The sequence below is a fragment of the Mytilus californianus genome, unplaced genomic scaffold (assembly GCF_021869535.1).
Source record: "Mytilus californianus isolate M0D057914Y unplaced genomic scaffold, xbMytCali1.0.p SCAF_3, whole genome shotgun sequence".
Classification (NCBI taxonomy): domain Eukaryota; kingdom Metazoa; phylum Mollusca; class Bivalvia; order Mytilida; family Mytilidae; genus Mytilus; species Mytilus californianus.
Window position 1 is genome coordinate 60,638,215 of NW_026262679.1, and position 72,089 is coordinate 60,710,303.

General features: G+C 32.4%; 1 protein-coding gene across 1 annotated transcript; it reads left to right on the plus strand.

Moving 5' to 3' along the window:
* Positions 1-7,210: 7,210 nt before the first annotated feature.
* LOC127733074 (potassium voltage-gated channel protein Shaw-like) lies at positions 7,211-32,959 on the plus strand. Its single transcript, XM_052242351.1, has 5 exons — positions 7,211-8,266; positions 25,183-25,404; positions 26,201-27,364; positions 29,809-30,025; positions 31,937-32,959. Exons 1-4 carry the CDS (start codon positions 7,979-7,981, stop codon positions 29,995-29,997), a joined length of 1,863 nt encoding a protein of 620 aa, XP_052098311.1. The 5' UTR covers positions 7,211-7,978; the 3' UTR covers positions 29,998-30,025; positions 31,937-32,959.
* Positions 32,960-72,089: the final 39,130 nt, after the last annotated feature.

Sequence of the window (72,089 nt, forward strand, 5' to 3'; positions counted from 1 at the left end):
ACTACTTGGAACTCTTACAAAACCTGTAATTTATTCTGTCTAACAGTCGCGGTAGTTTTAAATTGTAAATAAAATCACAATTTTACTGTATAATTCTGTAATTCATGTTCAATATCTTATGTTCTTTTACTCACCAATTTGAACAGATTGGCTTCTGTATAACAAATATAACAAATTGTGTGTGATTGTAATGTATATTTGTTTGCGTTGGATGAGACGTAAATAATGTACTGCATTGGATTATATTGTTGTGTCACCTATAGAACAAAATTAAAGCATATTCCTTTAAGTTAATTACTAAACTGTGGTAATGTTGTAATGATATATTATATCACTTTAGTTTTGCATTTCTATCAATTTCAATACAAAAAATGTATTTCATATTTGTTTAATTGATTAGTTCTGATGTTTAGATAGACACATATTTATTTAATTTATTCTGCATGGAAGTGTGAATTTTATTAAAATTTGCATCCTTAAGGGAACAGTAAATTACAAAACTGCCGAAGTAACATTAAAATTAATATTCGTCGGAAAGGTCTCATATCCCAAAACTATAATAAATTTTGCTATGATTAAAATGAAAAGACTGTTTGAAATGATTAGGACAATCTAATTGACTTTCATATGAATTCTTTATCAAGTTGATTACTATTGTAGAATAAAAACCGATAGTGCCACCGTAAAATAATATTTTATGTTGTGTATTCGACAAACCATGTCATGTTGTTATAACGAAATAAAGTATACGTCTTTATACTAAATCCATTGAATTTTGGAGGTGAACTGATTGATATTTTAGTCTTAGAAACATGATTTTTTATTAGTTGTTATTGGCTTTGAACTAGCTTTCAGTAAATGCAAATACTCTCAGTTCTGTTGTGTCATTTATGCTTTTGTTAGGGTGTTAATCTGCTTTATATCGATCTGATGAGTTAAGACCTTTGCAACTGACTTTTATAGTTTACTCTTATGTCGTACTTATGTCGGATTTGGAGCTAGCAAACATGTTCAAGCCCGCCACATTCTGTATATGTCTTTCCCAAGTCAGGAGCCTGTAATTCCGTGGTTATCGTTTGTTTCTGTATAATATACTAGTATTTGTTTTTTCGTTTAAATTATTGTTATGTACACAAAGCAGGCTGTTAGTTTTCTCGTTTGCATTGTTTAAAATTTGTCATTTCGGGGCCTTTTATTGCAGTATAGGTTTTGCTCATTCTTGAAGGCCGTACGGTGACCTAAAGTTGTTAACTTCTATGTCATTTGGTCTCTGGTGGAGAGTTGTCTCATAGACAATCATACAATATTTTCTAATTTCTGTATGTAGCTGTGTTGATATATAAAGATCCTCGTGTCATATCGTTTAATGACATATTAACAAATGTTTACGTCTTTCCGTAGATTTCAAGAATTGCGCTGTAGTAAAGCGAGCTTTGCTTACCTTGTGAAATATTTTTAATTTGAAGCACAAATATGACTCCAAAAAGAATATTTTTCCAAGATTAAAATATTATTGAAAACCAGGCAATCCTGATCCTGGTCGATTATCTAGTTTGTTTAACTAGAAGCTAAGTTTGGCTATTCTGGTTAGGCGGTTTTGATTTTTAATGCTGTCAAATATTTAAAATCTTTATTTTTTTGTATTGAAAAATTGGAATTCGATCAAGTTACACAAGAAACACATGTCGTGGGCACGGACATCGGTATTATGTGGTTTTTCAATGATTATACATGAAAAAGAAAGTGCAGTATCTTGTAAACATTTATAGGTTTGTTGAGCACTCTTTAAGTCGAGACAAATTTACAATCTCTTTTTTTTAATAGAAGTTATATCTTTTTAAATATATATTTAAATAATCTTTTGATTTGTAAAATACTAATGCTTTTTTTTATTTTTGAAAGGTTTGTTAGAAGACTTATCTTTATACAAAAAATGTAGGGTTTAATGTTAAACAATCCGCAACTGTGGGCCATATTGTATTGAATCGCCATATAGCATCCGAGACAATATTGAAAATTAAACGAAATAAAAAATGCCATAGTCGAAATAAAAACAAATTAACTCTACTCACAAACACGGTTACCAATGGGAGTATTACTTTTCGCAATTGAGCTTTATGTTTTCGCAAAAATGTTGCACTTCCGCAAGATAATAATTTTTTCCGCGTGTTTTTCAATGACTTTTCATATTCTGTGATTTATGTTTCCGCAATTATTTTTGCCTCTACCGTAAGCCAGGTAAACATCTTACCCTCCAGGGGTGGAAAAAGAACTTTGTGCATGATAGGTCTTTTATTTCATATTTTGTTAATTGATATAAACTAAGATAAAGTTGAAACAGTCACTGATAAAAAGTAAAATAACAAAAAAACCGAACTCCAAGTAAAATTCAAACCCAAAAAATCATCCCTGGAGTTGTTTACGAACACGGAATTGAAGATGTGGTGTCTCTGTTTTGAGTTCATTTGCAACCAGGCTCATTTCTTTCAAAATAGTAAGTACTTTCAAGTTGGTGGTAATAGGCGTCTTGCATGATTTCACAGAGCTGCACACCAATATATAGTAAATAGCAGACTACTAAAGTATCATACCAATGTTATGGATACAGTACAAGTAAGTATTACATTGAAATGACCAGGAAAATTGCGAAAAAATCTTGAAGGGAAAACGTCAAATAGATTTTTTGGGGAAACTAAAATTGTGATTTTATGTTTTTAACTGAGATGTTACACGCCCCATCCATTCCCACTAAATTATAGTCATTCTATAGAACAAGCGCTGTTACGAATAATGATATTAGGAATTACTAAATCTCGGACACTTCGCCCGATAAGTCATCATTTTCCTATTTTTCAAAAATGGAAGCTAGACTAAATTCTACCCTTTAAATAGTTTCTCTCACATGTTATTGCCACTTGGTTGTGTATTGCTTAGTTGTTTTGCTAGAATTTTTTCCCGAGTGAATTATATTTCAAATATACTAGTATGCGAGATCATTTCTTATCATTAAACCGATAGACTTTGTTCGAATACTTTTACATTTAACATGTTTAACATGAGTGAAACCTACCCGTAATAACCAAAGATGTTGCAATATTGAAATGATTAATTATTTAAAATAATATTTTTTACTACGCATATTTTAGTTCTTGTGGGCCGAGGTGGCTAAGTAGTCTCAAGTTCATCTACACTGATCCCTTGTCTGTCAACTTTAAGGTTATGTGTTCGAGTCCTGCTCGTGGTGAAGTGCATTCGGCCCCGACCTTGACATTAATAGTTGCCAGCTTTTTTACAGCAGGTTGGTGTTCTTCTGCAGCTTCCTCCAGCAATACAATTGGACATCATGATATGGCCATGGTAGCTGTAAAAGGCGTTAAATACAAACATAAATCAAAGTACTGAAGTACTGAACATCGGATGACCGCAGGTTCTTGTGGATGGTCAAAAGCACATGTCACAGAAACAGATCACATCTCTATACCTGAAACTGAGGTTAATTTACAGAGATTTTTTTTTCTTATACAAGTTCGTGCTTGGATGATGAATAAATGACAGGAAATTCAACCTCACCGTAATAACTATTATATTGTAGTGATACAAATCAGTATACCTTAGACTATTATACTAATATAATAATAGTTCCAGAGAATACACTGGTTTGTTGTTATATATTATATTAATATTACGGTTGCATGTATATATAATTTTCATCTATTTGTATATCATACTATTCTACTATTATTATAGTGTAATGCAAGTGCATGGTGGACACTCTTCTGTAAAAAAAAATCAAAGTCTTAAAGGCTGTAAAAGCAATTGCTGCCATGTTAATGTTTTGTGGACTTTTATTTTTCATCCATATATATAAGAATTAAACCTGACAGGACAGGAGTGTTGACTAGTGAGAAGCAAGACGGTTTTAACTTTATATCAATATAAGACTTTAGCAGGAAATCATTTTAAATATGTTTTATATTTTACAAGGAGACAACAAGTTTACCAGGCTAAAGTTGGGGTTAATTATACATGTGCTGAAACATATAACTGAAAAAAAAATCATTATGGATTATCCCCTGGTAGTGTTTGTAACTGGGCAATAATTTCCTTTATTGATTTAATTTTAACCATTTTCATAATTAATTTAAATTAACCATTCAGTTAAAACATTTCAACTTTCCAGACGCAAATGTTGAAAAACGGGACAGAAATAAAATATCTTACAAGACATAAACATGTAAAAAATAAATATATATTTCAGCTTACTAAAAATATTTTCATAATGTTACTTTGACATCATTTCTTAAAACTAAGTCCCAAACATAATTGCTCAGTTGACATGTGTCATCCTCATGCGATACGAGATAACTACAATTCTGATGCAATCCCGAAAAGGGGGGTCATCACAAACAAACATGACATTAAATTGTCATTATACGAACTAGAACAAACAGCTCTATGTTGCTTTGATATTTATCAATTTTCAGGAAACATGTGAAATAAATTTCAGGTCCATTTCATTATAGTGCCTAACAAGATTGTGTGAGGTAGACGAAATTGACCTTAAAACGATCGTATTGTCTTTTGATGTCCAAAAAATAGGCAGATCGGACATATAAGGACTTTATCTAATGACTACATAAATTTGGGATTTATTATTATTATAATATTCTAATGAAACTGAAAATTATATTTTTTTTTTAGGATAAACAACAATTTTACCTGGCGTAGCCGTTCATAAATGTTTTTCTGCATTTATCTTCGAAAAATGGCGTATTTAATGGAATAGAACGTTAATACAGTAAACTTTCTCTTTTTTCTCCGCAATAGGCTATCAAAAATAATTTATCTAATGTGTATGTGGAAAATTATGTGAAAAGATAAAAAGTGGCAATTGTTACCTTTCATACCTTAAGTTTCGTTCATCTGATTCTGACCAATGCTTATATACTAAATATCTATTTATATGCCGCTATTATTGTTGTTGTTACCAATTATGTAAATCAATTGTATCTGATTTTATGCCCTTTATGGGCCCTGTAATTTGGGAAATAAAAAAAAAGTCTATTCATTGATAAAACGTAATATGGACTGGTCCAGTGTCCAGTTTGCAGGTCATTTAATTTTCTGTACACATTCATGCACGCTCTGATTTAATCAATATACTCGTACGAAAAAGCATGAACAGTTTGAAGGTAATCTAATAATAACTTAATCCAATCAAATTGCATAAGATTCAATAACAATGTCAAGTCCACATCATAATGAGTAATAGAGGTAAACTGGGTAGGGAGAAAATGACAGATATTTCAAGTTAATATTTATGCAATAACGAATTAAAATTTGTCAACCAAAAGTTTTGCTACAATTTCAAAAACATGTCGTTCTGTATGGGTATAGTTTTCGGATCTTTCATTAGCGTATTTAAGGCTATAAAAAGTTTGGGCTTCAAAAGTTCACACAATTATTGACTTTATACAGAAAATTCGTCCTTGTAAAACATTTAATAGTTCACAAATGATACGCGATTTTAAAGTAAAATTATTTCTTAAAACACTGCAAAAAATTTCATTCATATTGATAAAGTGGTATCGTCATAAAGTGCGTTGAAATGAACAGTGGTATAGCAAACATCGAATTCCCTCACAAAATGTTATCACACACTACAGTAAGGGGAGTCAGTTAAGTTTGTCTATTTTTAGATACTATACAGGTAATCTTTTGACACTACGTATACAACCTGTGTGACCTTTGTAGTGATTTTGATTTTACGATAAATTCATGAATGAACGATAATTTTATGAATGAACATGAGCACCTGACCTCTTTCTTAAACACCTATTAAACATATAAAACCGTATTTAATAAGGAGATAATTCAGTCAAATTTTCAGTACTAAATCAACAACTGAAATGATTCCATTTTTTGATGAAACATCGTACGAACGGAGAACGGAATCGCAGGTATAAAAATGCACTTTTTTCCCTTGTAATGACCGCGGATCTATAATTTTTATAGATCGGTTGAAATCCCAAAACTAATTTGCATAATGGAAATTTAGGCGATAGCAATACATCGGAATGACCTCAAGGTCATCCTCTGTAAAAATGTATTTTTTTAAAATTTTTTTAAATGAATTTTTTTTGTTTAATTTAAGTTAACAACTTATATTAAGTTGTATTTTTGGCCCACACGGATCTTTAACTTAGTTCTTTATTTGGGTTTCCTACTTTTTTTTATTCGAGCGTCATTGATGATTTAAAATAAGAAGATGTCATATGATTGCAAATGAGACAACTCTCCACCAGAGACCAAAATGACATAGAAGTAAACAACTATAGGTCACCGTGCGGCCTTTCAACAATGAGCAAAACCCATACCGCATAGTCAGCTATAAAAGAATTCTTTTTTGAATGGGATCATGAATAAACATAAACGATTTTTGTTTTCTCATAGTATTGCATTGTTATCTTTTGTTTAAACACTATACAATTCAAAAAACACTATAAAGTGTATAGGTCACCATTTCAAGCTTCATGTGATGCAATATTCTCATATTTTGTAAGGTTTACACACGAAAAAAAAAATCTGTAATGTGTCTTGACTGAAAAAATTTGAAGAAAAAAAAATACGACGAGAGCTATCTTATAAAATTCTTTAATATAAATTAAAAAACACAATTGGGAAAATTGCATTTTCTATAAAAACAAATCCAAGTTTGAATTCTTATTAAGCAAAGTTTTTGTACTTTTTTAAGCAATTAAAACAATTTGTGTTTTTTTCATTTGTATACAATGTTATTGCCATAGGATGACATTTATAAAATCTCACAATTGGTTGCTTTTCGGCGTAAACATTACTTTTTTGTATGCTTAGTTTGGTAAAAATTCTAAAAATGTAGACCGATCATAGATGGCAGAAAGCTCTCAAACTATCATAACAACTTTTCTCACTTCTGAAGAGAACAATGAAATATCAGAGGTACGAACATCGGTGATAAATGGACGACAGTGGCCTATGGAGCTTCTTCTTGTCAGTCATAATAAGTTTATGTGATCAATTTTTTGACTTGCAGACGACTAACCAACAGTTTCACGTAAGAATAATTACAAAAAATTCATATTCGATAACTGTTTATTTGATCAAATATTGTGATGAAGAAAAAACGAAATATAAAACTATGAAGCCGACAGATTCCGTGAATGTAATTCTATAAGGACATATAAAATAGATCGATACTACATGCGAATCAACTTAAAAATCTATCACCATACCATGTACGATCGGAATTAAAAGTCGATAAAAAGGATCAGAATGAATCTGAGAGACAGTTTATATTACAAACAATAAAAACCGAACCATTACGAGATGTCATTGCGGAATGAAAGTGCGATAGTTTTATCTGTATTTCTTGGTTTTACGTCGATTTACCGGCATCTATCAAAAGAGTCCTTGTTTTCAATCCTCAGGTAAACTGATATTATTCTATAGAAAATAGTCATCAATATTTCAAGACTTCGAAATGAATTAAAATTCATTATGTTTGATGCTTATTTTATCAGTTTTACAATTATCTATTGATTGCGAACTTATTGACAATGTCACAATACATGCTTCATTTATAAAACTGGAGAGTTCTGGGAAGCAGGTAGAGGTGAAGTTATCCTTAAAGTAGATCAAATGTGCGAGGTATTTCCGAATGGTTCCGAGGAAATAGCTTGATATATATATGTTTATATTCATAATTTAAAACAGAGAGGTTTCGAAATTATGAGTATATTTAGAAGGCGATAAATATTTATTAAATACACTATGGGGACTTGATGTATGAATAGACATATTTGTATACTTATAACAATTACTCTGAAGTAGAAAAAAGTGATTTGCATCAGTGATGCATAACATTCAAAATGATATCTGGAATAACACATATGACACTATGTGATAGAATTTCCAAATACCGAAAAAAAGTCGTGAAAGAATGGAATATATAAAACGAAAGGAAAAACTAAAAAGATCGGATGATACAAAAGTTAAACTTAATGTTGGAGGAGTTATTTTCGAAACATGGGCTAGTACTCTTGAGAGTATACAGGGCACCAGATTAGCCCTGCTGGCTCATCTGAAAGAAGCAGACGAGTCCTGGGACCGGGAAAAGCAGGAATTTTTCTTCGATAGACATCCGGGTGCTTTCACCACAATACTTCACTACTACAGGTCTGACGAGTTACACATTGATCAAAATATTTGTGGCAACATTATAAGAGGGGTATGTTGCATTTGTTTTCTGAATATTTCTTTCTTTTTCATTTTTGTTTCCACAAGATAATCTTCTTGTGAAATTTCATGATATATGCTCATAATATTCACTGCACAAAGTATTTATAATTCAGCTTTTTTCACTCGTCAAAAATCAAGATATGATTGGATCAAATGTGATATGAGATAAAAAAAAATAATGACATTTCAACCAGCCCACAGAAAAACTACCGTGAAATAGGGATAAAAAAAGAGATATGAGATACCAAAGAAAGACCGACAAAACCATGACAAAAAATGAAAATCTACGAAAAAACAAACACCAGTTTTCAAAACACTACTATACATACATTGTGTATAAAAAGCTAACTAAAGACTGAACAACACGAATCCCACCCAAAACCGGGTGTTATTTCAGATGCTCCAGAATGGTAAGCAGATCCTTCTCCAAAGGTGGAACACGTCGTGTTCATCGTGGTCTTCAACGAACGACAAGTACCAGCAACGCATTTTCTATAATATCAAATCGCCCCAAGTTCAGACAAGAAAATCAATTTAATGTAAATCACCCGAGATATAAAGACCAAACTATTTAAGACAGAAGCAACCACTGCCGGTAGCCGGTACTTGTGCTTGTGGAATATCAATCTTAGGACTATAATCCGTTCAGTAGACAGTGTTTTGGTACTGATATGATTATAATTTGGTACGCCAAATGCGTCTCGTCTACATATGTCTTATCAGTGGCGCTCGAATAAAAACATTTGCAAAACCAAATCAAATTGAATGATACATTTAGTCTGCAAATGTCCACTTCATTAATATGTTTTAAACTAAAAATCCCTGTTCAGTAATAAAGACATGTAATGTAAGATTTATCTCCGTCAAGCGTTGGCGTCCTCGGAGATTTGCCACCTAGGGGCATTATGTATTTCGGTCTGTGCGTCCGTTCGTCCGTCCGTCCGTCCGTCCGTCTATCCCGCTTCAGGTTAAAGTTTGTGGTCAGGGTAGTTTTTGATGAAGTTGAAGTCCAATCAACTTGAAACTTAGTACACAAGTCATGTTCCCTATGATATGATCTTTCTAATTTTAATGTCAAATTAGAGCTTTGACCCCAATTTCACGGTCCACTGAACATAGAAAATGATAGTGCGAGTGGGGCATCCGTGTACTATGGACACATTCTTGTTCTGTATCGTTTTTGGCGTTGTATTTTTAAATGTAAATGCGTTACGGTTCCGCAGATAATAATTATCATAAAAGTATATTGTAAGAATTTTCAGTAAACTTTTGACTAAGTGTACATGGAGAAGTATATTAAGAACTATTTATTAAGTAACCAATAATCAATTAAGTAATTATAAATCACATAATGACATACCTTAAACATTATTATTTTATTTTGTAAATTAGAAACCTTATACGTCCTAAGACAAATGGGCGCAGTTTAAGTTAAATCGGCAAATAATAATTGCTCCTATATTATCATGATCATATAACCTGATAGTGATGTCTCTGTTAATTTATTTATTATCTTTAATGATTTCCGATTTTGACTATTGCATTGATACACTTCTCAAAACATTTCAAATAAATATGCCAACATATGGCAGACAGCAACCAACGACAACCATAAAATTACCATTTTCATAATAATATTAATGGTATCAATTTTCCTGCACCAGATGCGCATTTCGAGAGTTAATGTCTATTTAGTAATGCTTGAGGCCGAAATATTTGAAAGCCAAAACCTAACACAAACGTTGAAGAGCTGGATAAAACCAAAAATATTTTGCTAATGTACCATAAATGACGTCTTTTTCAAAACATCAAAACTATATAAAAATATAAAGATGGATATTGACGGCCGTATGCATGGTGACCTATTATAGTTGATTAAATCTGCATCATTTCGACAATGTTGAATAGGTGTCTCATTGGCAATATTACCACTTCTTCTTATTTTATATAGTTCCGTGTGCCCGTTTATTTTTATATTCAAGCATTTGTATAATTCGCGTGATTTTCCTTATGGAATTTATTGGAAAAGATGAATCTAAAACTGTATAACCCATTATATGTATAAAATGCACATTACAGGAATTTCAACAGTTTTGATAAAAGCGTAATCTACTTTGAATGCACGTTACAAATGTCAAGAAATGAAAGATTTTGTAGAGAACGGCCTTCGTAGACTTCCGAAGCACCTGATACCATTTCCTGTGGTGTTAGTGTTGCTCAGTCTTAGTTTTCTATTGAGTGCTTTGTGGACGGTATTGTCATTTTATCTTCTACTTATGAAATATGAATGTCACTTTGGTATCTTCTGCTTGTTTGAAAAAATATTGAGAAACATATTGGGTGGGGAGCAAGAAGGTGAACTGTGGTTTATTTTTACCAATAGTACCGCTTAAGTCGACGCTGGGGCCGTCTTGATCTTGTTGAAGGGTATGAATGATTCGTTCATTGTTGAAGACCCTACATCAACTGTCAAGATGAAGAACAGGAATAAAAGCCCTGTTCATTGATAATTTTCTATGTTTTCTTTGTATTATGTGCGATTTTGTCCCATGTACATTTACTCCATATCCTTTCATTTTTTATTGGAGTCAGACATTTTAAATGGATAGCCTAAGCAAAAGCATGACGAGTTAAAAAATTACAAGGACTTATGAAAACTTGAACAATAAACATCCTTATTCTCCTTTTATATCGCCCCACATAAATTTAAACATTATGATTGATTTGCTATTTAACGTCCAGTGTCAAATTCAATGCATACTCGTGACGAGAAGGTGCTAATGTGAAATAAATATAAACCTTGGTACTAGAATGGATTTTAAATATACTAGTTCACAAGGTAAATATCCATAGAAAGATATGTCACCTTTCCTGAACAGTCTTTGGTATTACAAATGAATGCCGCTTGCTTAGCTGAGTATCAGCAAATATTAATTTGCATGTCTTAAATTTGGCCCGATCTGGGATCTGTCCCACGAATTTTTGCACTCGAGGCGAGTTCGCTACATCTAGGTCACCGAGGAGATTACAAAATTGTTACGTATTTTGCTTTCTAAACTCATGGTCCTAATAGTTTCTTGTTATTTTTTTTTAAAGAAAAAGTTTAATATAAAAAAGAAGATGTGGTATGATTGCCACTGAGACAACTCTTCACAAGAGACCAAATGACACAGAAATTAACAACTATAGGTCACCGTACGGCCTTCAAGAATGAGCAAAGCCCATACCGCATAGTAAGTTTGTTAAAAAATAATCACACTGGAGTTGATACCTGCTTTTAAATAAATTATGTAATCGAATTGTGGGGTTCAGAATTCAGAATATAAAGAACGTTTAATTGGAATAATGGTGGGCGAATTTTGTTTTAGATTGCGTATTGTCGGTCGTTTTTTTGGTCAAGGTCTAAACGCGGTGATTTTTTTATAAGAGAAAATGGTACAAAAAAATAAATGTAAATTGTTTTGTTATAAATTAGACCGTTAGTTTTCTCAATTGAATTGTTTCCTATTTTTCATGTCGGGGCCTTTTATAGCCGACTATACGGTATGGGTTTTTTTCATTATTGAAGGCCTTACGGTTGCCTATAGTTGCTTGCATTTAAACTTTGGTGGATAGTTGTCTCATTGGCAATCATACCGCATCTCCTTATTTTTATAAACATTAAATCATTATAAAATTATATATATCGAAGCAATATAAGCTAATTTAAAGGGTTCATCTATGTATTGAGCGCAAAAAAAAACCTTAATTATGGTTTAAAGGGGCATTAGCTGTCAAATTCATGTTAACCGATTTGACTCAAATTCTCATATTTGATTTATAAGGTGTAATACCACCAAATCATAGTACGTCACATCCGGTTGCATACGAAAATAGGTCGAAAAAAATATTCCCTTGAATTTGACAGTTGTAGGTAATTGATCCTACATTTCATTGCAGTAAAACATTTCTAAGTCATAAACATATATCTTGGGTATTTCAAAGCACCATTATTTCTGTATTTGGGGTTTCTATGGAATATTTTGGAAACTTGAGGTTACATGGTTACTAAAGCTTGTACATAGGTTAAAAAAGGGGGAAATTTGATTGGTTAACTTCCAGTGATGGTTATTTTCTTATATGCAATGAAATGTTATGTGAAATTTTTTCTATAGTACTGGACAGGATAAAACTTTACTCATGCCAAGTATTTCTTTATTTGAAACAAAGATAAATTCTGCACAATTTTTTGAAAAGTGCAAATTTAACAAAGACTAATAGGGGAAAATCAATGGTGGTATTACACCTATAACATACTAAAACGTATATCTAAATTACAATAAGTCTGAAATAAACAATTAACAATGCATGGACTCGATAAAATATATTAGCATTTCGTGTGTATTTCAGTCTAGACGCCATCTAATTAACTATCGAGATGACCTCCGAAGACTTCCGACGGTCACATAACCCGATATAAACATAAACATCAATATAAATAGATAGCGACATCGTGCAATTGGACTTTTCTAGGTCTTTTTGATTTCACGTTATAGGTTAAAAAAATAAGTTAATAATCGATTTTACCTCTATAAGAATGATTTTTTGTGGATCGAATCCGTCAACGAAATGGTTCACCTTTGTTTCACTTTCAATTTTGACATGCTTTTCCTTTTAATGGCTGAACACGACCAATATATGAGTAACCAATCTCTAGCTAATAGGTTAAATTGAAGGTCATTTGAATACGGATTCAATGAGGTCAAATTATTCACTTGCAAGTGAATAATTCATCAGCGACGTTTCTTAGCTTATTTTGACAAAATTGAACTAAACTGGCTGCTAAAAGCGAACTATTATTTCACAATTTCACTTTCATTAATGATTGAACCAAAGAAAATCATATTTTATTTTGTTTTTTTATATCTCGTAGCTAATGCCCCTTTAACGACGTTGATAATTTTACACTTTTTGTCCAGTACAAAAATGCTCTGTATAATTCCCGGTCGCAATATAACCAAATGTTATCCCGTTTCTTGAATTTGCAAGTAGTGAACCTATCCAGATCTTAAGTTGAAAATTTATATATGCATCCTGATGTGTGCAATATTATAATCACGCGCAGTTTCAACAAACATAATTGTATAATATATAACGGAGTTAAAGTTTAACAATTTTCTCTAAAAGAGAGATTTTTTAATCAAACAATATGAGCATGCCAAAAAGGAAAATAAGTCATTCATGGCTTTTAATTACAGACATACTGATTGGTCAATATCTGCTTTACGTACAGTGGCAAATATTTCAAATGCATATTCGGGACGATAACATGCTTAATAATTAACTACAATAAATTTCATGAAAACAAGTTTAACGTTTGTCGTACATACATGTAGTTTGTAACGGTTTCGGTCAACTTGTTATCATAATAATTATTGTAATATTATATCAAAATTTGCCTAGAAATATAATCTCAATTAACAAGCCATTACTTGATGACCAGTTGTTTACCAAGGGAATATTGGTCCATTAGTAAATATAGATTTCCTCTGATTTCCATAATAAAAGTATTACGATTACATTTCAATGCCTTTGATATACGCAAAAATAACTTATTGACCATCAGACAAAACAAATGAATATTATAAACATTATTAATTGTTAATATTAATGCGAACAGAACAGCCAAATTTCATAAATCCCAGACATCTCAAATCCAATAATTATAAGTATGATTAAAGTTTATTGTAGAAGTTCGAAGTATATCGAAAGATTAATAATCAAACCGATTTATAATTATGATTAAGGGCAACAGACAAGATGGCATGATATTGCTTCATTAAAAAAATGCACACAACAGTCTTGTATAATTTAAAAAAAAAAGCGATAAAAAATAAATAATATAAAAATATTATGGAAATATATTATGTTCGTATTCAAGTTATGTCGTGCTCAATTTTTTTTTTAAAAAGTTTGTTAAATTCAAAAAAATGTCTTATCAATATACATGTACACTACACTTAGAAATTTAACTGAAGGAGAAAAATAGAAAATGCTAGAATTCCAGAAGAAATATGCCAATTATCTCCTTAGCAATTTGATTGAAAAAAAATGTGCGCCACTAAAGTCCAGTAATTGCTCTGACCACTTATACAGATATTCTAATGATCAGTTCTGTATTTCTTATATATTCATCGCGTATACTGTCACAGATTAGCATCTTATATTTCTAAACTTGTGGAATGTCTATTTCACAGATGACGACGGATATGTTCCAATAGAACACTCTCGAGTAATGTCCTTCACCGGATAAGTTCGTCAATTATGCGCGCCTTTACGACGTCATTTACCAGATAGAGGGGACCGCCTATATCCCTGTACCATTAAAGTTAATCAAGCGTTTTCGTGATCGTCATTATGCAGGATAAACTAGAAATAATGTTTGTTCCGTAGGTACTTAATCACAATTCCCTAATGACTTCAGTGCTGATTATCAATTATAAGAATTTTATTTGCTGAATAATTCGTGCAATATAGCATCATTTTTTTTTCAACCGCTCGCTAAACATGGGAATGAAGTGACGATGCCCCAAAACGCACGAATGATTTTCACTAAAACTAAAGTCTTTGACAGAAATGCAACGAACTCGAAAGTGGTCTATTGTCGTAACCACAACCCCGTCCTCTTTTCCTTGTATGTGAATAAGCCTGATCACCGAGTTTTTACTTACATGAGCAATACGACGGGTGCCACATGTGGAGCAGGGTTAGCTTACCCTTCCGGAGCACCTGAGATCATTCCTGGTTTGTGGTGGGGTTCGTGTTGCTCAGTCGTTAGTTTTCTATATTGTGTTTTGTATACGTTTGTTAGTCGTTTCGTCGTTTTTCGTTTTTTTTGCCATGACGTTGTCAGTTTGGCATCGACTTTTGAGCTTGATTATCACTTTGGTATCTTCCGTTTCACTTTTATGATAATTGTTATCATTTCAAAATCGCACTCCGATTTAATTATTTTATAGTCGACCATATTTTCGTAAAGTAATAGAACATACTTTTCGCGTTGTGTGTTTATTTAAAGGCAGTCTACCGATGTTTATTAAATATCTTTACAAATCTTATATATTTAAAAAGTTAACAGTAAAAACTTTATTAAGTTCAATCAATGAAATAAAAATATCACAATTTTCCTTAATATAGAACTTGTTTCCTGTATTCAAGTTTATACAGAGTTTACCCAATCTCAGACCGAGTACACGTTCTTTAAATTCATTTTTATCAATAACGGGGGTTTGTGTTAAATAATAAACATCCATATTTAAATTTGAAATGATTTTTTTACGTGTTTTAGCAAAATCGGAATGTATTTGTTTGTTGCATGTGGGAAATACATTTTAAGAAAATCTTTTAATTGCAACAAATGTTATTTATTTCAATTTCACGACAGAGTAGTTTGATCGCTAGATGTAACATATCAAGGATTACATAATTTCCACCAATCAAATGTATCAATACAATAATACCTTAATAGTTTGTATTCAGTTCAAACGTAAGATCCTATCTAAGTTATAATTTTATTTTTATTTGATTTTTATTATGGAACAATGTCTAATTAGTCTGTACATAACATATTAAGTAGAAGATTTCGTACGAACAACATTTAAAGTGGAATAAAAAAAATACAATTTAAAGCACAATACGCGAAATAGTCAGAAAAAGTTAAAAAACAGGAAGGTATATGAAAAGATATAACATAAATTAAACACGTTGAACCCTAGAGTTGGACAATTACAACTCCAAGTTAACCTTGAGGAATGTTAGGTACTGCGGAAGGGCGCATTTATCGTGCAAATACATTTGATATCCCTCTTTGCTATCAAGAAATAATGGCTTAAATCCGGTAGGGTTAAAGCAAGTTAATGAACGGAAAGCTTTTCTGGAAATTTTCTATGGACCAGTTGTAGAACTCTATTGACAAGGAACGATACTTTTCTGATTGTTTAGTCTACTGTAAAACTTTTTTAATGATGACATCATCTTAGACTGAGTGTAAGTTTCTGGTTACTTCGAAAAGGAAATTCACTTTTTCACAACTTAAGACTATAAATATATATTTATTGTCTTTCTAGCTCATAAAAACAAAATGTGATGTGATAATAAAAAGTATATATCTTCTTTTAACTAACTTATATTTTAAAGAAAACATCATCTATATATAACGAAAATGGAAATATAAAGGGACTGGGATACTAGAAATTTTTGGATAACCATTTGATAAATTCTATACAATAATAATATAACAATGATATTAATAACTAGAATTGTAAGCAAAAGACGATTCCACCTCGAACTGTTTCCATGGCAACGGCCGCCCTTTTGAAAAGCCAAACTCAGACGGCATATATACACATGACAAGTCACATTACGGTAAAAGGATCATTTTTTTTTACACTTCTGCTGTTTTCATGCTAAATTCAGCCTTTAAAAAAAATCAAAAGTAAAATGGGATATCTACACATGACAAGAAACATTTTTGTAAAGTGTGATTAATTTTGGACGACTTATGGTTTTTCACATTTTTTGCTGATTTCACGGAAATGGCACCATTTTGAAAGTTTCAAAAACAGATGCCACATTGACACATGCCAGATAACATATCAATAAAATTACACTGGTTTTGATCCAACATTCTTAGGTAAATGATACTTTAACGTGTTTTCCCATAGGGTTCTATGTTAATCTATTCCGCGGTTTCCATTGCAACTCTAAAAACTGTCTGAACATCTAAACATAACAGACAACATTACCATAATGATATATATATCTGGTTTCTTGCAAATCCCAGATAGTCAACCTAAAGTATTTTAACGTGCGACCTAGTTGCCAAGTTAACACTTAAATCTTTGTATGTGAGGTATGATGAGAGGTCGGTGAGCATTGCAGTGTTTTTTTTTAAACGAAATTCATTTTATTAAAATAAGGAGAACTGGTACAATATATAATTGTCAATGATACGACTATCTTTAACGGAAGGACAAAGATGTGAACTGTGACTTTTTTTTATCATACATGTAACTTTATAACTCACACACAAAGAGTTGAGTTTTAACTTGACAATTGGGTAGCACGTGACTATTCTGTAGGTTGACTATCTGGGAATTGCCAGTAACCTGATATAGAAAGATATTTAAGAAAAAATGTCAGGTCACTAACCGTAGTTAGTAGATTAAATTGTTCTTCGCTTTTATGCATGCATGCTATATTTTAACATGAAGTAAGGTATAATTATGCCAGTCCGGGAGGCGGATCAAAATAGTAATCTTTTCTCTCGACTATTCAACCCACTTGACAGGACAGAAATAAGGAATGAGTGTTACAATCTCTTTATCAACATTAATAATGCACACATATTGACATTTCTTCTCTAAACTGCCATATCAAAAAGACACGTAGGCTTTGTTTTGTTTTTTCCCTTGTAAAGGATATTTCTAATGATTTGTATTGATTTGTAATTATGTATCAAAATTATTGAATTGGAGGTAATTTCAAGACGTTTCAAAACCGTGGGTCAATATTGAGGCATACGATTCTGCAATTTTGGACTATTTATGCGAGTTACATGTATAACGGAAATACGATTTTATTGTTATTTATCAGAAAACAGTACATGTGAATCAAACTCATTAACTCATCGCGATATGCCTTATTGCGCTAACGCTATTCGAAAATAGTCATGTAATATATCAAGTTAGAGGAAAAGAATACTTTAATTTTGCAATACGTTGAAGATTTTTACAATTTCATTCGTTCTGTTGATCTTAAAACCAAGACCAGAAAAGGCTTTGATAAGTCGAACTGAAAAGATTATTGTATAAGAATGTAAACTTATTTTAACACTTGTTATTCAATCATATTAAGACAAAATGTAACGTTAAAACAATATCCTTTTTTAAAAGTAGTTTTCAGTTAAACGTGTCAAATTTGTACGCAATACTCATAAAAATCTGTGATAATGTCCATTTACTATAACTTGGTCTTAAGAAATGAAAAGAAGTTTAAATTCTGTGTTGTCATAAGCTGTAAATTTGTCTAATGGTCCCAAACGATATCTAAACGATCGTAATTAGGCATCGAAAAATTAACTTTTACTTTATGTGTGTGATAGAAGTGCTTTCTTGGCAGACAAACCTTCAGTTGGTAGTCAGTTAACATACATCCGCTCAAAATAACATTACAACTTTTACATATTTATCCTGTTTTTACCTTGAAAACATTATCAGCCTAATGATCATATCACCTCGCACACCAAGTCAGAGCCTAAGGTGCATCCCTTTAGCCGAAAACACTGTATCTACAAGTTCCATTTTGTAGCAATTTCGTCCTCATTTACTCGTTTACGACATTGCCAATTGCAGCTTATAAATAGAATTGTACTCGTCATGAGCAAATTGACGGGTTTCCACAAGTGGGGTTCATGTTACGTTCATCCTTCCGCATAACCCGAGTTCACCATGGTAGTTTTTTAGTAGCCTGCGGGTTCGTGTTTCCTTATCTTTCAGTTATCTGTATTATAATTGTTTCCTTGTTAATATTTTTGAGAACCCTTAGATAAAATGTCACTAAGATATGTTTTAGAGGAAGGGGTTTCAAGGTTCGATGGTTTATATGTTGGGCGAGGTCCCAGTAGGGGTAAACAAGACATATCGATCTGGTAGATTTTAATACGATAACCAGAGGAATGTCACATGTAGAACAGATCTGGATTACTTTTCCGGAGCGCGCTCTTCTCGGTATTTCTTTATAGAGGATTGCTGCTTACAAAAAAACAAACTATCGAACATAATATTATTGATGTTATCTCTCAGGTTTTACGGACGTCAACGTCATCATTAAATGGTTAAGCGTGATGGAGTATCTGTGTCACGGATGACCAAGAATATGTTTCATTTGTCATAGTCACATTATCGTCTGTCTTTTCGTGTTTTTGTGGAGCACGATCTGCTAACCCATCACCCCCAGTTTTTAGTGGGGTTCGTGTTGCTCAGTCTTTAATTTTTCATGTTGTGTTTTGTTTACTGTTGTTTGTCTGTTGGTCTTTTTCATTGTTAGCCATGGCGTTGTCAGTTTATTTTCGACTTATGAGTTTGAAAGTCTCTTTGGTATCTTTCTCCCTTACGGTACAATTACCAGCCACTGGTATAACAGGATTGGCCTCCTCCTCTTATACATTACTGTTGTATTAATGACATTCAATGAATATGTAAGTTTCGCGTTGAAAATGTGACCTTGCAAGATTAAATCTATGAGAACAACTTGTACGTTTGTGTTTCCATTCTGATGGCGATGAACTCGTGTTTATTTATTCAAGCCTATATAATTTTTAACTTACTTGATATTAAATTATGCATTTTAATTGACGAGATATGTTAGTCCGTTCCCCGTATGCAACATGACACAGCGTGATACGTTTGGGGATTACAAGTAAAAGGTTATTGTTGTTGTGAAATTACCATAATTAGACATGGAAAAGCAATAATATAATTCAAGTGTTTAAGAAAAAACTGACAATCGACACCTTAGAACTGTTGAAAAATTAAGAACTTCCGTATACAGTTTATTTGAAGTAATGGTTAATAGTATATAGATACCTTTTTGAATTCATTAAAAGAAATCTAGTGGGCGAAGGTAACATTGCTTTCATATAAAGTTGAAAGTTTATTTAACAAAAGTATGAACATGTACTCTAAGAATTAAAAATAACAAATAAATAATAAATATACAGCATTTTGGCAAAAGTCATTCCCTTCTTAAAATTATTCCTATTTAAAACGTATTTTTAAATTTGTAAAAAAAAATGGATTTGCGTCCGTGGGTCAAAACATCTCGCTCCAGTCTCAACTTGATGTGACCACAAAGTACTATAAACCAACACTTTAACCTGATACGGATACAGACGGATTGACGCACAGCCGGAAAATATAATGCTGCTCTACTATCGATGCGCATACTTTAAACTAACTTCTTCACAAATGTCTGAAAACTAACTACATCCATCTCAGAAATGTGTAGTGTACTGATGCGCGTCGCCTTACAATTGCTTTAAAAATCCTTATCAAGAAATTATTCAGAAACTATTGTCACAACTCCCTTAGGCAAAGTTGGCCGTAGATGAATTTGGTTATTCGTTTTAGGTCTATTTTGGTTATATAACTCCTAAGTAAACATTTCTACATATTTATGCATCCTTTGCATTCAAATGTTAAGTATGAGTGTTCCTGGTGAAGGTAAATCCAGAAAAGCGTTCCGAGACGCACGAAATTTATATTAATTTGTGACGGGTGCCACATGTGGAGCAGGATCTGCTTATCTCTCCGGAGCACCTGAGATCACCCCCAGTTTTTGGTGGGGTTCGTGTTGCTTAGTCTTTAGTTTTCTATGTTGTGTCATCTGTACTATTATTTGTCTGTTTGTCTCTTTATTTTTGGCCATGGCGTTGTCAGTTTGTTTTCGATCTATGAGTTTTACTGTCCCTCTGGTATCTTTCGTCCCTCTTTTATAAAGAGTTATTTTCATTTTACTTAAAACCTCCCATCATTTTACGTTTTCTAGAAATTTGGTTTGTGTTACTTTACAATATAATCATGATAATTTCATGGGTCCAAAGCGCTTTTCTGGATTTAACTTCATCAGGAAAATCGAGACATTGGAAGAGCTATATTACCAAAAAGGACCTAAAAACAATAGCCAAATCAATCTAAGGTCAAATTTGCCTGGTACAACTCAGAAATCGCGTCACATAAAAACGTAAAAAGAAATAGTTACGGACAATAATTATATGTTCTTTTATGTCAAATATTTTTAATTTTTGATTAATAAACTAACATTTCTTTTATTTATTTCAACTTCTGTGCATTTTAATTGAAAGTTCACGCTTAAAATGTTCTATTCAAAAGAATGATCGACAAGTGCACATCTTCCCTCGGAGAATAAAGAACGTGGGTGGTTAAAATGTTTGTGAGTGCTCAACCCATCCACACCCAGCTTTCATCCTCCCCTTAACCGGAGAAAGTGTTGTAACAGCAGATTATAAGATCAAACTGTACATGTATGCCAGTTATACATTATACACTATTCAATCGTCTTCTCAAATATAGCACCGTGATCGTAGATTATTTGTTTTAATTATTAGATTATATTCAAAATCACGGACATTCTGCAATTGCCTATACAACTTAAACATCAGGAGATGGTGTTTTTCCAATTTAAACTTAACAAGTAATTAACGACAAAAAGAAAATGTTCTAGTTGAACTTAAGGTACTATACAATCTGTTGATTGCCTGTGTCTATGACTACATTTCTCATTTGATATACTATCAATAACAAAATGTGCATAGAAACGGCTACAGATATTTTTTTTACCTTTTATTTGATATTGAAACTGAATTCTTTTGAGAAGAAAATCTTACTTCCTTCCATGACTTACTTATCTTTAAGTTAATAATTTATCAAATGGAATTGGTATGAAAGTTTCAGATACAGATATCCAATATTATATAATTCTAGCCAAAAGGTAATGGTTTATGGGTGTTCCTATAGTTACCACAACAATTGATAATATTATTAATGGAATTTATTTGAGAATTGCCATCAAGGGAATTCAAAATTTTCTTTTAACGCATTTAAATGAAATTGTTTATTTTTAAATCTGATTGATCTACAGTTTAATTGCATATCAGACGAAGCACTAGACTCATTGCACTTTGTTCATTTGTATTTCAATATACGGTTTGTGACATTTGAGCATCATATCAAATATTTAAACGGATAAAACTACAAATTGGAAAAATCCTATGGTTACATACTTGTAAATCTATAGGGGAAAACAACAGAAGTTCAAATACAAAGGCTTTAAATAATTTAAACTTTGTCAATACATACATGTTGTAGTTCGTTTTGTAAAAAATCACATTGAATGGTACACATGCAAGCTTACATAATTGTAATTTTATACACCGTGTTTAAAAATAATCATTGTCCGTTAAATAGACTAGATATATCATTTTATGTTTGTGTCGTTTTGTTGCTGTCTATTTGACGTATACCCAACAAAGTCATGTATTTATATAACTATATTGTACTCAGGTCCAACTCGTTGTATATATAACCGTAAATCTAATGTGATTCGCCGCCTTTAAAGGCATTTATTTAGAAATTAGAGGCACTTCCCTAATATTCATATTTAGCAATCTGGCAGCTACTTAAAACAAGTAAAACATATAAATGTATAGACAAAAGTCTCTATAACATACTTTCTATCGATTCCCCAAGTTGTAAAGGAAAACATTCCAAAATAAACAAAATTAAATTAACATAATTGATCTTGTTGTATAAAAAAAAGGTTTAAAGAGTATCTGAAAACCCCGAGTGATATGATTTTAGTATTCTGTAAGAAAATATAATGTTTAATGGTTAAACACGTCTAACGATAAGCTAACTACATTCAGAAAATTATGAATGGTGTTTGCTACACGTTCAGTAGCAAATATTTCATATATATTTAGAACAATTGAGAAAATTAACTTAAAAGGGTCAAATAAAACTAAGTTTTCTTGCAGTTTTTTCTCAGCAGATTTCGAAAGTGCAAAAATTAAATAAAAATAACGACAACAATCCAAACATTTGTAACCATTGATAATCGGAATTCTTCAATTAAATTAAAGCTTCGATTTCGTAAAGTTTATTTACACAGATGTAATACACGTAAATTGAAGTTTCTGAATTAGCAAATGTAAAATTAAATATAAATCAAAACTATTAGGATTTCTCTGCCAGACGCAAATGATTTGAAATACTAGCAAATACAATAGAAACTTTGTACATGTTGCCTAAACCATCGACATGTTTAACTTTAACAAGTCTGGTGCCGACTTTCGCGTCTGAGTTCACTTATGGTTTTTGGCGAGGTATTTGTTGCTCAATCTCTAAGTATTCTGCGTTGTGTATTTTTTTATTGTCTTTTCGTCCTCTCCTCCTTTTTGTGGCCCGCATGGTGTTGTCAGGTTTTTTTTTTTTAAATATATAGATATAGGAAGATGTGGTATGAGTGCCAATGAGACAACTCGCCATCCAAGTTACAATTTATAAAAGTAAACCATTATATGTTTTTTATTGCCCCCTGGGTATCTGCTCTCAATTTTTTGATGAAGACAAACACTAATGTTTAAAAATATGTAATTTTACAAGTACTAAAATAACACAAAGAATATTTTGACAGCATGAATGTGGTTTATTTTCCATTTCAGCTTTGTTGCATATATGACACGGCTAATAAGCAAATTTAATTTGTACGACCTAATGTATCTTTAACTGCAAATTGCAATCCCACAGCGTGATATAGAAAAGAGCAAATTATCTTTGAGAAGTACATGCTGTTTAAAATTTTCATTAGTATACTTTTTTAAAACAGATATTATGTAATGGTATCGATACCTGTCTATTTTTGACATGCATTAATAGTTAGATGAGGTTACAAAAACATTGATTTTAAAGTATTTTATAAGATATCAATTGTGAGATTAATAAAGTGAAATGCAAATTCACTTTTGGCTTTGCTGGGAATGCTGTTTTTTAAACATTGATTGATTGTTGTTTGCTTAACGCCAAATTGAAAATATTTCGTGATTGTTCAGAGAGAGAACACATTAGACATTTTCAAATAAGCAGGTTCTACGTAGCGCGTCGACAGCGAGTATGATGATTGTGATGAATTGGTAGAAATTGTAGATGCATATTATGACGAGCACGTGTTAATGTGATATGAATATGAAACCTGCGTTGTACTAGACCGACACGCTGATTCGGATTTTTGACATCCTAGTTCATTAGATATTATTTCACAGCAAGACGTGACACCCTACCCGGACATATTATTCGGACTCTGTGCCGACTAATCTTTGCTCTTACTCTTAAATTGCCGCGTGCTTTGCAGAAAAGCAGCAAATTCTAATTTCCAAGTCTCAAGGTTTGACACGGTAGGTGACCGAACCCACGACCTCCCGTATTACAAAACCATCAAAATAGTTCGACGAGTGAAGAGCGATAAATAAGGCAGGCCACTGTTCAGACATGATGTAAATACATGTAGGGCCAGAAATTCATCCTTCAAAGGTCACCTACTAAATCTTAAATTGTTATTGCAGATGGTATTTCATGTGCATAGTAAATGGCACTCGCACAACGCCATTTGAAATATTTAATTGTCAATTTTGAAATTATGCAAGTAGACTGTAGGCTATTTTGAGCTTAAAATACCATTTAAAACATCTATGTGAAGTTTTATGGTAATTGCGTGTTGTTTGGTTGTCGTTCCATATTTATTGACTAGAGTACAATGTAAAAACGAGACAATTCGCATTTTAGATTTAATATATATGTAGTCACATTTTATTATGAATAATAATGTAGTCACAATCAATTATGATTACATAGCATGTACTAGTATGGTTCATAATAATACGTGCTTTTGGTTGTCTGAAAACAATTAAGAGGCATTCCAAAATTAGATTTTATTTCCCATTAAAATGCAACATTCATGACAGCACGTGCTTCCCGTGACCACGTTACAGCAATGCATAGGAAAACAAACAAAAAAAAAATCATATAACTCGTAATTTCACAATTGTAGCACATAAATGTTATTATTAGAATTGAATGCTTCTTTACCTAATTTTATAGGGTTGTAAATCTTTAATATAAAGCGCTATGTACAAAATGTGCTTCAGTCAACAACTTTACACCCAAATAAAATTACAAAAGGAAGCATTCAATTCTTAAATAAAAACTCATGAAGTTACATACAATTGTACCTACAAACGTCAAACACGTATACATATCATATATAATAGTCAGAATATTTTGTACCTTGTAGGAACTTGAATATTGGGGTTTGACAGAATTAGACATAGAACCGTGTTGCTGGGGCACATACAGTAAGTACAAAGATCACAAAGAAACATTGGCCGCGCTGGATGACAATTTCACTTCTTCGTTTGAACCGGAGTTATATGATGAAAATACGTCAAGTTTCACAAAATTCAAAATACAAGCATGGCAATTTTTAGAGGAACCTTCGTCGTCAAGAGGAGCCAAGGTAAGAAAGACCTTCAAATGATAACAAACATTTTGTAAATGCTCTACTGTTATGCACAAATGCTAAATATTAATAGCACGAACATTTTATGTTAGAAAAAAGAAAAATTATTTACTGCAGATAAGAATTGTAAGCATGATGTCATTTCCTGCTCTGTTGATACTATGTGCAAAATGTCTATATTAGTTTTTTTTTAAGATTTCGATTTTAGTGTTTGTTTTTGACAGTTGCATAGATTTCAAGTGAAAACATAGAATTTTGATCATATATGTAATGCAATTTGCCATAAACATTTACAGGCTAGAATTTATCATGTAACAAAAAATCACAGCAACATTATTCAGCCCTCAGATTTTTTGTCATATAATAGTAAATGTCACCACGATTAATGATTGTATTTAAAACTAGCATGCACTATGAAATCCATGTGATCTTTTTATCTTATACAAATGAGTTTTTAACGATGTATTCCCACTACATTTTTGTGTGTACTTGTATAAAAATAAGGAGATGTACTATGTGATTGCCAATGAAACAGCTATAACCCGAATGCTAAAGATGTAAACGAAAACGGGTAATTGTACGACCTTCAATAATGAACAAAACCCATACAACAGGATAACAAAATGTAAAACAATTTAAAAGAGAAATATACGAAATAATTTAAGCTTGTTTCCGATCATTTGAGGACAAAAACAATCATGTCTTGAGAGTTTCTTTTTTGCGTTACCTCATTTTGAAACTTTGTAGTTAAGGTCTTAAAAATAGTTAAATAACTTGCTTGGTTTATTTTCAGACCTTTGCGGTTATCTCCATGTTTTTCGTAGTTATGTCTATAGCTATATTTTGTTTAGAGACATACCACAAGTTCCGTGTTCCTATAGATGGCGCTCAACCTATCAATAAAACAAAATATGAATTACTTCAGGCACCTAATGAAGATTATTGTATTAAAGAAACAGTGACTAGTGCAGAATACAAGTTTTCAGATACAAAACCGCATGTTGTTATGACTATTCTTGATTATGTGTGTGCAGCTTATTTCACAACAGAGTTTGTCATTCGTGTCTTTTTCGCTCCAAGAAAAATACAGTTTTTCCGCCAGCCATTGAATATAATAGATTTGTTATGTTTAATTCCACATCTTATAGCCATCATTCTTGTTACTATAAACCCAAATGATAGCACAAGTCAACTTTTTAAATCTATGTTAGCGCTAAGAACCATTCGAATATTAAGAATTTTTAAACTGATGAAGCATTACAGCGCTTTTAACATATTAGTGTACACAATCAAAGTTAGTACTAAGGAATTACTGCTGATGGTCGTGTTTTTATTCACTGGTGTTTTAATTTTTGCCAGTGTTGTGTTCTACGTTGAATCGGAAACATTTGAAAACATTCCAATCGGATTTTGGTGGGCACTCGTAACCATGACGACAGTCGGATATGGAGATAAAGTTCCCAAAACTGAGGGTGGTTATATCATTGGTTGTGCAGCTGTACTTTGTGGTGTTCTGACTGTGGCATTTACTGTTCCGATTGTCGTCAATAATTTTACGCTATATTATGCTCATGCGCAGTCTCGAATTAAACTACCACCACACGAAAGAAAAGAATTGAAGAGAAAGTTGTTCATAAAAAGTAAAAAGTCACTAAGACTATTTGATAAGTTTAGAAGAAATAAAGAAAAAAAGCAGTCATTTTCGTCACTTGACTCGATAACTTCTACGAGAGCACCGCCTTATGGTCAAGAAAGTCAGTCGCCTATATCAGAAATGCCAAATGGCGTTTACCAAGAAACTGATACCGACGTTATAACGGTTTCGTCTACAAATTCAACTCGAAATAATTCTGCATCAACTGATGCGCAGAACAGACTGCATACCATATCGGAGACATTGTCATCTACCGGAAGTCCATCCGTCACCCCTATTGATGTTGAAATATCTGAATTGGAGGTATGTTTTGTCAGTAAAATTCGCATCATAAGGTTTCATTTAATGAGCAAGGGACGATATTCTGTGTTTTCTGAACTTTATTAAATATTTTTTTCTGGTTTTGACTCTTTAACAGTGCTCCGATATCAATACAACCTGTTCATTTTTGTTATGTGGCTTGAAACTTTTACATAAATTCTGCAGTTATATAACTAATATTTTATTTTATTTGGTAATTTCACGGTACAGATCCCTAATTTTGTATGATTATTATCTCTAATTTGAAGAGTTCTTTAAACAAAGTGATTGGAATGCAGGATATGAAAGTTAATTTAATTGAAATAAAAAGAAAATGTTTTAGAGCGCGTATCAAATTTGCTAGGCAACCGGAAGTAAAGTAAACAATATAAATAAGCGACAATGGAAATTTGCAGTAGTGTCAGTACAAACATGTTTTCAGATATTAGGCTTTAATTGAAAGCCAATCTTAATACTTTGAAAGCTATTTTTGTAAGCTAATTCCAGTTACGTTATCTAAATTAGATATAATCACAATTAGATGTTACAATTAAAAATCCTAACAACAACAACCATTAATTCTTTGTGTATTTTTTTTCTTCAGAAAGACCATTATATTACACCATATCGAAGTGATCGTGCCTCATTATTGTTTTTAAAAGTTATCAAATGAAAAATAACGTCAATGCAAAATTATAAAATCAATGGACGTGTGATTGTAATCAATAGTCATTATTTATTCACAAAACTGAAACATCCTGGCAACAGAAGATGATATGCTGGGGATCTGATAACAAATATAGAAAATATGATTTGTTTGTCACATTTAAAATTGTCGTTGTTTTTTCTTCTATTTCCTATATATTTCGTATAATTGTATCGAAATCAGATAACTATTTTTAGATTTACGTTCGGAGGAAATTTTATATGTAATAGATCACATTTTCAAATTGCGCAATTATGTTTTTATCGAATGAGATCAACATTGAACCTGCACATCTATTACCTCATATCGATTTTGTCTTTGCAATTGCAGTATTAATGACAGGTGATGTGGGGTGTGTCTTACATGTAACGAGGCAAGCATCCCAAGAATATAAAAACAAAACAAATCCAACTGTCCACAAAAGTTCTCTATCGTTAATTATCTATAAACTACTACAAGCTCTAAATTTTCCCGAGTATAAAAAAGTTGTGAACAAATTAAACAAAAACCATCGAAGATCTAGTATTCATAAAATATTGCTTAAAAGATAATAACTATAATATATCAAAGAAAACCACTGATAACGTTCAAGACTATTCAAAGGCTATACATGTAATACGATACGAGTTTCACAACGCGCAAACATTCTGTCTAGAAGAGTAAGCATATAATGCTGTATAAAGTTAGAGATAATTAAGGATAACAGTAGTCTTTCCTCGCATGACCGCCAACTTTTTACAAATACATAAAATGATTGATTGAATGTTGTTACTTGCATTGGCGTTTGTTTTTTGTTGCACATCAGTGTTTCTGTTGTTCCTTTGTTTTCCTCTTATAGTTGATGTGTTTCCTTCGGTTTTAGTTTGTAACCTGGATTTGTTTTCTCTTAATCGATTTATGACTTTTGAACAGCGGTATACTACTGTTGCCTTTAGTTACTACTAGTATTTGTTTGCTAAATAAATCCAATTGGTACGATTTGCAAAGTACGTCGACCAGAATAAAGGACGTGATTTTCGACTGCCACCGGAAAATGAGGACAATTTGGATAGGGGCAGTAGTCTAGCCTTATAATGGGCCACCTAAGGACCCCTCAAAGAGTAGTTGCAAATGTTCTTAAACGTGAAGAGAGTGTTAAACTGTCACTACACGAGGCATCGGATTTAACGTCCCCGTTCTCACCGGACTTGACTGCGTATTTATACATCCCTCATAGCCAATCGGTCGCCTCTCTTTGGAATATGTTTACTGTCCGAAGATGAAAATCCGAAGATAAACGTTTTTTTATACCCCAGTGAACTTCTCAAGAATCTGAGACAGTTCCTTTCTAAAGGCGCATTTCCTATACTGTACATAGTTTGTCTCCTTATTACTAGGATGACTGTTGAAGTGAAAGATACATCCGAGTATGCCTTGATAATTCTTGAACCATAAGCAAGAAATATATATGTCGTTTTCGTCAGCCAAGACCTAATATTGATTACACAAAAATGACACTTGACATCCTATGGGGCATTTTCTTTGGTATAGTCAATATAATTAATAACTATCAGTTGAAATTATTAAGAATTATGGTTCCAACTCCCCCAGTCAAAGTTGACCTTCTCAAGTACATTCTTTTCGGTTTGAGCGTTACTGATGAAGATAAATCCACAAAACAGCTTCAGAATCACCAACTTTTAAAATCTTTTGTCATTTTCTGCAGTATATACATGCTAATAAAATTATATAAATATTTCAGCACCAACATAGAGTTGAAACAGCCATGCTGCTCAATAACATGGCTGAAAATACAGAGCGACTAAAGAATGAAAAAAGGAGACAACTTGAGTTGATAAATGAAAGACGAGAACAAAAAAGACAATTACGTGAGGGAGGTAAAACTCCTCGTTCAGTCCCACCGGCTGCTGCCTCCAAGGGAAAGAAGTAATTGGTCCGTAAGAAGGGATAACCATAAGGTTAAGTCTTCTGCATATGCGTTTAGTTTCTACGAAATGTTTTATCAAAGTGTGTTAATCGATTGGTAATATTACTGAGAGAAAAAATAATGAGAACTTTCTAGACATGTGAAGTATCACAACGATTTTGATCTAAGTAATGCACTTATTGAATGGATAAATGAACAAAGAAAATGAAGAAAAGGAAAACCAATATTTTAACTTTTATGTATAACAAAAAATCAAACAACCCTGAATGTATTTGATCTGAGTAAAGCTCATTTATCTTTAAATATCTAGTAAAGCTCCGTTACATTTACATATCAATAAAGCGCCTATTTGATTTTTTTTCTAATCGCAGACTATAGAATAATCACATTAAAGGAACATCCTGATTAGAGACATAGTCTTGTAGATTAAATTCTAAAAAAGCACTCAGGCATACAAAAGTAATCACTGTGATGTTTTAAAAGAATATCATTACTTATATAACAATTTTAAAAATGGCGAAAGCCTTTGTGAAATATTCACCACCTAATATGTTTTTTCGATATAATTGTTAAAACTTGTTAGAGCAGACGTGGCATAATTAAATTTTTTTTAATCCGTCTAGATAACTTCGTGGTAAATTAATTTAGATTTCAATGAAAAATATCTTGAGTCTATCCCAGCTTATACCTAACAACAATGTGGCCATGAAAACAACCGACTTCATTCACTACTTCACAATCTGTATGTTATATGTGTAATTTAGTTCTATTTGGCAGTTAAAATTTTTTTTAATTTCTGAAACATTTGATCTTTCTGATGAAGTTTATCCCAGAAACATGTACCGTTAGTACATAAAATAGTGTATTCCTTTTTGTTTATTTAAGCAGATAGCGTTAAAACTCTAACATGTGTCTTCATTCATTGTACTACAAACTATAAATAAAAATGTGCGTAAAGTGTGGTCATTTGCCTCGTGTTAAAAGTATCACTCCGACTTTAAAGAGACAAAAAGCACGGTTTTTTTGCTTTGGTTTTGGCACGTGTCTGAAGTAATTGGTTTGTACTGATTTATTACATCGTAATCATTACGTTCAATTAGAAAAAAAATAATGAGTCTAGTTTTATTTTTGAAAAGCTGATTAACGTTTTATCTTTTACATCGCATTGAAACATGAACATTGGATATGCAAATATAAATTAACAGCATTAAAACAATTCTTTTGATTAAATTTTCAGCTACAGAAAGAGTGTTTATCAAAACTTAATATCCGCTCTATATTTTGGGCTTTTATAAAGACTTCATACAGGGGTTTCTTAGGGAGAATGAAAAGAAGCTAACATTGTCCTTTAAATTCATTATCCGCTACATAGATGATGTCTTCTCAGTAAAAATTTTCAACTTTGATGACTCTGTTGAACGAATCAAAAACTATCAATTAACGGAACAAGGGAAGTAAAGTTAATGTCATCCCTTTGAAAAGTTTACAGATGCCATCACGAGTTGGTTGACCGTTATAGAATATCTGTTTCACAGATGACGACGGATACATTCCAATTATCGTTACCACAATCCCGTACTATTTTACTCGAACTTCCCTTGTTCCGTTAATTGATATCACTTCATGCATTGGCAACACGACAAGTGCCACATGTGGAGCAGTATCTACTTAGCCTTCTGCACCGACTGAGATCACCTCTGGTTTTTTATGTGGTTTGTGTTGCTCAGTCTTTAGTTTTCTATCTTGTAATTTTCGATTTTTGAAATTATTGCTTTGTCAGTTTTCTTCGACTTATGGGTTTGAACAGGAACATATATATTAATGTTAGATATACTGTTCCCGGGTTTGAGTTACCGTTTGGTATCTTCCTCGTCTTTTTTAATACAAATGTGAAACAGATGTACTAAAATATATATATAACAAATTTCCTCTTTCATTTCAGGATATGTTCCCAGGGAACTTCAAGCCTTTCAAATCCGTCCAATACGCTGTGAAGTATCAACTGCTGATATATTCTACTTTGTTGTACATTTCCATAGATATTTTATATTTATAAAAAAAAAAAAAACACTAATTGACACAATTTACAAATGTATATTATAATAACACGCATACATTGCACCGAACTCTTGCTTTATATATATCTGGTTACTTGTCCTGGTAAGAACTAAAAATAGATAATTTTGCACAAGACAGGATGAAAATGATTATTCTGCAGCACAAAATGCAGGAAACTTATTTATTTGTACAAATATGATAATAAGCATAGTATTACGTAAATACAGATGAAAATAAATGATCAATCCGGAAAATTTAAGATTGTCTTAAACATGTTAAAAGACATTTTAAATGATAAACGATATTTATTCTACTTCTTTAAGTACAGAAGTCATGATTGCAGTTCATGCATGCCATTTTTCCACCGTAATTCTCACACAATCAATATACCTGTAGTACACATTAAATTGCAAGTTTTTTCATCGTCATATACATGTGTATCTCCACAAGAAAATAACATAATTAATTTATAGCAGGGATTCATTTACATTTATTGATCTTTCATAAAATTATCAAGTTTAACTTGTTTATTTCGCACATATTGTATTTATGAAAATTTATAAACATTTTATTTCATACCTCCATTACTATACTGTATGGATTTAGCTCATTGTTGAAGGTCGGTCAGTGGCCTATATAGTTGGGATATTTTCATCCTTTGGTCTCTGATGGATAGTTCTCTCATTGGCAATCAAACTACATCTTATTTATATATTAAACATACTATTCATCCAAATTTGGCAGAAATGGTCACCTTTAATTAAATGCTAGCTACCAAATATTGAAAAATATATTGAACATATCTTGTTATTCGGACAAATATATACATAATTTATTTTTTCATAACGAGTTTGTCCATATGTTATCTTTTCTCATTTTCGCTCAATAAAAAAATGTCCAGAACTGACGTAGTCTTAGTTTTAAATTTTACACTAAACCATATTATAAATACTTACCAAAATATCAGTACATGATTCAGTTTTGCAATTATGACACTTAAATATGAATAAAAGTATGCCTGGAGTAAAAATTGTAATGACAATAATAGAGTTAATAATCCAAGTTCACCAAGAACAGACATCCGCTGTAGGTCACCATATTGGCCTGGACCAATGGGGTTTAATTGCAAATGTGCATATTAAACGACAACCACTTTATTCTATATTTTTAACAAATTGTAAATTGAATGGACAGATACGACCGAACACAATATCTAAAATAACAGCATATTCCATACATAAAAAAAAAAATTGAAGAGGCAACGATAACCATACATCTAAATGAAACATACGTTACTGTCCGTTCGAACCCATTGTTTGGATAAATATTCATCAGAAAAACTAAAAGCTTTACGGTTGTAGTGAATATATATATATGAAAAGAGCTATTGTACATAGTTTTACCGTACTTATTATATTAGAAATGAAGTAAAGGGTAATCAAGAAAAGATATTTGGCTAATACAAGAATCTTTCGTCACGAGCCAACCATGTGAATACATGTATAAAAATAAGAAGATGTGTATGATTTCCAATGAAACAACTCTACCGGAGACCAAATGACGTAGAAGTTAGCAATTATACATGCAGGTCACCGTATGGCTTTCAACAACGAGCAAAACTCATACCGAATAGCAGGCTATAAGAGGACCCGAAAGGATGAATGTATTTAACAATCAAAACGACAAAACTAACAGTCTGACTTATGTACAAATAATAAATGAAAAACAAATATGATATACAGTAATAAACGACAACCACTGAATTACATGTTCATTACTTGGGACTGGCACATATATAATGTGGGGAGGATAAACAAGATTGTGGGCGCCAAACCATCCCCTAACCTGGGTCAATGGTGGAACAGCACATTCAACATAAAAACAAAAGATTAAAATCATTAGATTGATACAAAGCACAAAACTGTTTGTATCTATGAAAGAAGTTAGTAAAGGTTTTTAGTAATTTGTAGTCGAAATCCTTGACTTAATATTTTACCAGTAATACTCACATTTCGTTCTTTGAAATCCAAAACGTCACTTCAGACACGGACATAGAGAACGAGTTTGGATATATACATTTTATTGTTCTCAATCTTTCTACGTTTCGAGAAAAAAAAGTTTGAGTGCACAAAATTAAGAAAAAGAATAAACTGAACAGCCAAAAAAGTCTAAGGACACTTTGAAACCTTTGCTTTAATATTATTTTCGAACGGCCAATTTACGCACAGAATGAAGCATGCGAATCATCTTAATACCAAAGTAATAGTAACTGAATAACAGGTTCGCGAATTAAGGAACGAAAAACATATGGCTAAGTTATCGAAATATAAAACTGGCATGTTTCAATGAAAATTAAAAATATAAGTAGTACTCAACGATAGATCCATATCTGCATATTTTATATAATCAGTTGTACTTTGTGTGTACACAGGTCAGTACCAAAATTTTTCAATCATGTAGAAATAGTGATATCTCTTTGTTTTGAAATCAACCGAATAAAATCATGTTAAACCACTTATAAGATCATGGAAGTGAGTAACAGTATAGGAAATGATGGGATAATTTATAGAATAGATAATAATGTGGTGCTAAAATAAACAGAAAGAAAATGGGCGAAAAGATAAAGAATAGAGAATAATGAATTGTTGAAATATAAGGAATAGAGACAAATTGGGCATACAAAAAAGAATAGCCAAATAATTGCATAAAATGTCAAGAAAACAGTTAATATAAAGACCCTTACTTATCATAAAAATGTTTTAGGATTTTTATTTTGTTCAATTGTATGTTTCACTTGTATAAAATGCAATGAAATATAGGAACTTCCTATGAACAAGAAATTGTGCAATTATCAGCATGACATTTCAGTTAGAAAGGGTCACGTGCACAATTTGTTAAGCTAACTTCAAAATAGGATTGTGTGAAATTTTTCACAAATTATATGCCTTTATTTATAAAAAACATACACTGGTAGCAAATCTTTGTCCTTTATTAAAGTCGTCAGAACTGGTGAAACTGCTTTATCACATGACTTCAAATAACGAAACATGGGGATCGCTTCTTGGAGCCTTTTTGATAAAAAAAGAGAAAACATAACTTACAGTTATATATTTATTTAACTAAATATGTATGCATTTTGTACTACCCAAAGAGATTTGGTTTTTGAATGGCAACTGTTTGTATAGTTGTTAATTTAAAGCAAAACAAACAAACAAACAAACAAACAAACAAACAACCTTACCAGTATATCTTTTGGAAAACGTTTACCTGTATACATGTTTATGACCTGATTTGTTTATCACATTATATAGAACACAAAAAACAGACATATATCATTATTTAAAACATTGAACGTTTAATTATTCATTATATCCAGAAAAAACTATATTTTAAAACTGTATCTATGAAATGTATATGAAGTTTATGTAAGAGTTGTTATATCATGCGAACTCTGGATATTATTTTTCATTCAGTTTATAATTACATTTATTCAAATACTCATTGAAAAGCTTAGCATTGTTACCCAGTATGCAAAAAAAGGAAATGTGGTATGATAACCATGAGACAACGATCCATCAGAGCCCAAAGTATTATATAATTTTAGATTAATCAGACTAGTATAAATAAATTAAAATGCATAGTCATAAGTTATTAATAACGTAACGTAATATGACATGATAACCGTGCGCAAAGCGAGTGCTTCCGGAATAAATTTGGCTCGAGTAAAAAAAGATTTGAAAGGCAAAGCGATACAAATTTTGAAAGCATAAAAGTTAAAAGGTTTTAAATAGAACAGAACCGTCAAAGGTCAACTTTGCCTTAGGGAGTTGCAATAAATATAGTTTTATTACTTTCTACTTGAATTATTTTCTTTTTTCAATTGATTTCCTACAAATTATATATACAATAATTGCCTTTATATTAGATATGCATTTGTGTATGACTTTTAGATTCAGATAATTAATTTTTAATAGCTCAAAATATGATTTTCATATATGAAACTGTTCAGTGAAAAGGCTGGCTATTTATATATATAGATCGGGATGATGATATATTCCTTTTACTTCAACTCAATGAGAAATATCTGTTACATTTTGTTAAAAGCCACATATTTCAATACATTAATTTCAAACAAATTCAATGAATAACTAGAATAAAACATACGTTGCTTATAAACATTAACAAATCATGTTGTATTTATTTATTTACCAAAATACAACTCAAGTATATTTCTTCAAAGGATCAACTCTTAAATACACCCAAGGGTGACTTCGGAATAGAAATATGTTCACTCTTGGTTTTCTTCCGATCGGCAAGTCCAACACAACCAATGTATATGTCTACAAATAGCAGATGTATAATTATGCAACCATGTCCGGTCAGAATGGGAACGTATGTAGTTTGCCAGTTGCAAGGCCAATATTTATTTCCATATCCAATATAACCTCCTTTTACAGTGGCAGTCCAAATTTCCCACCCGATTTCACAGTCGACACCTATTACAGGATTTACCTGTTGAACATGTATTTATTTTTAATTTATTCTCGTACTGAACATGCTTGAAATATTTGTCACTGGACGTTTAGCAAACATCAATATATCTTAAATACTATCAACCTTTAGTTGTACAGTTAGTTCATATTAGTAGCTAGGTTATCATCCGGTTATTTTATGTTTTCTATTCGTTATCATTTGCACGGGCGCATTGCATTTGTGTCAATTATTATACATTTGCAGTAATTCGTTTGCACCAAAAACAATACGTTTTTTGCGCTTAGTTGCATGTATAATATAACCGATGCGTTTAATATAAGTTTTATACTGAATACGAGGCTCGTATAAGAAATGTTGTAGAGTATTCCTCCTGAGTACATACTCATTTCTCATACAAACTGATAGTCACGGTATTAAATTATATAGTGTTCACATGTTCGAGGTGACAAAATGGACATAATTCATTTGGAGACAAGCAGAAGAGACAATATTTCTGTATATATTTAAGAATTCACATTTAGGTTATCCAACGTATTGAAAAACGGAGACAAATCGTACCACAAAAAAGTTACAAAGCAAGAATCACAACAGATGTAGACAGCAAAACCATTATAAAAACATTGAATGATAGCATAACAGTAAACCACGGTTTATAATCATTGTTTTTTCATTCGTGTGATTTATGATGAATATATTATATTATGCTATGAAAACTATCTGGTAATATTATTATTAAAAGTCACATATAGATTTATTATTTATACTTATTACCTGTTATATTGGAGCAAATAAAATGTTTTGTTTTTTGCGCAAATGAAATATGGTTTGTGTTGCAAATGAAAGATTTTTTTGGCGCATGAAATGCCAATTGACGCAAAAGCAAAGCACAGATTTACACCAAGCTTACCTTAGACGATTTCAGTCGTTCTTTTTTGTGGACACATATTAGTAAAATAAGATCCCATGAATTTATAAAGTTGTGAATTACAAACTGTCATGATGCAAGACTACATGGAAATAAGTTTTGAATTAAGTAAATTCAATTTGGTCGACTTGTGATTTTTATAAATAAGATCACCCGGTGTGTGCCTAGATAAACGAATTACTAAGGAGGTAAAGGTAGAGTCATAATTTGTATTTCTATTGTTATTTGTTAGCGAATTTGAAAACAAATAAGAATCTTTTGAAATATCAATATATCAAGTTGTTTTGTGCATAGTGTAACGACAAAAGAAAGATAATGCAGATCCACGATGGAATTTCTGGTCTCTCTTTGTATTAAAACGTACTCGATACAGTATCGTATATTGGACCAAAGCTCCATGCAAAAGTACTGTTTAGCATACAATTGTATGATGCACGCTTGTGTTTATCATCTTGGTATTCGATAGTAGAAGAGCAGATAGTGAAATGTGAGTTTTAGATAAATATTCAGAAGTTCTCGCTCGGACACACACTCCATTATCTTGTATATTATAAGAGCATAAACCTGAAGCACGGGGAGGCACTCTTACTGTCTCCACACGGCACTAAAGACAAATTCTGTAAAAAATAAAATTGAAAATGGAAATGGGGAATGTGTCAAAGAGACAACAACCCGAGCGAAGAGCAGATAGTGAAATATGAGTTTTAGATAAATATTCAGAAGTTCTCGCTTTGACACACACTCCATTATCTTGTATATTATGAGAGCATAAACCTGCCTGGAGGCACATGGCCAATTAATATATTCCTGAATAAATAAAATCCAACGTTGAAACAATTCCTCTAATAACCAACATTGTTTACAATTTCACAATATCTGCAGCTATAAGAAGCTGCGACCTTGACATATTGACCTACTAACCTTAGTTCTATAGACTTCCTTGGATCCTCTTTACTATCAACTACTCATATTAGTTTTAATCAAAATCCAGTAAAAAAGTAATCATCCAGAAACAACAAATTGCACCTGAAATATCTTGAATTTCAGATTATTTATGGCACCTGTGAGCTTGACTTATTGACCTTGTCATACATCTTCCATGTATCACAAGCAAATGGAACTCCAGTATTCATGCAGACCAGTTATTTTCCAAAAATATTCTTTAATAAGTAACAGAAACCTTGAACTTTGATCTCAAATGAAAAGGCTGTTTTCCTTTAAAATCTCAATCGGTGTAATTTTCGTTCTATTTGATCAGGGAAAACTGAAGTTATCATGCGGAATAAAGTTGTTTTCGACGTACAGACGAACGGACAAAGCGATGTATATATTCCTTTGTTATTTTGTTTGATTAAAGATGTTTGGTATAGCGACATTGAGACAAAGTCACGTGACCTCTTAGAGTAAACGAAAACAAATATGATGGACATTAACCAACGTCAACCACTGCCTCATAGCCATCAAAACTCTACCATTAAAACAAAATTCCCTTCAAGACAAAACTTAGCAATTAAGATAAAACTAAAGAAACCCTTCCAAACTTTAATTAAAAATGTAAATCGATTTTATTGAATTCGTATTGAATTGTACTATTATAGCATTGTCCGTGTTCCGTTATATTTGAAAGCCAAGGATGTATAAAAATCGAAACAGCTGAAGAGCGATATGACCAAAATGGACCTAAAATTTAGCTACATCCATCTAAGGTCAACTTTGCCTGTGGGAGTTGAAACCTTTAAGTTAGTTTCTTTTTATTTCAAAATCTATAAACGGACAATTTTAGAAAGGTTTGTTATAAATCATGTCAGTACCGAAGTACTGACTACTGAGCTGATGATATCCCCGGGGATTGATAGTCCACCTGCAGAGATATCTACCCAGTGCAGTAAAACATATAAACAACACGTTATAAATTGTATGCGTTCGAAGCGCTCTTCTGAATTAATCTTCATCGGAAAAAACAAATATTTGAAAGCCAAGGATGTATAAGAACCGAAACAGTTGAAGAGCAATATGACAAAAAAGGACCTAAAAATAGCCAAACCCATCTAAGTTCAACTTTGCCTCAGACAGTTGATGCCTTAGTTTTTTTATATTTCAAAATTTATAAACGGACAATTTTAGAAAGGGTTTGTTATAAATCATGTCAGTACCGAAGTACCGAAGTACTGAGCTTATGATACCATTTAGCATTTGTATTATGTTTTGGATTTTCAGATATGTTTGCCTCGAGCAAAACTGAATAATTAAATAGTTGTTATTGCTACCACTTGGTCGATAACTTTAGCTGATGGACTGAAAGTCTCCGAGGGTATCACCAACCCAGTAGTCAGTATCTAAGAAGTGACATGAAAATACGGATATTGTTTTATTGAAATTTTGGACATCATTTTAAATTAAAGAGTGTATCTCCGTTATTCAATAAAAGCGCTTGTTTCCTCGTTCTGGTTTCAAAAGATAAGTAATTCAACTTTTTTAAGCGACATTTTGGCGAGTGCAAAATTTACACTCTTTCACAAAAAGATAAATGATAAAAATTTATATTTCCACAGGAAACCCCAGAAAAAAATATGCAGAGGAACACATAAATGTCCACTTAAATCGAGCGCATATTAAATACTATACAAGAATGTTGTTTTCAAGTCAACAAAAAGCACAATATTCCAAATATGCAATTCGAAGATGCATTGATGATAAAGCAGACTTACGATGTGGAACCTCAGAAGGCTTGGCCGACCTTCCAACATACCAATTGCACCAGTGAACAGTCAGCCTCATCTTCCTGCATATGATTTTCCAGAAAAGATTGCTATGTGGCACCAGGTGTTAATCTGATTATTTCTGATAGGAATGAGATTGAACATGATGGGAAAACAAGATTTACAGTTGCTGATGCCACAATTTCAGTAACATGCAAACCAAAAGCATTTTATTCATCATCTGCAACACAATGGTTTAATTAAGAAATAATTCATGGGGGCTTGAATATATCGTGATTTTACCACGGGTTGGCCCTTTATGACAAATATTTTACCCTGAGCGATAGCGAGGGGTAAAATATCGGCATAAAGGGACAACCCGTGGTAAAATCACGATATATTCAAGCCCCCATGAATTATTTCGATTCTAATAGGACAAATACGGCAATTGTTTTGGATCGAAGCGCTCTACATGAAGGCATTATTTGCCGTTCTCATAAGTAAACGCACTATTAAATTGACGTAAAAGACCGGAGCAAACTGAATAAATGACATGCTTAAACTATTCACAATAACATATTTAGATAGGTTTGGATGAATCTAAATGATAATTGTACTTATATGTCTTATATATATACAACAATGGCTTATACAACACATTTTTGCATCGTTTGTTTACGTTTCCTTGTTCTGATGATTTTCGGTTTCACAAGTGTGTATTTTCCGGTAAAATGCTTATATTCTTACGTCATCGTTCTTTGACGTCGGGTAGCTCATTCATAAAAAAAACATATGACGCGGGAGTACGATTGGAACAGCCAAAACAATATATTCGTATTTTACCACGGGTGTGTACTCAAAGCGTTTGAAGAACGCCATGTTAGAATGACATTTATAGAGATAGGATTGCATTCCCTAAAGAGCATGAAAATCCTATGTCTGGTGACCAAACTATGGATAGACAAAAACTGTCATCTTTAATACTTTTGAAAGACTCAATGAAGCAGTTTTGTTAATGAATACTAGAGAAGATTATTTGCTGAGTGTTAAAGGGGGTGATTATTTAAAAAGGGAAGAGTTACGACTCACAGTCCTTATAAAAAGGCTTTTAAATGTCATTCAGTCTCACAGCAGCAAAGTTGAAGATGACATTATAAATCAGATACTTTTTATATTGTCTTTGGTGCAAGAGTTGCTACACAAAGTCATAGGACAAAAACTCTCTGATGCATCAATAGAGGATAAGTATGCACATCTTCAATCGAATCTCGAGGAATTAATAGATCAGTTACGTGCTGTTGTGCCTCAACATAAATCGATAGACATTCAAACTTCAGTATAAACAACCCTGTTGTCAGCATGGTACACAACAAGCAACACTTTTTAAATATCATCAAATTGATACATTGGTGACCAGTCGCAAGCAAAATTTGTGATCCACATACTAGGCATTTATTTGTTTTTGTCTCTTGTCGAATTTCCTGGAAATTATTAGTGCCTACAATCTCTGATTCATATATAACACTTTGTTATGAAAATGACTGAAACATTGACAACAATCTAATTAAAATACAGATCCTGCATCACGCTTTGTTTACAACAATCTGACTACACTCCGTTCTACTTTCTATTCTGTTAACTATTACACCAGCTGATGAAATGTCTGTCCCAAACGTTTTAAGATGTGTATCACTAAGACAAAACTAGAGGATCCCGAAATATCATTCAAGCAGGCAGTAAAACGAAGTGCTGTCAGATTCATTAGCAACTTCTTACTCATGACTCATTTTGATACTGTAACTAGTACTGTACCTTTAAAGTAAAAGACTTTTGCATTCAAAACACTTAAAAGTTTATATTAAGTTGTGACTTTTCCCAATCTACATGTAACCACAGATTTTCGGTCAGCTAATTAAAATATTCTGCATAAAACACATTGATTTTAGAAAAAAAAAAACTCTTACACCAACAGGGTTTTTTCAAAAAAATTATGAAATTTAGTCTCATAGTACATCTAAAATTTAATTCAACTGAAAACTAGATAATAGAAACAATCATTTTGTAAATAGTAATGTTGATCAAAACAATTGCAAATAAACTTTGATTAAATATTTGTGTAGCACTGTTCGTTACTTCAATAAAGGGGTATTAGCTACAGTTCAGACAAAACAATCAAAATATGATTTTTTTTTCTTGTTTCAAACATTTATAAAAGTTTCATTTTGAAATAATATTTCGCAATTATTAAGCAGTCCGCTTGATTCAATTTGGTCGGAATCAGCTCAAAAACATCGCTGATTGCAAAGATTGCTTTAGCATTATTTGGCACAACTTATTAGAATTTCCAGTGTTGAATGCTCATCAACTTTGTATCTTATTTTTTAGTATATTTGATGAAGATTTAAAACTACTGGGTCGTCCACGAGGATATCAACAGTCCAGTAGTGAGCACTTTTATTTTGACATGAAATATCATTGATATATATATAAGAAGATGTGGTATGAGTGCCAATGAGACAACTCTCCATCCAAGTCACAATTTGTAAAAGTAAACCATTAGGTCAAAGTACGTCCTTCAACACGGAGCCTTGGCTCACACCGAACAGCAAGCTATAAAGGGCCCCAAAAATGACCAGTGTAAAACAATTCAAACAGGAAAACCAACGGTCTAATCTATATAAAAAACGAGAAAAGAGAAACACTTATGAACCACATCAACAAACGACAACCACTGAACATCAGGTTCCTGACTTAGAACAGGTGCAAACAAATGCAGCGGGTTTAAAGTTATGAGGAGGACAGATTAAAAATGACACGTACTCCGTAAATTTTACGGACACCATCACGAATTGGTCGATCCATACGATGTGTCTTTGTCCATACTTACTAAGGACATTTTTACCACGTGTTAGATTGTGGTCTGACATTACGTCGTCTGATCGTTTAATTACCGAACGTGACTTATTCCCGATTGTGACTGTTTTGCTGAGTGTAAATTCGCATTGCTATCACGGTACCTTTCTATCCAAAATTCATGTATTTAGTTTTGATGTTATATTTGTTATTTTCATCGGATTTTGTCAAATGTCTTATCGTTTGTAGTTGTAAATCTTATTTTTATCTGTTGTATTCGTGTGTTATGGTAAAGATTATTAATCACCCTGTTCGTTAATTAGATTTTAGTTTGGGTCAACTAAATTTATACGATATATTTGGTTTACAGTTTGATTTAGAAGATAATACTACTAATTATCTTATTACTACCACATTTTATATTAATTAGTATTGTAATTTTCATTGTTACTGATAAATGTTATATGAGTATTATAAACCAAATCTTGAATTCTATCCTAATTCTATCCTATTTTGGGGAAATTTCAGAAATTCAAATGTGACGTCACCCTTTTTTTTAGCGTTGATGTCTTTGGCTAACTCGGCTGTGAATTTTTATGTGCTGGTTTATGTTGTTTTATGTATCCGTTTTTATTCTGTAGTTAGTCACCACTTCGGTGTTATCATGTATATCTATTATATAGTCATTTTTATAAATTTACTGTTTACAAAAGTATGAATTATTCTATATACTAAGGATTTTCTTATCCCAGACATATAACCTTAGCTGTATTTGGCACAACTTTTTGGAACTGTTGGTCCTCAATGCTCTTCAACTTTGTACTTGTTTTGGTTTTCGTACTTTTTTGATCTGAGCGTCACGGGTTAGTCTTGTGTGGACGAAACGCGAGTCTTGTGTATTAAATTTTAAACCTGGTACCTTTTGTTAGCTATTATTCGTATGTTTCTCTGTCCTAAATGTTCTCCCATTTATTTGTATTGTAGTCCTGTCATGTAATGTTGTCATTTTAATGTTATATTTAACATTGCCATAAAAGCAAGTCAGGAATATGGCCACTGTTATATTATAGTTCGTTTCTGTGTGTGTTACATTTTAATGTTGTGTTCCTGTTGTGTCGTAGTTCTCCTCTTATATTTGATGTGTTTCCCTCAGTTTTAGATTGTAACCCGGATTTGTTTTTTTCTGAATCGATTTATGAATTTCGAACAGCGGTATACTACTGTTGACTTTATTTAATAGGCACCAATCTTCACCCTACCTGAAACAATAGTGTAACATCAAAACATAGAAAGACACGCTAAAAAATATCAATTGAAATTGCTTAACTCAATTAAAAGACATATTACCAAAAACAAGTGAACATACACTGAACGAATAAATTTGATGTATGACACAATGTAAATACAAAATTAATAAAACAAGGGGGTTAGATGTTAAACAATATCAAAAAGACAACTATAACCTTGAAGAAAATGCCGCCAAATAAAATAACGTACACAGGTAAATAAAAATAATTTTGTTGTAAGGTATACAGGGGGTACGGAATTAATTTTTACAAAATTAATAATTTTGTTGTTACTAGTACCAGAACAAAAGTGAAAATTTATCGTCATACTGAACACTTATCAAAGGTGGTATATATTAAAAATAGTGAGACTAGGTATAACACTGAATAAGTAAACATTAAATAACAAGAATACATTACAAATTGTATCAACAGGTCAAATTAACACGAAAGTACGATTTGAGAGTACTCGCAGTTACTGAAAGCTAGTTAAAAGCCAAAAACAATTAATAATAAAAAATCATGCATCAAAGACTCAAATCAACTAAAACACATCCCAAGGATTTAGTGTTTTAACGTCATGGACAGTCAAAGAAGACAAAATAAAAGTATCGACAGGCAGAAGGATAGTTAGGAGTTAACCTGTTAAAAAGTATGTATAATGTAATATTTAATATATAGATAGAGTAATCTCTATATAGAAAGTAAACGTGGATGTGTATTTATACATCCCAAAAACCCGTTTGAAAAGAATACAAATTTAGTAATGTTTTAATTAGTAATGGAGAAGATAGTGGGCGGGGGATCAGATGGGGCCAGTGTCAACATCTGTGTCAATAACAGTGTAGCTACTAGGTTGAATAATGGATTGATTGATTTGATTTTTGGTGTTTTAACGCCACTTTTAAGCACCGCTTTTGGGCTATTTCGTGGCGGCCAGTTTTTATTGGTGGAGGAAGCCGGAGTGCCCGGAGAAAACCACCGACCTTCGATAGGAAAATTGAATAATGGAAGACCATATGTTGTGAATGTGCATTGCGTAGCACACCGTCTGGAAATTATAATTCTGAGTGCTATTAAAACCAACCAAAATCTTGTAACAGTTTAGGACATGTTAAAAACAATTATAAACATTATCACTATTCTCCTAAAGCTTTTAGAGAACTAAAAACATTGCAGAATCTCTTGATGAAAAATTCATAAAACCCACAAATTTACAAGTACCCACACATTTCTAAAGCAATCAAATACATGTACCTGCTTCAAGACATTCTTTATGTGCCAGTCCAAAGTAAGGAACCTGTAATTCAGTGTACGTGGTTGTCGTTTGTTGCTGTATATCATATTTGTTTTTCGTTCATTATTTTGTACATTAATCGTTTGAATTGTTTTACATTTGTGATTTCGGGGCCGTTTATAGCTGACTATGCGGTATTGGCTTTGCTCATTGTTGAAGGCCGTATGGTGACCTATAGTTGTTAATTTCTGTGTCATTTGATCTCTTGTGAAGAGTTGTCTCATTGGCAGTCATACCACATCTTCTTACTTTTATATATACAGTTATTTTGGCACATTTTGCGCATCTGTCACAATCAAATCAACGGCTGAAGTTGTTGAAAGGGGTACATTACTACAGAGTCCTTCAATGCATGTTTTTTTTATGGATGAAATTCTTAGTATTATCAGTAATTTGAGTCTACCTGCTTTTCAAAAAGATGGATCAACATGTATAGATTTTTTGGATGCACTTGAAGCTGATATTCTTCATCTATTGCAACTTACACAGCAACCTGGTAGCAAATTCCAATCTTTTCTTGATAATATTGTTCAACAAAAAGTCTTTTTACAAGGATAATGATTTTAAATACGTAGGTCAATTAAACTACACAAATTTTCAATCAATTATTCACACAGTTATTGATAAAATATCTCGACGACTCGAAAATCATAATGACCCCACAAAGGAGGTATTGCAAGCTGCCCAGATATTTGACACTATTGATTGGCCAGCTGACAGGTAACAGCTAGCTGGGTATTGAATTCAACAACTTTAATATTTGGAAAACCATTCCCAACAGTTTCTTGGCAACATTGGTTGTGATAGGTTCCAGTTACAACAGGAATGGGTACAGGTAAAATCTCATCTTGGAAACAGATTGGTTAACATGTTAAATATGACAAAAATTAATACTTCAATTAGCAGATCGACTTAAAACATTTTAATGTTGGTTGAAACAATACTTGTGTTGCCAATTAGTAGTGCCGTTTGTGAAAGGAGGTTCTCTGCAGTAAAAAGAATTAAAACTGACCGGAGGTCAAAACTTAGCATAGACACTATGAACCACCTTCTGCTGGTGTCAATTGAATGCCCATCTCTTAATGAATACAATTATGATAGAGCTGTATGTATTTGGTGGATAGGTGGGCACCTTGAACGTCGTCCAAGATTTGCCGTACAGGGTGCAAATGTTATGGAAATTGATAAATTGATAATGTAACCGATGCGAACGACTGAAAGCCTTTTCCAATCGGCTCCATAAGGAGAATACTCTTCATAAGATGCAATGCAAAAATGGTATCCAAATATCATCGGCATTTATAGACAAAGTAGTTCTATTTCAATACAGAGCCGGGCGCATTCGAGTACAACTAAAATAGTAATTGTTAAAACTTCATTTGTTTCCTGATAAGAAATTAAACCTAACGGAAATACACCGAAATAAAAGTGCAATTATTTTGGTGGAATTATTCCTTTCTGGTAATCACTGGTTAGGTTTTTGTATAAAGAAAGATTCTAATATGACGTTCTTCAAACGCTTTGAGTACACATCATAATATGGAACGCCATGACTGTCTTCTGATGTTGATTGTTAACTATGTTCGGTGCTTTATGCATTACGTTCAGTAGTATTTATATTTTGTTCAGTAGTTTTCATATTATGTTCAGTAGTTTTGACATTATGTTCAGTAGTTTTGACATTATGTTCGGTGCTTTGGTTATTATGTTCAGTAGCTTTATTATTATATGCAGTGGTATTTAAATTATGTTCGGTACTTCTGAGGTTATATTCAGTGCATTTTTAATTATGTTCAGTACCATCGACATTATGTTTAGTAGATTCAATATTATTTGCAGTACATTATGTATTACCTTCAGTGGTCCCGGTTTCTTTATATTCGGTAGATTATTCATTATGTTCAGTAAAAGCATCAGTATTATACTCGGTTCAATGAACTATATGTTCAGTAGTTGTATCATTATGATGATGCAGTGAAAGTCGGGAAATCAATAAAGGAAATTTTCAGAAAAAAACGAACGCGGATATTTTCGACGGACGTTTTCTTCATGGACACTTTTACGGGATCAGGAATGAAAATGGAAAAAATGGAAGCAGTGTTAAATTGGTTTGGTTTACGTTGACACGTTGGCAATTTTCACAAGGAAAAAAAATACTCCTGACTTAATTTGTAAGATGTCATGATTGATTGATTGTTTGTTGTTTTCTGAACGTACAGTGGCAAATATTTCACGCATATTTATGACGGAGAGAAGAATTTCAAACAAGAAATAAGAAGTTGCATGCGTTATCGTTGATACACCATGACCTTAGAGAGACGACAAAAAGACAAACAGCAAAAAATAAAATATAAAAACATATTCTATAGCTTTTGTATTCCTAGTAGGTAACCCTTTTTGTTGGTTGGTTGTAGCATATTAATCTCATGCACCGACTTTTAAGAGACCACGAAAAATCTTCTTGCAGATACTCCAGTAGTATTCTGCATCCTACCCCGCGCTTAAATATCAGATATTTATTTGAAATAACCCAAGATAAATGAGGTTGTGGATGAGGTTCACAGAATAGAGAAAGTTGATTTATAAATATGACCATATCAATGATAATTCATGGTAACACGGATTAGCCTCGAACCTGTATCTGAATATTGTCAATCTATTCCTCTTCATTCTGGCTATCTTTGGTGGATCTAGAGACTAAATCCAGAAATATGTTTTTAAACGCTCTGTTCAAGAACAGATATTTAGTTATTGGTTTGGGAAGTTACTAGTCTCTTATTAAACAAAAGGGGTCATGTTTTATGCATTACTTTAAAATAATAAGAACCATAACTGTACAGAAATGGTGAAAATTTGCACATAATTAAAGTTTTGCACTTTGTATTTTGATATTCATTACCTGTCTAATAGAAAGTCTATGGTAAGCATATTTACACTTAGACCTAGTTAGTTTTTGTGTATACAGCTTGAATTTGGAAGATTAAAAATCTTGATAAATGATTTTAAAATGACAATCAAACTGATACTCAATGTTCATTTTTTGTAGCACTTTGTACAATATTTCATTCTATACCCTTGCATACCAGCATAAATTTCAATGTAGCTCTTTGAATGTATGAAATTTATGACTAGTTGTTTTCTGGTTTTTCTGCTATTGCAGAGCTTTTTGCTGTCATTTTTGTCTGAACTCTATCACGAACTGTTTTATCTTTGTTGTAATAATTTCTGACACAATGCAGGAGAAGAATGTAAGATTATCCTTGTCTGCAATAGTGGACGAAATAGTACGTCAAGATTTGTTTTCTCGTGCAAGATCGTGATTTTCGAGGAAAATATCGAATGTACATAATTTGCATGGTAACATCAATTAACCAGTTCTGATTACGACCAGTTCAACATTTCATTCCATATCAATAATAAATTCGGTATGCAGAAAAAGTTTAGTTATTCTGTTAATCATTTAATTCTGTAATCACTTTTTTTTTTTTTACCTTTTTCCAAAGTTTTAAACATTTTTTTTAAAGCACCCCTTTATTCTCTATTCTTTATTTTTTGCCCACCTTCTCTTTTTTGGGGGGTAGGGGCATTATTCTCTATTCTGTAAACCTCATCCACAACCTCATATATCTTGGGTAATTTCAAATAAATATCTGATATTTAAGCGCCTATTATCGGGGTAGGATGCAGAATACAATAAGAATATCCAGAAGGAGATTTTTCGTGGTCTCTTAAAAGTCGGTAAGTCGGTGCATGAGATTAGTATGCTACAGCCAACCAATAAAAAGGGTTACCTACTAGGAATACAAAAGCTATAGAATATGTTTTTATATATTTTTTGCTGTTTGTCTTTTTGTCGTCTCTCTATAGTCATGGTGTATCAACGACAATGCATGCAACTTCTTATTTTTAGTTTAAAAATTCTTCTCTCCGTCATAAATATGCGTGAAATATTTGCCACTATACGTTCAGAAAACAATCAATCAATCATGACATCTTACAAATTAAGTCAGGAGTAATTTTTTCCTTGTGAAAATTGCCAACGTGGGAACGTAAAACAAACCAATTTAATACTGCTTCCATTTCTTCCATTTTCATTCCATCCCGTAAAAGTGTCCATGAAGAAAATGTCCGTCAAAAATGTCCGCGTTCGTTTTTTTTTCCCGATAATTTCCTTTATTGATTTCCCAATTTTTACTGCATCATCATAATGATACAACTACTGAACATATAGTCCATTTAACCGAGTATAATACTGATGCTTTTACTGAACATAATGAATAATCCACCAAATAAAAAGAAACCGGGACCACTGAATGTAATACATAATGTACTGCAAATAATATTGAATCTACTGAACATAATGTCGAAAGTACTGAACATAATGCAAAATGCACTGAATATAACGTCAGAAGCACCGAACATAATTCAAATACCACTACATATAACAATGAAACTACTGAACATAATAACCAAAGCACCGAACATAATGTCAAAACTACTGAACATAATGTCAAAACTACTGAACATAATGTCAAAACTACTGAACAGAATATGAAAACTACTGAACCTAATATAAATACTACTGAACATAATGCATAAAGCACCGAACATATTAAACAATCAACATCAGAAGACAGTCATGGCGTTCCATACACACCCGTGGTAAAATATGAATATATTGTTTGGGCTGTTCCGATCATACTCCTACGTCATATGCTTTTTTATGAATGAGCTACCCGACATCTAAATAGGTTATTACAAATTATTTAAGCATGTCACTAGTTCAGTTTGCTCCGTTCAGTTTTCGTCAATGTAATAGTGCGTTTATTTACGGGAACGGCAAATATTTGACTTCACCTAGACCGCTTCTATCCAAAAGAATTGCCGCATTTGTCCTATTAGAATAGAAATATTTTATGGGGGTTTGAAGTTATACTTATTTTGCCACGGGTTTGCCCTTTATGCCGATATTTTACACCCCTCGCTATTGCTCGTGGGAAAATATTTAGCATAAATGGCCAACCCGCGGTAAAATTAGTATACATTTAAGCCCCATGAATTATTTCTTAATTATCATCCGGTGCAAAATGATTGTTGCTGCTCAAAAAAATCAAACTGGCCAAAGAGTCGTACGTTTCTATTCTATTTCATCTTAAATTGGAAATGCGATGCCAACGTTTTGAAAATAATTCTAACGTTTTGAAAATAATTATAGATTAATTACAACATTCACAAATAAAAAGATGTTTTGGTTTTATATAACATTCCATTACACTGATAAAACCTCGTTTATGGATTATACGCATACAAAGACCGTGATATATATGCTAGCGGCAAGTAGTAAAATTAGGCATTAAGCGTAAATCCTAGGCAATAAGCTAACGCCTAGGCATTAAGTTATCGCCTGAAATTTTCAGGCATTAAGCTTATTTCCTGAAATATGATGATGACTATTCAACCTATTGCCAAACATCATTTCAGGCAATAAGTGAATTTTGTGATTTTTTTTTAATCTTCCAAGTAGATATACAATCAGCAAAATATTCTTGATTTAAAGTATTTATTTAAATTGTATTCCAAATATTGATATACACTTGGTCTAATTTAACAGATTTTACAATGATAATTTTTTTACTTTTAACTTTTAGAATCCCCAGAAAAGATGGCAACTATAGACTACTGCAATTAGAAAAAAAAACGTATGACATTTGATTACCTTAGGGGACTTTGAAAGACTGTTAAGTAGAGTAAAGAAGAATGATGAGAAAAAAAATCAAAATTTTATAGTCGACTATATGGTAAGGGTTTTTCTCATTGTTGAAAGCCGTAATGTTGGCTATAATTGCTTACATCAACTTCATTTGAATTTTTGTGGATAGTTCTCTCACTGACAATCATACCACATCTCCTTATTTTTATATAAACAGGTCATGGCGACAGAGACCGTATTATTTAAACAACTTAGTAGTGACTATATACAAAGTAAAATAACAAAATAGACCGAGCTCCTAAGAAAATAACAAAAACGGAAAGTCCTTTATCAAATGGCAAAATCAAATGCTCAAACACATCAAACGAATGGAAAACAACTGTCATATGCCTTACGTAGAAAATGATGGAATAAACCTTGTTTTACAGCAAGCTAATCCTTTCACTGGTATGACAACAATGTTTGACCAAAACAAACAGACATTTGAGGTAAAATGTCAAAAATTGGGGTACAGTAGTCAACATTATGTTATAATCTAAATCACTATAATAAACAATAACAATTTCAACAAAGAAAAACGAAATGGCATATAGACACTTTATAGACAAAGTACATAAGCAAAAATGAAAGACAAGAATACAACAATGTCAAAATAAATATTTCTTCTGATCCCATGGCTATGCAAATATTACCATCAAACAGTGTCTTTCACTTTGGGAAAATTATAACATGAAGAAAAGGTATTTAGGAAAGGGAGTAGAACGGAAAGCCATTTTATCCGAAGAGTTCTACAGCAGAGGACAGGCTGATTTAATGGATTTCCAATTAAACCAAAATGGAAACTATAAATGTCTTATAGCATACCAAAATCTACTTTTTTAACATAAGTTTTTGTACGTCAAAATGTGCTTAAATATAGGTGACTTTTGTTTTGATTAAGGGTTTCATATTTTTAATGTTTTTATTTTTTAGTGCGTCCCATAAACTGCATTATCACAATGGTCGTGAATCTACAACTTTGGTTATACCCGAGTTTAAAAATAAAGTGGTCAGAACTGGTGACTTTATTTCAAGGAGTTGACATTTTAAACTTCAGTTCTTATCATTTATCATGTACCAAATGTGTTTTGATTTTGAACAAATGTTTTTTTATTTACTCGCATTTACATTTTAGGCATTAAGATTAATGCCTGGACACATTTTTCAGGATTTAAACTTAAATCCTAGGATTTAAGATTAATGCCTAACACTATTTAGGCAATAGACTTATTGCCTAGGCATTAGCTTATTGCCTAGGATTTAAGCTTAATGCCTAATTTCACTTATTGCCGCTAACATATACATTGTGTACGCTTATTGTGCTGTTTAAATATCACAAGTCAGATACGCATTGAAGCTTGAATGTAATGAAACATCCGGCATTTTTTTCAACAAAATAATGGATTTATGGTATTTATGTAACAATTGTTTTTTTTTTAAACCAGTATAATGCCTCTAACACGGAATTATCAGGAGACAATTCATCAATTGACTTTAAAGCAATGTAATATTGCGTGAAAAGCGTAACCATTGTTAATGTGAAATAATCCATAGTATTACACTTAATGTAACATCACTTGATGTTCAATAAGTGTTCTTTTTTGGGTTTATTTTTGTGTAAAGCTTTCAGAACAATTCAAATTATTGGAAATGATTACGAAGCAATCCCAACTGACGCGTTTGAAGTTCTTTTTTCAAAACATATCCTAGAATTGCAAAACCCCTTTAAAATTTAATCTTTCCTGTACGATGTACGTTTACATTTTTGTGTCCTCAAGATTCTGGCAAATAATTGGAAATCTATCATACAGCAAAAGTTTTACTATTTTAGGTTAACAGGGCAAATTCCATGAACTAAAAAAAAATATTGATGAATAGCAACACAAATACATAAACAGATTGAATTCTATCCTTAATATTCTTTCAGTGTTTTTTGTTGTTGATTTTCTAATAATAGTGGCAGCTTAAGATACTTCAACATTTTACCAAATTTGCATACAGTTATGTCTCCTTTTGGAACTGTTCAATGTTACCAACCAAAACAAATATGGTCGCCAAACTAGGCAGAGTGAAAATACCGGTGACAGAACTTGCATTTTTTTCTAAATTTTGAGATACTTGGTGTGGGAATTCACCATATTTCAAAGTGGAACTAACTGATTCATCTATTGAACAATTTAATAGAAACATTGAAAACCATGTGGCCTCAGTTGGGCAGGAGTCGGACGAGATTCCATCAAAGGGACATTTGATTTGCTTTAAGATAGGGATATTCTCTTCCATATGCTCCTGGCATTGGTATGCCCTTAGTATTTTCTGGAGAACAAAGACAGGATGTCCGCAGTAAAACCATGCTAGGGGGTGAGGGTAGCAAAACCAGAACGATCAGTCATAGGGCAGATCAGCAGTTCAATTTCCATATTCAACGCAAAGTAAGTTACTGTTGTGTAAAACAATCATGAAACTGACCATGCATGCTTAATCAGGTGACGAACAATGGAAGTTTTCACAAAATTCCTTATAAATACTTTACTTTGCTTCGCTAGTATGAGGGACACACTTTTAACTAGAATAAAACGGGGGATTATCTGTTTTTTTGTTGTTGTTAAAACAAATCGATTCCCATTTTTAAGTAAACAATCTGACCTGGGAAAGGAAATATTGCAATTCTTGTATTTTGTGACTTTTTGTTCAAAATTAAACCATAATCCACCTCAAGTAAAATGGTCATTCCCTAAGCTAATGCCAAAATGCTAAACCAATTATGTCTTCCTTTGGTATGCCAGTATCATGTCAGCTGTTTAATGGGCATAACAAAAATATTTCGGTGTCCCAAGTTCGAAAAATATTCACTATGTACTTAAGCTAGTCTATTATATGTATTATGAAACTCTGAAAGGGGTTTTACAGGCTGGATGGGTTTCCAACCTTTCAAAAAAATTATACACATAAAGTATAAAGATTAATACTAAATAGATATATGACCAGTCGATGATGCGCCTCATACAGCCAAGAAGTGCTCTCTAAATAAGGAAAAAAAGTTTGTCCCAATGTTTTTGGTCATCATTGAAGGGCCATATAAGTGTCTTATTCATTTCAGTACTTTAATGAATACAATGTATCAATACATGTATAATGAGAAAGAATTTGAGGTTATCACACACTTTAGGCACAAATCCACGTCAGAAGTTAGTGAAAACAATTATTCCAGAAAAACTTATTCCGGAAAAAAATTATCATTTCAACCGGGCATATGACAGTCCCGTACAAAGTCTTTTTTAAATTGCCTGAAAGGTACAAAGACAAAATAACCTGAAAAACATAAAACAATGACACACATGACACTGAACATTGGATTCAGGGTTGGGACAGGCATATGAATATGATAGGTTGCGGATAAGTCAATTATATTGCACACATAATCACCTTTAATCTATAAGGTCAGTAGCAAAGTAATAAAATAACAAACAATTGAAGCCGCACAAGAAAAAAGGATTCTTACACGTAAGATTTGTACAAAAAAGAAAAATTGTTTATGTAAAAAGTATAATATATAGCTAGAGTGTTCATTGTTTCTGTCCAAGGGCTTAAAAACCTCACCTCTTGGTAATGGATCCACATCATTATCTCTTTGACTTACATATTTGGTGAGAGGTTATAGTGTTTGGTTTGTCTGTTGGTCAGTCTGTTCATCGGTCCTTCCTTGTAAAAGTCCATTTTTCAGACACTTTTATTCATACAGGGTTGATATTTCATCATTTGCTGTGGTTGGGAAATAATAGAGGTCCATATAAAATAAGATCACCCTGACCTACCTTTATAAATGAGCGATTCAAATAAAGCTTTCATTCAAGACCAAGATCTAAGTATCTGCAAGTCATTCAGGCATAATTGACAGGTATAATATTTGATCAGTGGATGCGTCTATGAAAATAACGATGATGCATTTATAAATTGGTCACCATGATGTACTTTTTATGCACGAGTGACTCACATTTTTAATTTTTCCTTAATGTCCAATTCTGAACTACTACGTCATACAGTGAATGCATCTGTGAATATAATAATGGTTCATATAAAATTACGTCACCCTGAGGTACATGTTATGCTCAAGTAACTCGGGTTAAGTTTTGTATTACGGACATTGTGATTTGAAGATTTTCAAAATTCCATAAAATTGTATACTGGTCTTGCATCAAAAGGATATCATAAATGAAAAAAATCATAAGTCAGGTGGAATTCTCGGTATCCAACTTTTACAAATCCTATTACATTCTACAAGCATTTTGCGTATGACTTATGGTTCAGCGTGACCATTGCATATAAAAATTGGATCACCTTGACCTACATTTAACACACGAGTGCTTTTAATCTTTCAGTTGTGCTGAAGTGCAGTCGTAGTTGTTGTATTCATTGAAACCATGTTTGTTTAAAATAAATATAGCTCTAGTTAACAGACTCTTTTGAAATGTTTATACAACGATCCTAGCCACCAAGGGAAGTTCGGGATAGCTAATCATTACTGTGTTCCGACCCATTAATACACAATGGTTGATAAAGGTTGTTGTCCTTAATTTTGATATAGAGCATGTATCTTATAAGTTTTACTGATTTTAATCAGGTTTATCCCCTAATAAGTTTTATTCAATTTAAGATTAACAGCAATCGAGCAATTTAACCAAGCTTTCACCGTTTAAGACCGGGATAGATCCTAAACAAATGAACGGATTTATGTTAAACTGTCCGGTAATCTTCATTCCATAATGTCAAGGTGCACCTCCTATTTAATTTTTTTAACAGAATGATGTTCGGAACATGGAACATTCAACCTTGTTTTGATAAACGATACCAGAATGATTTATGGTTCCTGAAACATTCAGCATTTTGGATAACCGATATAGTTATTTATTATGCATGCCTTGCCTAATATGCTAAACTGTTAGGAACTGCATGTACATTTATGATTACAAGGAAGACTCATCTGATATTCAACATGATAAAATGTGTTTCTATTCTTATATAGATATAAGAAGATGTGGTATGAGTGCCAATAAGTCAACTCTCCGTCCAAGTCAATAAACATGTGAAAGCTCTCTCACAGGCAAACAACCCATAATTGTTAATTATAAGGGCATATGCAGACATGTTGCCGTAAATGTACATCAGATATCTATGAACATATATCTTACTAGTACTTTAGAAGATATCCGTTCTGACACTCGAGCCTGGCTATCGTTTAACATCAGGCTGCAAACCGTGAAATATGTCGTACGGTCATGTTTTCGATACGCAATCGGTACCGTTTCACGACTTACAAAAAATATTACTCTTAAATTCCCGACTGGGTATAAGCAGTCGTAAATCGGAAACTTGCATAAAATGGGTAAAAATACGTGTCACTTCATGCAAATATGACTGCGTTCTTGTCTTTGTCAGAACAAGAAGAGAAAAAAAAGAGGGGATTTTTCGAGACAGGAACAACCCAGTGGACTACATAGCATATATTGAACTTATTGAAAGATATAGGATGCCGAGAACAAAGATCTTGGAAGTTGTTGACTTGATTAAAAATGGAATTGAGAGCCAAACATCCAGGAGTCATGCCACTACTTGTGGAGGTTTCAGTCAAACTATTCTCTTGATGCCCCTATAACAGTTCCATTAAATGTAACCGATGCTAAAGACTTAAAGCGTTTTCCTACTGTCTCCATACTGGCACTATTGTTCATGAGATGCTCAAATGGTATCCAAATATCAATGGAATTTATAGACAAAGTAGTTCTATTTTGATATAGAGCCGGACTCCATGACAGTCTAGGATCAACCCATTCGAGTCCAACTGACACGATTATTGTTAAGACTTCGTTTGTTTCCTGATAAAAAAGCATAGCTAACGGTAAAACACTGAAATAAAGGTCCACTATCTTTGGGAATTATTCCTTTCTGGTAATCACTGGTTAAACTTTTGTATAAAGAAATATGATCATCCGGGGCAAAAAGTAAAATCACAAAAATACTGAACTCCGAGAAAAATTCAAAAAGGAAAGTCCCTAATCAAATGGCAAAATCAAAAGCTCAAACACATCCAACGAAAAATGAGTGTTGCTGCTAACAATGAGTATGAATAAAAATTAAACTGGCAAAAAAGTCGTACGTTTTCATTTTATTTTATCTTGCTTTAGCAATGTCATGCCAACGTTTTGAAATATTTTTAGTTTAATTACAACATGTAAAAATAAAAAATGTTTAGGTATTATGTAACATTTTATTACATTGGTAATACCTCAGTATACAAAGATCAAGGTATATACATTTTTTTACGCTCATTGTTCTTTTCAAATATAACCGCTCCGATACGCATTGAACCTAATGTAAGAAAACATCCGGCATTTTTACATCAAAATAATGGATTTTTTATTCTTATGTAACAATTGTCTTCTTTAAAACAGCATTAGGCATCCAACATGGAATTATCAGGAGACAATTCATCAATTTATTTTGAAAGCAATGAAGTATTGCGTGAAAAACGTCACCATTGTTAGTGTGAAATAATCCATAGTATTACACTTAATGTAACGTCACTTGAGGTTCATTAAGTGTTTTTGTTGGGTTCATTAAGTGTTTTTTTTTTTGGTTCATTTTTGTGCAAAGCTTTCTGAACAGATCAAATTATGAGAAATGATCACGAAGCACTCCCAACTGATAGCTTTGAAGTACTTTTTCAAAACAATATCCTAGAATTGCAAAGATCCTTATATTCTGTATAAGAATCGAAACAGATGAAACGCTATACGACCGAAACTGACCTAAAATCATAGCTAAATTTTCCTTATAAACCCTTTACTTTGCTTTGCTAGTATGAGGGACACACATTTAACTTATGGGAAGGGGGTGTGTGGTTATGTTTTGTTAAAAACAAATCCGATTCTCACTTTTCAGAAAACAATCTGATCAGGGAAAGGAAATATCATAATCTGATTCTGAAATATTGCTATGATTGTGTTTTGTGACTTTTGTCAAAACAAAACCATTATTGACGGACTTTTGGAAATAATCACCCGTTATTAATAGATTATTTTTCATCCCAGTCAAATACCTGAAAATCAATTACAGATTATGGATGGTCGTTCAATTTTATAATGAAAAAAAGCCCAAGAAAACAATAACTGAAATTTTTTTAATGCGATGATTTGATGACAAAAATGCCGTGTTTTTACATGTTGTAATGCACGAGTTAAGACATGGTGTCCAAATTGTTTGGTTGGACTGGAATTTCCCTCTTGTTTTTTTATTAGTTATCATAAGCTTTGAAATAGCTGTCAGTAACTACGAGTACTCTCAGATCTGTACTTAGTGTCTTGTTTGTTGTGGGGATGTATAAATACATAAATCAGGCCGTTAGTTTTCTCGTTTGAATTGGTTTACATTTGTCATTTCGAGGCCTTTTATAGCTGACTATGCGGTATGCGTTTTGCTCATTGTTGAAGGCCGTACGGTGAAGTTGTTAACTTCTTTATCATTTGGTCCCTGGTGGAGGGCTGTCTCATTGGCAATCATACCACACCTCCTTATTTTTATATTAGAATATTTTAGAAGATACCATTCAGAAGTACATTATGAAGAATGACGTTCAAATAGATAGTTTAGTAATCGGAAATCTTTTTTGAAGTTAAGAAGTATTTTCCAATCACCTATATAAGGCCCATATAGAAAATGGAGATCAAACTGTAATATTTTCAGATAATGATCGTTTTTCTCCCTTAGGACAGAGGAAATTAGTTTTTATATTCTAATTTCGTCCCTTTTTTATTTGATTCTTTATATTAAATATAAATATAAACAAAAATTAACAAATTATCCCCTGACTCTGAAAGAATTACGATGATACAAAAATTTACCATGCGCTAGCTGACATTATGAAGCATGTTTACAGTTTCTGTCATTATTATTTTGCTATATAAGACTGGTGAAAGATACCAAAGGGACATTCAATCTCATTGAAAATAAATTGAAAACGCAAAGGTAAAAAAAAAAGAAAAAGACCAAAAACACAAACAAGTGTACACAAAACACAACATAGAAAACTAACGATTGAGAAACACGAACATTACGAAAAACCGCAGTGATCTTAGGTGCTTCGGAAGGGAACGAAGTTTCTGCTCCTCATGTGTTACTCATGGAAGTACAAACTCGGTGATGAAGTCGAATTCGATATGGAAACGTTCATGAAAAAAGAGGGCGGGATTGTCGTTACGACGATTGGAACATATCCATCATTATCTGTGAAACAGATATTCTATCGGTCAACTAACTCGTGATGCCGTCCGTTAAATTTTGATGGGATGATTCCAACTTTACCACTTGGAACTCTAGGTTTAATAGCTTACTTGTGAGCAGCAACCCTATATCAAGGAAAGCATGATAAAGTGAGTCTCATATAAATAAAGAAACAAGTCGGTAAGAAGAGGAGTTGGTTTCCAAGGGAATGCCGATTGTTGTTCAAGAACATGTCCTCCAAACAAATATGTTGTGAATCAAGCAGCTTGATAATGTTAGTTTCAGAGAACTTTTGTACAATTTATTTCTCTCTAAGACATTATACTTGCATCTACGGTGGTCATTCTTTTTTACGAAACAAAACAGGACCAAGTCTTTCAATTTGTCTTTTAGTTTGGAATGGGGAATGCTTGTGTAAAGTATTGGTATTTTTATCATATATATTTTAATTTTATCACCGAAATCAATAAAGCTTTTATGCAATTAGCCATGTATATTTTTGTTTTCAGTTCTTTATTGATATAAAGCAAGTTTTGCAACGTCGCAAATATGAAACGTCAGCGAGGATTTTGGCGCGACAAAAATAGAAAAAAACTCGGCAGCAAGAGGGTTAACGAGAAATTGACAGAGGGACGTAAATGGTTGAAATATCACAACGATAGTATGACCTGTGTTATTTGTATCGAGTCAAAACTAATTTTTGGAAAGTTTTCGAATGTTATATAATTTAGCCTTATGTTAGGTAGGTGCTTTCAATATGAACTTTTATGGTTAATGTCACACCACTAATTTGACGATTTTGGTTGATTGATATTCATCTAAAAAAGAGGCGAAAAATACAAAATGGACATTCAAACTTGGTCGAAAATAAACTGACAACGACATGGCAAAAAAAGAAAAAGACCAAATGACAAACAACAATATACAAAACACAACATAGAAAACAAATACTGAGCAACACGAACCCCACCAAAACCGAAGGTGATCTAATTAGATCCGGAAGGATGGGCAGATGCTGCTCCACATGTAGTAAAACAATTGGTATTCTATGGATTTTTTTGAAGCCGAATTCATAGAAAATCGTCATCCACAGCGTATGGAGTTTACATACGTCAAATAATATGGTACGCACCTGCATGTTGACAGTAAACAGTCTTGATTAACAGGTGTGTCCTTCTTACATAAAACCTTACTACGAAGAATAACGACTAAAATCGACTCTAGAAACGTTTTAACGGTCGTCATCGTGAATTTGTTATTCGATACGTTGTGTCTGCCTTGACTCAACAAACATGTACTCGTGGTCTTAGCTCTTAAGACATCAGACAAATCGTCTCATTTGAAATGTTACCGATATTGACATTTTTTAGAATTAGCATGGCGGGAGATGCATTTGTAGAAAGGGACGTTTAACCTGGCGACGCAAACAGGCAAACGGTTAACGTTTATGTGATTCCCTCTGGTTTTGTTTGGTTGATTGGTTGGTGTTATACAAATGGAACATTGATAAGCAACTTTCACTTCGAGCTTTTGTTCTGATGCCAATTCCATCTACCACACAAACTTTTTATTTAAAAAAAGGAAGAATATTTTATGTTTTATTTACACGAAAGACATTAATGGTAACCATTTCACTGCACCAGATGCTCATTTCGACAAGTAATTTCTCTCGAGGTCGAAATATTCCAAAACCTGATACAATTGTTACATAGTTTTTGCTGATGATTATTATCACAAAACTTTTATCTAAATCTTTTTACCAATATATATCTTTTTACCAATATATATAACTATATCATTATGACGAATAATCTAAACACAATAAAACCATATTAAACGAAATATGTACGAATATTTAATATTGTGTTATATTCATTCTTAATGGAAAAGTCAAAGCAATGTCTTCGCCGTAATTTAACGAACATTATTTGATTCGGTTAACGTTAAGGAATATGACCCCTGATATCTTGCATTTGTTATGGTAGCCATATTAGAATTCTTCTTTTATCGTTAATTATTTGCCACAGAATATGCATTATAAATGGATATTTTTTTATCCCCATGCACAACACGTAAATAGGAGCAGGAAATACTTACCATTCTGGAACAGATCTAATACATACACCCAAGACTTATTATTTGTAATATTTAATTATTCTTATCTTAAATTTGACCTTCAGTGGAAACACTGCTTTTGAGGTCATATATAGCCCAACTGGTTTTTTTTTGTTCCACTGTGGTCGAAGTAAAAAAAAACCCAAATCACATTCTGCAATGTGAAGGATATCTACAAAGAAAATGAAGATACACAAAAGATTAAGCAACGATTAATCGACTGGTTGAAAAAAACCTATAAAGATAAGGTAAATCTGTAGCTTTATATTGTCAAAGGTGTCTGGGTAAATGAAAGGTTTTTGTACTGAGATATAATGTGGTTAGTCGAATTAAATTAATCTTTTTTAATACTTGAAGTTGTAGCTTATACTACTAGTATTCGTCGTTTTGAAGAAATTAAAATCGTTGTTGCAGGTTGTATAGTTGTTAAGATCTTAAATTTAAGGTCTTTGGTGGATTGCTGTCTCACTGGGTACAATACCATATTTGTTCTTTGTTAATAAATGGAGAATGTTCATGGTACACAGATGATGCCCCCGCTTGCATACAACGCCATAAAGGGGCATAACTAGAGAACTGTAAATTAAAGTGACGCCACCCAAATTAGAACTTTATCTGTGTGTTGTAGTAATAAGCATTGTGTATAAATTTCATAACATTTGGTTGAGGCTAACAAAGTTAAAGAACGGAAACTAATTTTAGGACGTACGTACGTACGGACGGACAGACGTACAAGGGTAACACTTAATGCCCCCTCCGCCACGGCGGGGGCATAAACACTGGTATTCATTTCACATCGGGATTTAAATATGGTTAAAGAAAAATGCAAAAAACATAAAAAAGATAATCTGTTGAATTACGTTGCTTGCAAATGAATGCATCTGTCTTTTACGGCTTACAGCTTCAAATTTCTTGAACTAACTTGTTTTTAATTTTATTTCAGGACCACCCTTCATAACTTCCGCCCATTATGCAGGTATATACGAGACATTACAAACATGCAAGTTCCAGTTTATACCACCCTATAAGAAGTTCTTCGCTTCCAATATTCCGCTACCAAAAAAGGGTATAATGTTACAAGAACAGTGATGAATAATATAAGCAAAAAACAAAAATCTGAATACATTAGTTGACCAGTTAATACCTAATAAAAAAACAAATATTACTGACTATGTTTGACCTGTCTGTGACTGATTGGGTGTAAACAAAAAGGTCTAAGTATGCAATTTTAAACAAACATTTGGACACTGTTGGCATGCAGTTGCAAGATGGGTTAATAATTTGATTCCTGATAAAATGAAAATAGATAAAGAAAAATATATATGTCTACATAAAAAAATACCACCTATCACAGCTTGATGAAAATCAGTAAAATGGAGGAGTTGGAAAATTTTAAATCAACATTTTTTGAATTCATTAATAGTGTAAACATAATAAAACTTGTGTTACCACTGACTGAAGAGAACAGGAAAATTGGACAAAATGTGCCGGAGACTTGTTTTAAACCTAAAACATGCTTAACATGAAAATAAAAATATATTCGGAAAACTGGTGGAACAAAATGCAAGCCTAAGCCTGCAAGAAACTGAAATTGAAATTGCACAACCAAAAGTAAGGCTGTCATGAAAAAAAATGGAATAGTATTTTACAACAGGAAAATGAGACAATCAAGCGCAGTGTAATATCATTGAAAAACGAAAATTGTACAAAAATACTTTAAACGTTTGGTAAGAAGTCTAGCATTAAAAGAAAAGACAACAATTAAAGTAGTTTATAATTACAGAATAAAAATAAGGATTATAAAAAAAAAAATTGAGAAAACTGACATCAATCTCGGTTGATTGTTAATCTGAAAACAAAATAAAACTGCACAGGCTTTCCAATTTATTACAGATATAAAAATAAGATGACCAAATCGCACAGAAGTGAACAGCTATAGGTCACTGTACGGCCTTCAAGAATGAGCAAAAGGACACGAAATGACAAATGTAAAACATTTCAAACGGGGAAAATTACGGCCTGATTAATGTACAAAACAATGAACTAAAACCAAAAGATATACTGTATATACGCTAACAATTAGTTAAAATTAAGTTATGTCTGTTGCACAAAGGTTTGTTAAAGGTAAGTAACACTTAAAGGTTACTTAAATTTAAAAGTGGCAAAGGGGTAATTTCAAATATTTAAATAGCAATTAAATAAGGAAGACATGCTGCTTTTCGTAAACCTTGCTGACAATATAAGCCACCAATAAGGTACAGAGAAAGGTAACTGACCTTAAATGATTTGTCAGACAAGGAGCTTCGTTCCAGATATAGATTTGGAAGACGGTCTATCCAAAGAATTGCAGATATTGTTCGTGATGATAACACACACCAAACCAAAGAAATCACGCACTTAGCGCAGAAATGCAGAGACTAAATGTAGATTTTTTTACTTTAAATTTGCTTGTAAACACCGTTTTGAAAAACACGCACATGAAGGATTTTAGGCAGAAACGTTTCATTATCCAATGTATTTTTGTTTTGCGAATCCGGCATTATATATAACTTGTCATGTTTTTTTTTACCCGCGTGTAACCTGATTTTCTGAGAATAACACAAAGGTTACACTATATCACCTCTACACTGAGTATTAAATCCATTCATCAATGTCAAATTCTATAATATGTGTCAAAAATTTCCCACCGTCAACTTTTGTTTACTTTTTTCAAAGGGGCGTAATTCATTTTACTTGGGTTCAATGAGGGATGCACACTTTCATATAAAATAGGAAGATCACGTTTGATTGTCAATAAGCCAACTTTCCACTAGTGACCAAACGACAAGCATGCACATCCAAAATAAACATCCTAGTACAGAATATCTCTCGAAGTGAAATATAAAAATAATAAATCAATAAAATAAAATATTAAAGATTTCTAAACCATAAGCGAAAGATAGCCATCGTATATTTTCCGAACAATTGCACAAGCATTTGTGGACATTGTCAAGATTAAAATATTTCTCGACGTATAAAGTTCAAAAATAAGTGTGCAATAACCCTTTTCGTATGGCAAAAAAAAAACCCTATAAATACAACAATCTTTACAAACAGATAAGTAACGCACTTTTTTGAAGCAACATTTCATTCAGTGCAACTTTACAAAAAGACTTCAATCTTTACCAAAAAATAACTCTTTTCAAGCTATCATTGCACTGAGAGCAATATTGGGACGTATAACGTAAAACCTGAACTCTTTCGTTGCTTAAGTATACACTCAAACTCTTTCTTTAGAGTCTAACAGTATGACCAACGAAGCAGGTGTAAACACTACAGTGTACGAAATACGCATGCGCATGTAGCAATAATTATGAGTACAAAGAGGGTTAAACAAAAATATCCAGAGCTAAAACTTCATTAACAGATCACAATGTCTTCAATTGCGAGTTTTTAAAATATGTCTAAGAAAATATGAAAATGATTTTGAAATGACAAATTGTAAGCAATGAACAGCAGATGTTACGCCTGCCTGAACATGATTCGACATTCACAGGAAACAAAAAGACAACATTTCTTTTTTTCCTACACGTTTTATTCATCGAATAAGATAACCAGAAAACATACTAAAGTTGCTGGTAGATTGGCTGAAGATATGTGTATCTCCTCTCCCTTCTTTGATGTATACTTTGTCACCTTTCTTCAGTTCTAAAACCATATTTAGAGTTCCCATATTATGACCAGTCTCTCCAGGATAAATAGCTACTGTCTCTGTGTCATTTTTGCAAAAGAAGACACGAAGGGTTTTACTATATGGTGTCATTACGGAGCATGAGAACTGGTACACCCCTGCCTTTGGAGCCGTGTATACACCAGTACTTGTATGGTAATCATTATTGATATTCGTCCAGACTTTGTTAAATTTGACAATTTGGCCAGCTCCCAGGGTTTTGGAATCAGTTAAAGAAGCCGCAAAGGCTGAAAATTTCTCCTCGTGTTCTCTCATACCCATACAGAAATAAAACAAAATTGGAATTCAAAGTATTTTTGTTTTAATTCTACGTTGGAGTAGTTTGAAAGAATGATTTTAAATGACTTACTTTATCATAAAATGGTTAAAATATTTTTGTATTATTTTGCATTTCAGTAGAGATGAATTGTAATTAAGAGAAAATTATCCGGCGACGAAATGTTTTGAAGAGAACAGATTAACATGCAATATCCAAGAAATTATTATAAAATGTGTGTGTGTATGTATATGTGTGTATTTCACGCATATATAAATGTAAGTACTTACGAGAGTAGATAGTTATAATAAGAATGAACTAATTAATTTAAATTAAACATCTAAGCTGCACATACAATATGCAACAGTGAATCAAATGATGTTATCACATGTTCCAAATTACTTTGATTCCACCATAAATGTATATACAGCCTGTACAAGAGTAAAACACATGTCATCTGTTTTAAGTGTCATATGTTCCGTGTTGGATACAAAGTCATATATTTAGCCTGTAATTTTATAAAATACGGTAAAATCATTTAAAAAATGAACTTAATTTCAGGATTCTGTTAGCTTGTAGCCTTGCATTTTCTGTAAAATATGAATTTCTAGATAAAGCTAATACATAACTACTTTGCCCTGTTCCTTTTATCTTCATGAACATACTAAGAAGTTCTTCAAAAGTGGCGTTTTCTATTTAACAATTAACAAAATGAATGAATATAAAACCACTTTTTTGAAATGCAGTGTAAGTAATCAAGTCGGTTACTTGCACGAATGCAGATATTCATACTAATTATATTTACAGTTTATCTAGAATCGGAAAACTTAAGGCGACAGTAGTTTACCAATGTTCAAATCTTGTCAATTGATTAAAAAGAAACAAATCAAGGTAGCAAACAAAACCTGAGGGAATCGTATGAACTACAAAAGGAGACCCGACAGGGTAAGTGTCTCCTGCTATACCTCTACTTTCTTGTTGTGCGAACATGCACGAGCGTAAAGTATTGCGACAAACGATGGGGCGGAGGGATATGGTAATGCTGAGAAATGGGAAGTTGACAATTAGCAAATCGAAATCATCACGTTTGTCATAGATTCTAGTTTGAAGTCGTATATAGAAAAAGATCAAGATACGAAGCTTAGGCAGACCTTCTATTATCGGTAGTATCCTTAATATCAAGTTCACTAGGATATATGAGATGTACGCACTCGTTGAAATGTAGGTTATTGAGTGACAGATCGCCATCAATATACCCGAAAGTGAAGTTAAAGAATTTTGCAAGATGCTTTTTTTTTTGTCTTTGAGAATGTTCTGTCTGAATTATGCTTCATATGAGTACAAAAACAAGTCGGTCAGTAGTGGTCCACAATAAGTAATCAATGGAATACCGACTGTCTCCTGAAATTTAAAATTTTTCACATAATTATTGTTGCTGTTGTTATCATTATTATAATTGTCATTGTTGTTATTATCGTATGAGGCTGTACTGATACGAAATTTAGAATAATATTCTGAACAGATAGATCGTGTTCAAGAGGGATATTTGCGAAACATTTCAGTCGAGAGAGAGTGAAATTTTCTGAGCCGCTGACGACTGGTATTCTTTAATGTGCAGATAGCTTTGGACTCTATAAGATCTAGATGGAATGGATTAAATGTCCCCATTCCGACCTGACGTGACAGTATATGTATACATCCCGCATAGTCACACCAGCGCCTTGTTTATAATGAGTTTACCGCTGGACGGGAGAAGTCCAGGTGGCCACATTTCCATACCCCAGTCAGCACCTAGAGTTGCATTAATAAAAACACAATCTTGTATAATTGATATTGAGAAACTTATGTTTTTAATCTTAAATTCTTTTCAAATTCTATATTAATTATAAACTTGCTAAAAACAGTATGTAAAATACTAAAAAGAAATAATAATAAGAAATATGAAGATAAAATTCCGCCAAAACATTTATAAAATAGACTATACTATTTTGTATATATAATGCATTTTAAGTTTTATCAAGTCCATGAATTATAAGATATGGTATTCTTTCAAATACTTCCTTAATAAGATAATTTTTATTAATTTATATACAAATTTAAATCTAATCGTGAATTCAATCATTTTTAATAGATATTTTCTACATTAATTCTTTCAATCGTAAGTACAGCATAAACAGGAATACAGTATATCTGCCAACCTTTGGAGCTACACAGTGGTAGATCTCCCTCTGTCAAACTCCACTAAGGGACAGTTTTGTTCATTCAAAGGTTTGGTACAAGATACAAATATTTCAACATACACAGACAGTAAAATTAAATATTTATACGTGGACATAATTAATTAAAACAGCACACTTGATGACCTAGTTTGCTTTTTTAGGGACTTGTTTGTTTAAATTTGTATTGCCATACTGTAAATGTTAAATTGATGACATTAAAATAAATGATCAAAAAGTTATTGTTGTTGCAATACAATGTAAATCAGACACAGAAAATACTGTAGAACAACTTGTTTTTCTTTTTGTTTTGCAAATAAGTCATACCGTTGGTTTTCTCGTTTGAATTGTATTACATTTCATCATGTCGGGGACGTCTTACTATAGCTTATTATACGGTGTGGGTTCTGCTAAATGTTAAAAGCCGTACGCTGACCTATAGTTGCTTACATCTACGTCATTCGGTCTCTGGTGGATAGCTGTCTTATCGGCAATCATACCACATCTTAAATCTTATTTCAAATGATGAAATATTGTGAAAATAGAATGATTATTTTGTAAAGAAGGCTTTTTTTTTACCTCCCTTGTAGGTGATAGTTTCAAAAGGGGAGATCTATCAATTTTAACAGAGAAACCGGGAGTTTAATCTCGCCTGTTATAATTGGTGCGTTGGCAGCTATGTAACAGGGACCACCGAAATATTTGACAGTACAACAGAGCACACCAACAACTAACACTCCACTCCTCCAAATGAATACACGTACAAACAGAGATACATAATAATGGCGAACACCACATGGTCAGGTACATGCTCAAAATGTGATGAAGTTCAACAGAGGTTTCATGTGCGCACAAACCTCCCCGGTTACCTATTGTCAACATAGGTCGTAAAAGTCAAACACATTTGATATTTTGATAAAATTGAGAATGGAAATAGGGAATGTGTCAAAGAGACAACAACCCGACCATAGAACAGATAACAGCAGAAGGTCACCAACAGGTCTTCAATGCAGCGAGAAATTCCCGCACCCGGAGGCTTACTTCAGCTGGCCCCTAAACAAATATATATACTAGTTCAGTGATAATGAACGCCATACTAAACTCCAAATTGTACACAAGAAACTAAAATTAAAAATAATACAAGACTAACAAAGGCTAGAGGCTCCTGACTTGGGACAGGCGCAAAAATGCGGCGGGGTTAAACATGTTTATGAGATCTCAACCCTCCCCCTATACCTCTAGCCAATGTAGAAAAGTAAACGCATAACAATACGCACATTAAAATTCAGTCCAAGAGAAGTCCGAGTCTGATGTCAGAAGATGTAACCAAAGAAAATAAACAAAATGACAATAATACATAAATAATAACAGACTACTAGCAGTTAACTGACATGCCAGCTCCAGACTTCAATTAAACTGATTGAAAGATTATGTCTTCATCATATGAATATCAGGCACAATCCTTCCCGTTAGGGATTTAGTATCATACCATCATAACATATATGAGAAGAACATAACCCGTGTCATGCCAACAACTGGTTTTTAAATAATTGTGTTTAGTGCCGATGCAAAGACCCTATAAGTGAATCAATATTAACGCCAAAATATGCAATCTTCAATGACCTGACAACAGTATCGTAACTATATCCCTTCTTAATAAGTCTATTTAAAGGTTTTGTTAGCTTCAGAGGTGAATACTGACATGTTTGTGCTTTATAAAGAATATTTCCATAAAAAATTGGATGTGAAATACCTGAACGTATAAGAAGTCTGCATGTTGAGCTATATTTACGAATGATGTCCTTATACCGATGATAAAATTTAGTAAATGTTTTGACTAGTTTGTGATATCGAAAACCCTGGTGTAATAATTTTTCAGTAATACATAAATTTCTCTCGTTAAAATCTAAAACATTGTTACATACACGAGCGAATCGTACAAGTTGAGATATATAAACACCGTAAGATGGTGACAAGGGAACGTCACCATCTAAAAATGGATAATTAACGATAGGAAATGAAAAATCATCTCTTTTATCATATATTTTAGTATTAAGCTTTCAATTAATGATATAGATATCAAGATCGAGGAAAGGGCAGTGGTCATTGTTAGTATTAGCTTTATTTAAAGTAAGTTCAACAGGATAAATTTCTTTAGTATACATACTGAAGTCGTCATTATTGAGAGCCAAAATATCATCCAAATATCTAAAAGTATTATTAAATTTGTGTATCAGATGTTGTTTCGATGGGTCTTTGCTGATTTTTGTCATAAATTGTAACTCATAGCAATACAAAAAAAGGTCCGCAATAAGTGGTGCACAGTTAGTCCCCATTGGAATTCCGATAACCTGACGATATACGGAATCTCCAAAGCGAACAAAAATGTTATCTAGTAAAAATTCAAGGGCATATATAGTATCAAAGCATGTCCAAATGACATAGTTTCTTGTTTATTGCTACTAAAAAATGACTTAAAAGAGTTTGAACATATATATTCACATTCTGACTTTTTAAATGCCCATTTAATTAGGTGTGTGAATTTTTTCTTAATGAGAATGTGAGGCAATGTGGTATATAGGGTAGAAAAATCAAAACTTTGAACAGATTCATAATCACCAATATATGCATGTAATTTATCAAGTACTTCCAACGAGTTCTTGACACTCCAAAAGTAATTAATTCCACTATTTTCAAAGGCCTTATTTGAACAATTTATTATCAGGTTTTTGATTGTACCAAGTGTACTGGTAAGAAGAATAGACAATTTAGTAGTGGAACAATGGCTTGAAGACGAAATAAATCTATATTTGTAAGGTGTTTTGTGTAGCTTCGGAAGCCAATACATAGTTGGGACTTTCATTGTATTTGGTTCTGCTTGTAAAGCGGTAGCTAAAAGTTTATGTTTGTTACAGATGTCGTTTTCTGAAAATGGAGTCAGTTGGAATGTTGGTGAATTGGTGATTTCTTTTTTCAGAACCTCAATGTAAAATTTACGTCAAAAAATAATAATATTATTAGCAGCTTTATCGGCCGGGACAAAAACAAATTCCTTGGCTAGTTCTTTTAGTTTATGTTTGATACGAGAAATAGGTTTATTGTGGTTATTGTTAAGAGTAAAATGTTCTTTAAAATGTTGAATACGTATATCAACTATGTTCATTACTGAATTAAAAAAAGAGTCCAAAGATTTTTTGTCAGCTTTTTCCCGTTTTATCCATTTCAGACAGTAAGTATGGAGTGAGTCGTGGATGATATTACGACACTCATTCCAATTAATAATTGACGGGGGACGATATTTAGGTCCTTTACTGAGGAATGATTTTAACTCTCGGTCTTGAACGATGTTAAGATCTCCTGTTATAACATGGGAAATGGGTCCATAAATGTATTCGGAATTACTGCATTTACATGAAGTAGGTGTATTTTCACTGATATTAACATCTTTACACAATTGACTATAATTAAACACAAATTTCCGGGTAGATTTCTTGTAAATTTAACAAATAAGAGGGAGCTCAGTATTATCAAAATATCCAGGAATTTGTTCTTTAACAGAATGGTCGTTAAAAATACCGGCAATATTTACAAAATCAAAACCTTTATTAACATACTTTATTTTAATAAACTGTTTTTTATGATCTTCAGGGCGATCAATTTTGGGAAACAGTTTAGAATAACAATATGCCATTATAATTTGAACGATTTCATACTTAGGACTGCTATATGAAATTGTGTTGCAATTCTCTAAAATTTTATTTAACTTATTAACCGGTAATGAACAGAGCTTTGTTTACAGATAATGTCTGCCGTTGTTTTTTGAAATAGAAATTAGGTCCGAAATATTGGTATGATTGGTCCGAAATTTTCTTTGATTGCGATTTTTTCTACGACCATGAGAACGGTTTTTACGAACAGTTTTAGAAACTATATCCAAAATGTTAACAGAATCGGTTCTTGATATATTACCAATTCCCATGATATTATCATTAAGACCAAGAGGGTAGACTGTCTGTAATTTTTTAATCCAATTTAATTCAATTATTTTCCGTGATCGTACAAACTTTGAATGAGATTCACCAGGCTGCTTATTTACTACTTCTAAAGGTTGAACTGCTAAATATTTAATAGGATGATTGT

What these genes read in the sequence shown, in the direction of transcription:
- LOC127733074 (XM_052242351.1), top strand. Translation starts at nt 7,979, where the DNA reads ATGGAATATATAAAACGAAAGGAAAAACTAAAAAGATCGGATGATACA. An exon ending in CGTCGTCAAGAGGAGCCAAG is followed by an intron (nt 25,405 to 26,200) that starts GTAAGAAAGACC and finishes GTTTATTTTCAG; the next exon opens with ACCTTTGCGGTTATCTCCAT. An exon ending in TTGAAATATCTGAATTGGAG is followed by an intron (nt 27,365 to 29,808) that starts GTATGTTTTGTC and finishes TAAATATTTCAG; the next exon opens with CACCAACATAGAGTTGAAAC.